The sequence below is a fragment of the Cornus florida genome, unplaced genomic scaffold (assembly GCF_030987335.1).
Source record: "Cornus florida cultivar Cherokee Brave unplaced genomic scaffold, ASM3098733v1 CherokeeBrave_3.0.0_Hap2_Chr02, whole genome shotgun sequence".
Classification (NCBI taxonomy): Eukaryota; Viridiplantae; Streptophyta; class Magnoliopsida; order Cornales; family Cornaceae; genus Cornus; species Cornus florida.
The window spans coordinates 50173743-50245831 of NW_026775572.1; the positions used below are offsets into that span (position 1 = coordinate 50173743).

The 72089-nt window shown below is 33.9% G+C and overlaps 3 protein-coding genes across 5 annotated transcripts; 1 reads left to right on the forward strand and 2 right to left on the reverse strand.

Moving 5' to 3' along the window:
• The first annotated feature begins 14956 nt into the window (after nt 1–14956).
• On the forward strand, nt 14957–16462 carry LOC132296221 (uncharacterized). Its single transcript, XM_059794433.1, has 2 exons — nt 14957–15583; nt 15737–16462. The coding sequence occupies exons 1-2, from the start codon at nt 14957–14959 to the stop codon at nt 16460–16462; spliced, it is 1353 nt and encodes a 450-aa protein (XP_059650416.1).
• A 19348-nt stretch (nt 16463–35810) lies between these two features.
• Nucleotides 35811–36580, reverse strand: LOC132296223 (uncharacterized). Its single transcript, XM_059794434.1, has 2 exons — nt 36295–36580; nt 35811–36178 (listed from the first exon to the last, which is right to left on the reverse strand). The coding sequence occupies exons 1-2, from the start codon at nt 36578–36580 to the stop codon at nt 35811–35813; spliced, it is 654 nt and encodes a 217-aa protein (XP_059650417.1).
• Nucleotides 36581–40013: 3433 nt separating this feature from the next.
• Nucleotides 40014–51023, reverse strand: LOC132294945 (uncharacterized). Of its 3 annotated transcripts, none has more exons than XM_059792997.1 (6): nt 50717–51023; nt 50399–50563; nt 50160–50240; nt 44434–44557; nt 44230–44322; nt 40014–40311 (listed from the first exon to the last, which is right to left on the reverse strand). In XM_059792997.1, the coding sequence occupies exons 1-5, from the start codon at nt 50836–50838 to the stop codon at nt 44275–44277; spliced, it is 540 nt and encodes a 179-aa protein (XP_059648980.1). In that variant the 5' UTR covers nt 50839–51023; the 3' UTR covers nt 40014–40311; nt 44230–44274. The 3 variants fall into 3 exon arrangements, with proteins under 3 accessions (XP_059648980.1, XP_059648979.1, XP_059648978.1); XM_059792996.1 differs by having other exon boundaries at nt 40014–40376; XM_059792995.1 differs by lacking the exon at nt 40014–40311 and having other exon boundaries at nt 44107–44322; nt 50717–51022.
• Nucleotides 51024–72089: the final 21066 nt, after the last annotated feature.

A 72089-nucleotide genomic window follows, 5' to 3' on the forward strand; every position in this document is an offset into this window, starting at 1 on the left:
CTCCGAAATTGTATCGTGTGCTCTGATATATTCATAAATGAAATGACTCCAAAATTTTATTCATGCACACTCGTGCAATCCACTCTTACATATTCATAAATGAAATCCAAAATTACTTATGCATTCCAGAATCGTAGATCAAAGCTGACAATATCATACCGTTTGTAAAGCCACAGATAGGAGATGAAAGAGAAAAAAAATCGAAAAAGATGCATTGGAGCAATTACTTTTGTCACTTCATTTATGAGTGTATAAGAGTTGGGTGCATGAGTTTAGTTTTGAATTTCATTTATGAATATATAAAAGTGGAGTGCATGAGTGTGCATGAGTAATATTTTGGAGTTATTTCATTTATGAGTACATAGGAGTAGAGTGCATGATACAATTTTGTAGTGTAAAATATCAACTCTCATATATTTACATATATACTAGTCAAAGACACTTGAAAATTACAGAATAATAAAAAAATAAAATAATATTTTGAGTTTATGCATGTGATAATGATTTATATCCATTAACGATTGAGCTCGTCACCTTAGTACCTATTTTGTCATATCTTCCACTTTCTCCAAGTATCCAAGGAAACATTGCACTCTCTCAATGATAGAAAATCCTCCTCTCTTTTATTGAATTTGTGTAATTATAAATATTGCATTATAAGTTAAGGAAGAAAAATAGTGTCTGAACTTTGCCAATATAGAGTAGAATTAGAAAAAAAAAAAAAAAAAACTATTTAAAAAAAAAAATAAAGTAGCATGTGATAGAGTTTTATAAAAACTCTTTTAAAGACCCTTTTTAAAAAAGATAATTAATTTTTTTTTAAAATTAATTAAAAATTGCATAAAAAATTATTTTTTAAAAGTAAATAAAATAGGTAATATGTGATAGAGTTTTATAAAAATTCTGCAAAAAATTCTTTTTATAAAAGAAATAAAAGTAATTGGTACAGTATTTTATTTTAGTTGCTTTTTATTTTATTATTTCAATGATTTGAAACACCCTAAAATACTTTGTATAATACACACATATTAATAGTACCTACTGAAATAAATGCATTTTTACCAACCTGACAAAAGTGAAATGGGAGACAAATAATTGGCACAATCAATAATTTTAGTTTAAGAAATTTTGAAATTTAAATTTCATTTATATCACACTTGTGTATAAATATATATTTATTCGTGACATGGTGATTATAACATTGTGCACAAATTAATTTATTTTAAATGTTATAGAAGACAAATTAAACTTTTTTCATTATTATTATTTTTTTTCTATTTTAAAAAATAGAAGACAAATCATACCCTATTGGTCTCAATTTCCATGACTGACATTGAAACAAACAGCAGATTTCAAGTACTAAAACATCACCTACAAGTCAAATTGTTATTCAACTTGTATCAGGTAAGTTAAGATAAATCTTTACATTGCCATAATGGAACCGTTATATGTCTAGTATATTAGTTTTCGCCAATATCTCATAATGGTTGTCATATTCTCTCCTAATGATTGTCATATTCTCTCCCATTCATAATAAAACTAATTAAAATGAAGTTCTTCATGCAATGAGCGATTCAAACATAAATATTTATCTAGTCATGCTATAAACAACACTTCAAAATATGCATGAAGACATTTGTGACTGTAATTTTGTTGAGGAGTGACTAATTGCTCACCATTTCGAAACCCTTCAATACAAATTTGTAATTTTTTAATCTGAAAAAACAACAAATTTTATTTAATGGAATCAAGGACCATCCAACTCAACCGCCCTATTAATGTGACCCAATCCAAATTTATAATTTATGGTTAGTCATTTATTAATTAGGCTGATTGACATGTTCTCAATATATATTTATTCTCTCTATCGTTATTTCTAACACAAAGCTGTGAGGAGAAAACAATGCTTACTTAAAATTTCAAAATTTAGAGAAGGTACATTTCCTATCAAACATCTTGGGATCCCTCTGAGTATGTATGGTTTGCCCATGGCTTCATGTTATGACTTATTAGATAAAGTTAATGGCAAATTATTTAATTGGTGTAATATGAACCTCTCCTTTGGCTGATAGGACTAAGTTAGTTTAATCTTTCATTTTTCCCATGGTTCATTATTGGTGTTCTTAAAAGATTCCCTTGGGGCAGTACTGAGAACATGTCTAAAATGCACTACATAAGAGGGGAGCTTCTTGTTGAGCCTAGAGCTGAGGGTGGTTTTGGTCGGGCGGAGTCATGAATTTTAATTTGGGAGGCCGAACTAAAAAAATAAAAGTGACTATAGTGCGAGAGACTCCCATCATTATAGAATATGGGCGAATTAGTACTATGTAATTAAATATTCATTAATCAAACGTAATGTAATATATATATATATATATATATATATATATATATATATATTTACAATGTTAGTCTTATTAGTAAATATATTGACCAAAATACAATTCAAAAAATAGAAGAAATAACCTAAATAGTATAGTTTTTATTTTTATTTTTATTTACAATATTATACTTATTAGTGAATATATTGACAAAAATACATTCCAAAAAATGAGAAAAAAATAACCTAAATAATTAGTTATGGAAAATGAAATGAAAAAAATAATAATAATAGAGAAGATGAAACGATAAGTTACGTACATTTAAAAGAAGGAGCTGTAAAGAAAAACCGTTGTTCAAGACTAAATTTTATTCATAAATTGTTTTCATTTTTGGAAATGAAAATTTTGATTACTTTGATTTCACTTTGTGAAAATATGTAATTGTTACCTTAATGAAATATTAAGAGAAAAATATAACATTTTAACTAAACAAAACACAATTAGCATGGACAAAATAGAGAAATGCTAAGAGAAAATATAATGTTTTAACTAAACAAAACATAATTAGTAGAAACAAAATAAAAAAGTGCTAAGAGAAAAATATAATATTTTAACTAAACAAAATACAATTAGCTAGCATGAATAAAACATAGAAGTGCTTTAATAGTTTATATAAGAAGTAGCTATAAAAAAAATTCTTCAAACAAGGGACAATTAAAAATATTAGCATATATAATGATATTATTCTTATTGGCATTCTATTTATCTTGGTATCACAATATTTTAATTTTTATTACTTCACACGAAAACGACTGTCGAAGAAAGATAATGTATTTTTATTAAATACAAGGAGACATTAATGAAATATTTTCTTTTATCTCTTGAATTCATATAATGAATATTATAGTTGTTTATACGTGAATGTAAATAAAACAATGGCATTTTAGTAAAAACTACAAATAATAAATTTATATTTATGCTGAACAAGATTTTAGCTCAAATTGGAACTTGTAAGAGTTTTGAGATGACACAAATTATTTTTATTTTTAATTTTATAATTATTGAGGCAAATAAATAAGTGCTTTGAAAAAAATTGGGAGGCCAATGAATATTTTTTTTGAGTTTTAGGGGCCAAAAGTAGGAGATATTTATCTAAAATAACAATCTAAGTGGGGTTTAAGAAAAAAATTTGAAAATTTTTGGGAGGGCCATGGCCCCGCCCTAGCTCCACCCCTGCCTAGAAGGTTAGTTGACGTTCAGTCTACTTCTGCTTGTACCTTAGCTTGGGATTACATAAAGGACAAAAAGAGACCGGTGGATAAAAATGATTTAGAGTAAATATGCTAATGGAAACTCAGGTTTGGATTTATGATTGGAAGAAATTTATATCAAATTTTTAACTAAATTTCTTTAATTTAAAATTTAAATTAATAATTTGGGTGTTTTGGTGCTTTTATTCGTTGTGACCTTCAAGTTGACAAACGGTACTAAATTGTTATGGAACAAGGGAATTTCCAGCTTGAAGAAGGCATGGGAGGCGTGCAGATGTCATGTGATAAAGTTCATTAGGGATAAAAATTAGGGACTTTTACTAATACATGGGTTTAAGGCCCAACTACTACAATGAGATGGTGACAAGGTCTTGAATTTTCAATTATTAGATGGATCTAGAGAATATTTCTCTAAAATAGATTTCACTTTATGCTTTATACCACACAATAACTTATAATATTATAAGAGACCCAAATAATACTTTTATGTTATAATGGCCAACAAGCTAACAAGCCAACAGTTCGAGTCAACTCACAGAAGAAATTGTTAAACTTAGAACTAAGGCTGCTTGTAGTAGTTGGATTCAAGAAAAATCTATAATCTATACTGTCTGGCTAAATAAAATCTATATATTTGATCTTTATGTCGACAGAAGTCTTTTGCCGAAAAATACTTAAAATACTAAATAGGAATAAAGAAGTTTTGAATAAAAGCAAACTGGATGATTTATTTCATAGGAAATATATACATGAATACAAACTGTTTATACATAGATACACTTTCACACACTATTTTACAAAGAGATATGTACCGAAAGAAATCACAAAAGCACACTAGAACAATGGCAGAGGACTGGAATACTTGATGACTCTTGGCTCTAAAACTCGATGATCTTTGCTTGAGCAGAGAAGTTCCTTTTATAGAAGAGGAAAGGGATGAATCTTCGGCTCAGCTTGAAGATGCTGCATAGACAGTTGAGATTTAAGATGCTTTAGAGATAAGATAGCATGAATAATTGCTGAACTATTGATGTCGTCTTCTGGGGAATTATATCTACTTTTACTGTTGAGAATCTGCTTTCGGTGGATTTGCTTTTATCTGTGAACTGTTGTGAATCTACTTTTCTTGGATGCTGAAGTTGCCTTTATCTATAAACTGTGGCGAATCTTCTTTTCCTTAGATACTTTTAGAATTCTTGCATATTGGACAAATTTCTGTCGATAATGCTATTTGTTGGGCTATCATTTCTTTCTCTTTTATGCATGCGGGCCAAATATGCATCAGTGCTGTCTGATGAGCTAGTTTCTTCATTTCTGTAGGCAAGATCAAACTGTTCCAACAACATTTTTTCTTCATTTATTATTTCTTTAACTTCTAGAGATATCTCAATCTCTGGAGGAGACTTAATGACATGAGGAATTCTTGCTTTGATAAAAAATTTCATGTTGATATTATGTTCGTAGAGTCTGAAACCAGGATTGTAGCTTAGGTTAACTTGACGATAGGCTTTATAATATACCAAATGGTTAAAGGTAGCTGGTTCTATCTCATTACGAAAGTTATTTACAAAATTAATATGTTGAGTAAGAATTTTAACTTCGGTGGGATCAGAATGAATGTAAATTCGATACTGTCCCAGAATTATTACTCCATCTTTTACCCATTCTGGGGGAGTACTGTGGATTTGAAAGAGAATTGGACTTTTTGACATAAAATTTTGGGTTAGCTTTTGTTAAAATGCAATGGCTTGGTTTAATCGGTTGGGAAAGTTACCTAAATAGTTTAAATATTCTAATGGCATATCTTTTGGTATGGTAATGTTGTAGATCATTCCTAATTCTAACAGCTTGCTTAAATAACAGAGAGTTGTTTTTGTAGAAAAAAAGAGTTTTTCTGGTTATTTCAAAAGGATAGAAGAAAACAATGTCTACATCTAACGAGATAATGGCCATAGGTATGAGGTTTCCTGTTTGTATAAATCGTAGAAAAAAATAGTTATAACGAGTTCCCTTGGGTGGACTATTATTTCTGAGGTAGTTTTGGATATCAACCCATTCCTTGAAACCATTAGACTTGACTTCTTCAAGGAGAAGATCTTTGAGATCATCAAGAAAGAGTTCAACTTGTTGTCTCAGCATTTCTCTGTAGGTTGGAGAGAAAAGGGGTAATAACTTGACATACTTGGTTTGTACTTGCATAAATTGAACTTTCTGAAGATTTTCATCTTCATCAGTCCTCAGAAATAGTTAGTTCTGTGGGGTTTTCTGTCGTTTTTTGATAAGGCAGATTCAACTTTTTATAATGAGATATAAGCGTCTCATGTTCTTGTTGTAAATTCTGATATGCTTTATTAGATGAAACAAAATATTCACTTAAAGTATTTAAATTTCTGATGAGGGTTCTATCGGGGTTGTTTTTAGAAAACCAAATATTATCTAAAATAAGTTTTTGATCAGGAAAAAGATTATGTTTAGCGCGGAACTGTTGAGCTGGGTTTTAGATAATCAAAAGAGGATTAGAAGTGTCTGGTATAAGGCTATAGCTGTTGTTACTCTTTATTTCCATTCCTGCAAAATTAACAATCAATTAGTAAACGAGATAGAATATCTGCTAAATAATTGTCTTTTCCTTTGATATGTTCAAATATGGGTTTAAAATCTCTTCCAGTAATACAGTCAATAAAGGAAATCCATCTCTTTACGGACATCCGCTGTTGTTTTGCTTTGTTTGCAAATTTAACTATGTTATCACAATCTATTCTTATAAGAAATTCTTTATCAAGGAATATCTGAAATTTTTCAATAGAGTTGGTTACTCCTAGAATTTCTAGATCTGTTGAAGGTAAAGTGGATTGTGCTTTATCAAACGTTCCGCTAGCATGGCGACAAATGTGTTTTTCATCTCATGAAGATTCTTTTGTAGGTCTTTGAAGAAGTAAACCTGCCCATCCTTAAGCTGATGCATCTATCTGGATTATTTTATAACTATTTTCAAGTGGGAGTTGTAAAGGTTATAACTGAGTGACCAAAGACTTAATTTTCTTTACTAATTCTATGTCTTGAGTATTAAAATATTTTTGACCATATTTACCTAATTTTGAATACAGGGTCCTACTAAATGTCATAACTTAGGAATAAAATTGCGACCATAATTTAATAATCCTAAAAATGCTTATAGTAATTTAGTTTCTTCTAATTTATCTGGAGAGTTTAAAATCTTCTTAAGAATATGTGATTGTAGTTCTACTTTTCCGTCCTTAATGTACAAGCCTAAAAATTCAATGTCTTGTTTTTCTAATATCATCTTTTTACTACTTATAATGAGTCCTTGTGTTATAAATTCGTTGAATATAAGTTCAAGATGTTTTCTATGTTCTTCTTTAGTTTGACTGAAGACTAGAATATCGTCTATGTAAACTCAACAGAATTTTGAATGTTTATTGAATATAGTATCCATTTTTCTTTGGAACTCCTGTGATGCATTTTTTAATCCAAAAGGCATAACAAACCACTCATAGTGTCCCTCAGGATATGTAAATGCAGTCCATTCAATAGATTCGTCAGTCATACGGATTTGCCAAAATCCTGATTTACAGTCAAATTTAGAAAGCCATTTTCTATCTTGTATTCGATTTATTAAAACATCTTTATTAGGAATTTGTAACTGTCATCATATGTATTATCATTTAATCTTTTATAATTTATAACCATACGAGTTTTTCCTCTTTTTATTTCGGCATGATTTCTAACCATAAATGCTGAACTCCTATGTCTACTATTACTTTTAGCGATAAAAGTTCTTTAATTTGTTTTTGGAATTCTTCCTGATCATCTAATGTATGAGGATTATCTTGTGTTTTTATAGTGATAAAAGGATTGATTATATTTAATTTGGGTTCGATTTTATTTTTAAACCAGTGTTTTTGGGGATCATCTCCTAAGATTTCAGTGGTTTCAGCTAGTCTTATAAGATTATCAATATTTAATTTGAAATTTTTTAATATAGCTTTATTATTAAGTAAATTCTTAGGTTCATCTAAATGACTAAGAAACATTAGAGCTTCAAAAACATCTTCTACAAATTCTGTTACATCAAATAAATTTTCTGTTTTTTCTTCGGCTATAGGTAATTCGGTAATAGGTAGAGTATTGATATAACTAATTGCTCCTTTTTCTTTCTGAGGAATACAAGGAGAGTTGGGTGGAATAAAAGTTCCTTTCTTAAAAAATTATAATCCGGTAGGAGTATACATGAATCCTCCGGTAAGTGAATTTATAAAATTTAACCCTAAAATAAAATTGTAAGTATTAGGACTATTATTAACTACATAGGTTTGTGGTAAAACAAATTTCTCATTATTAATTACTATAGGAACATTCTGGACACAATGAGTTATTGACAATTTTTTATTATTATATTGACTACTATCAACATTATAATTTAATTTTATTAATACTTCCTCTGCTACTAAATGTCTTTTTATTATACTTTTAGAAGCTCCAGTATCTAACATAGCTGAAGTTTGGACTACTTTTTCTTTAAATTCAAATGTTACAGGAAATTGGATTAAACTAGATGGTTTATATATTAAATTTATGGATTCAACTAATGTATTTTCTAGCTTATTTTCATATTTATTATAACAGTCGAGACATAATAGATTTTTACAATAGTCTTTACAATAATATCCTTCTTTAATGGAAGACCTACATTATTTACAGTTGTAATCTGATAAATGAAATTTAACTAACTCATAATGACACGAAGAATTGCTTATAGCGCAAATATAATCTTCTATAGAATGAAGTCCTTGTTCAAGATCTTCATCAACTTCACTATTAATACTTTCTATACTATATATGTTTTCATTATCGTCATCAGAATCATAAACGCTTTCTAATTTATATAATTCCTCTATCTGTTCCTCAGTATCTTCAAGTATATTGATTTTTTCTTGTATTTACTTAATAGGGTTTTGCTTATATCTATAAAGGCAATTTGGTCTTATATGACCTGGATCTCCACAAATAAAACATTTGCAACTTCGTTCTTTTATGGGCAATGTAGTTACTTTGCTATCTTTATTATCCTTATTATCTTTTTTATCTTTAATTATTTTTCATTTTTTATACCAAGGTCATTTTCTAAATGGTTTGGGGTTGCTTTTAAAATTCTTAAAATATGGCTTTTTATTATAGTTTTTATAGGTTCTACTTTTTCGTAATTTATATTTTCTTGGTTTATTTCGTTTAAAAGTTTTCGGAGGTATGCAACCAAATTGTGGAGGAAAGTCTAATTATTTACATACATCGAAAAATTGTTTCTTAATTTGCTTGGATTCTCTACGCTGTCTACATTCCTTTTTTAACATGTCATAGACATGGTTAACTCTATCTCCTATAGTTAATCTATCTCTTCGAGGATTTTCTAATCATATTTCTCAAATCTTAGTTCCTATGCTTCCGGGTAATTTCTGCAGATGTCTATCTAATAAGGTTAAATCTCCGGTTTTTCCTGTAGCAGCGAAATATTCAAAAAATTTATTAGTGTAGTCTCTTATGTATCGAAAGTTACAAATTTGTAATAACTCTAGGTTGCATAAGGCTTCATTTTGCTTAATTTGAGTTTCTTCTAATAATCTATCTTCACCTAGTAATACTCGTTTGATTAAACTGGTAAACTGTTGAATTGTACAATTATTTTTTAAGATGTTGTAATCATTAACATGATTAACTTTATAAGATTGCCACCAATTTTGAATTGTGCCTCTTAATAAAGTTTCACAATAAGTTAATGCTTGTGTTCTATTATCAAATCTTGTTAGAATAGCTGTTCTAATACAATCTTGTTCCTAATCATCGATTACTCGTGAGCAATCTTGGGGATCGTGGTGTGATATGTCTAATATGGTTCCTGCATCGTGTGCTGGAATATTATCATAGCGTCTACGCTGTGGCGTCCAAGTATACATGTTTGGAATGTTTCTATTTTCTACGTATGTTTCTTGTGTAGGTTGCAGTCTTTGTCTCGTGAGATATTCATCATTTGTTCTATTAGTGCTACTAGTTACATTATGCATTTCTTGATTTACAGATCCTGTAGGTTAAGATGAAGTTCTGCTGGTTCTTTTCCTTCTCTATGCTCTACTTGTTCTTCATTAACATTTAATTCTTCTTTTAGTGTGTTTAGTTCGTGTTTTGTGCAAAAGGATTCGAAACCTATTTTTAATATATTTTTCTTAATATCATCATTATTTCCTTCGCCTAGGTAGATGCTTTCTATGGGTTGGTAATTTGGCTCAGGATATTTCTCTTTCAAATCTTCTAATTCAAGATTATCAAAGTTATGCATTATTTTATCTAAGATTTCATCTTCTAATCTATCATAAAGGACATTTATTTCTTCAGGGGATTCAATTTCTATGAGTGTGGTTAAAAAGTCTTCTTAGGTATCATCGCCTAAATTATCTTGTCTTTTATAATTACTAAACCGTATACTAGCTTCTCCACTATTTGTTACATATATCATATTACTTTCAGAGGTCTTTTTAATTGTAGTGGTGAGATTAGGTAATTTCTGTTCTGTTCCTTTATAGGTAATACTGCTTACTTTTCTAACTTCGATCATTTGAACATATTTGCTACTAAAAAGTTTAACTAATTCACTAAATTGGGCTTTAAATTTCAAGTTATATTGATTAATTGTTTTTTCCCATAAATAAAGTATTGACTAATAGTTTTTCAAACTGTCCTGTCATATTATATCATTTGGTAGATATAGCTATTTTAATATATTTACTGAATTCTCTAGTAGTCATTGTATAATTGGGGATACATTCTACGATGGCTGCATTGGCTGTTAAATCTATTTCAGCGCTAGCAATTTATACTTGTTGATAGTTACTCCATCGATCATCATAAATATAAGCAAGTGCTCTAGTTCCTATTTCTGCTCTATTTAATCCTACTAATCCTATCATTATGACACCTAGATGCATAAGTTCTAAATTATTATTATTTAACTATTGACAGGCCTCTGGTGTTATAAGGTCTATGATAACTTGATTGTTGACAGCACTTATTCTTCTTTGGCTAAAATGATTATATATCTTACTCTAAAAATCTAGTAAATTATTAGAGTAAAGGTTCACTTTATTTTTTACCTTCTTCATTCCTTGTTCGATATATTTTTTGGCATCTTCTTCATTATCACATAAATCTTCTACTCTCATTATTTCTTTGGCTTTTCTAAGAATAATGGCCGTTATGGTATTTGTTTATTAGTTGTAATAAATTTACACGCTTGGTTTCAGGCTGGGAGAACTGATTAGTAGTTGATAATTTTATCTCATTTATTTTATCTGATAATTCAGATAATTCTTTAGAAAATTCTCTAGGAATACTTTCTTGTATTACTTCTAATTTTTCTTCGAGTTTTTTAACTTTTTCAGATAACTGGAGTAATAACTGGATTAAAAAATTGTTTTGTCGAATATGTATATTAGTTGATTGTACGTCTGTTTTAAAACTTGTAAATCATATTGGTTCTTTATCGATTTTATAAAGTTCGACTACAGCTGTTAGATAATCAGGATTACTAGTGCTCATAAAACTATTATAATAGCTTTTGAATATCGGTTTTAAGAGATTTTAAATAATCTATAATAATTTTTTGATTTTCAGAAATATTTTTAATATCGTTATTTATATCTTTAATGGCGACTAATATTATTTTATTATCTAAATTATTTGGGCTAGAATTCTATATTACTTGTTCTTTAATATAATCAAGATTTTCTCCTAATCGTTTTATAGAGTTATCTAAATTATTAAAGTCTATTCTATTCATAAACTAAAATCGTTGCCGTCTAACTTCTAAAATATTTTGTATTAATGTAATTCTAGATCTAAGTTCTTCTATTCTTCGTTGTAGGCTGCGTGTTGTGTCTCCTAATTTTAGTGCGATGTTGCAGTTCCTAAGTGCTGTTTGACAAAATTCTAAAATTTGTACAAGTGTTTCTTTAGGTAAATTGTGCATAAACTAAACTTTAGGGACAAAAATATAATTTTAGCTTACTAAAGGGTTAAAATAGAACTTAGTTCATGTATATGTAAATATGTAAACAACGTTCATGTATGTGTAATAAACTTTTGTTACTACCACTTTACTGTAAAATTCTCTAAAAATTAGCTCTCGCTTTAAATATTCACAATTTGTCATGTAATTTGTTCAAATCTAAAGATAAGTAAATATAATTTATTCTATTTAATTTGTTTCTTGAGAATTTTGGAAAAACTATGATTTTTATATCTTGTGTGTATGTCACACGGTATTCTCCTGTGCCACTTAATGGGCCCATGCACAAATTCTCTAGTAACTCTATAATATCCATTTGATTAATGATTTGACTCTCCTTGGTTGGCAAAATAAAATAATATGATCAATTGTTCCTTTCTATAAAAGTAAACACTAGGAAGAATCGTCAAATCTTTCAGTAGGTGGGGGTATAAACAATTTAAAACTATGGACATGTTTGGTACATGTTTTATTTTTAATATCTTTATTTTTATCGAGTATTGTAGTAATAAATAGTAAAAAAATATATTTGGTAAAAATTATTTTGTTTTGTAAAGTATTGTAAGACCCGTGTAAAAATAAATAAATAAATAAATAAATAAATAAATAAATATATATACATATATTTATTTATTTAATTTAATTTAATGGTTATCTATGTTTGAATTTAAAAATATAGTAGAGATATTAGAGTTTTTAAATTTAAAATTTAAATAGGAATCCTAAACAATCTCAAATGCAGTTATAGTTATCTTTATATTTCACGTCATATCAGTTCTACGAGGACATTATTTTTTAAAAAATATATTTATAATATTAGCACGATACAGCGTGATAGGACGTAGATCCAGAGAGAGTGATCTGACGTCGTATCTTTCTGCAGTAGCTGAGGGAAGGAACGATAAGTGGGAATTCGCGTAGGAAGGAAGAGTTAATTACCCAGGCAAGTTAATCTTGCATTGTAGTTCTATATATATTCGTAACTTCTTAAAAAGATGTATATTTTAACATATTTTAATATCTTGTTGCAAGTCACTGTGATGATGATTAAGAATACATTATAAATTGGTTGCATAAATATTTGTATTTAATCAAGTAACCTTAAGAGTCTTTACCTTTCTTACGAATAATGTTATTGGTTGAATATGAAATTTAGATTATTTCATTGTTATAATTTATAGTAATAATAACGATTTATTTATTAATGTACTCATATTTACGTGTTTGAGAATGACTATGCATGTATGTAATTTGTAGAGTTACTTTGGTTACAATTAAGATACATGAACCTTTAAGTATATTTGTATTTGTGTATATAAAATTTCATATAATCTTAACTTTAAGTTTTGATTAAGGGCAAATCTGATCTACTGTAATTATATATAGTGCGTGTGTTTATGTGTGGACTGTTTGAAGTAATGTAATCTTCATGTGGTAGATATATATTTATAGGAATGAAATTCCTGTAGAGTTTCACTCAAAGAGGTATTCATGTGTGTATGTTGTTATATGGCAGTGGATTAGTACTAGAACTGGGTCTTGGAAATCATTACTTTGGGATTAAAAATCATGGTGTTTAGACTAGTTTCATGAATTAATTCACGTGTGTATGTTAATAAATTAAGCAATAAATAACCCATGAATGTGGGTATGACCTGTTTTTAACAAGGTGGATTTGTACTTGGTCGTGCATGGTTGGGAACACAATTTAGAGGTTATTGGCTGAGGTTCTGGAAAGAATAACTTCAAACTGGTGGAAGACCCATTTTAGGTGTTAAATTTTATTGCATAGAACTATTTTGGGTAGAAGACTCATTTGTTTTGGGTTCTATGATTCAACTACTCTCGGTAACACTGAGTGAGGAATAGTGTGTTGTTGTATTGCGTTGAAATAATATACTTAAATATTATTATTATTTTTTATAGTTTTACATTAGAAAATAAAGGAAAAATATTTTAAATATTTCAAAAATTGTGTTAGATACCAGAATATTATATTTTTGTATAATGAATTTGGTTTTGTTAAAAATCCAGATTTCAAATGTTATTTCGGTAGGTTTACAAAATAAAACCTTAAAAAAAAAATTATTATTTCTCAACACTAAAAGGGAGAATATGGAAAAACTATTAAGAGATAAATTCTGAAATTTTGCAGGGTATTATATCTAATGTTAGGCTATGTCCAGAAATTTTCTACTCTCACTAGTTGGATCATTAGGGTTCTGTTTTTAAATTAAAATGATATTTGGGTGCATTAACTATTAATTTGAAATATTAATTAATGATATCTTTCATAATTCATCATAATTAATAATTAATGGATGAATTTGGATTAGTCGGAGGGGTAGTCAGGGACTGACCCTATGATGACTTTTGGGTATGGTCAGGGACCTGCCTATTGGGAGTGCACTACCCTTTTATTATGGCCATGGGTCTAATGAGCCCTTATTGTGTGGACGTGATCAGGGATCATCTGGGGAGTAGACGTACAATCCAGCCATACGTGTGTTTTCGGTAGTCAGGGACTATACGAATCACACCACTTTATTGGATGGGAGCCCGGGGCTCAGATGAGATATGCAAATTTACTTAAAATAAATGATGGTTATTTATTGAGTTTATAATTAACTAGAATATACCTTTAATTAATGAATTTATTGAGTTGCTTATATATATGGGAATACAAGGTAAAGTTAGCTTGTTGAACGATGATTGTGTTTAGCATTTCTTGTTGAGCTTGTGAGCTCACCCCATTATCACATTTCAGGTGCTCGTAGAGTAGGAACGTGATGGTGACACGTGACGGGAACGGATTTTAGCTCGTTGCGCATTGATTTATTTTAGTTCGATTTTCCTTTATTCTGATTATTGTAATAAAGTTAAGGTTTTATGAAACTTTATTGAGTTGATTCAGTGGTCATAGATGTTTTGTTTTACTAGAGGGAATTGCACCTCTATTTATGGATTTGTATAAAATTTGTCAGACTCTCATGTTTGTTAAATTGAGTGACGGGATTCATCGTAGTTTTATTATGGAGGATGTATGTTGAGAATTGATGGAAGTTGTACCTTAGATTTTTTTTTTATGCAGGACAAGTAGTTCTTGTATTAGTTTTTGGGGTATGACAGTTTGGTATCAGAGCCTAGGTTAAGAATTACCTGACTAAGAGAAGTGCTAGTAAGAATAGGAGCATATACTTATATGAATTATTGCTCTCTTACCATGCTCCAGTTTAAGTATAAATTACTTGTGAGACTTATCATTGACATTCTTTACTGAAAATAGGATGTCAGGAGCTGGAAGAGGCAGAGGACGACCTGCTAGAGGCAGAGGTCAGGGAGGTGTTGGTCGTGGTGGTGTTAACCATGACGATGTTCAGTTGGAGGATGCACCTCATGTGCCGAATCCTATGATTGGATTTATCAGAGATATCCGCAAACTGGGGGCTGTTGAATTTGCTAGAGCTACCGATCCACTTGATGCTGAGAAGTGGATTGAAGATATAGAAAAGTATTTTGAGATGATGGACTGCACTGAGGTGCAGAAAAGGAAGATTGGTGCATTTCTTTCATCTGGTGAGGCGCGCCAGTGGTGGCAGTCAGAGACCAGGATGGTTGTGGACATTACAACTATGACCTGGGATGATTTTAAAACTCGGTTCAATGACAAATACTTTCCACAATCAGTGAAGGAGAAGAAGGCAACAGAGTTCATGCAACTAGAACAGAATAATGAGATGTCAGTTAGTGAGTACGGGAGGAAGTTTACAGAGCTATCCCGATTCACTCCTCACATTGTTGCGAATGAGTTACACAAGGTTAGAAAGTTTGAGCGAGGATTGGTCTCTTATGTGAAGAAGTTTGTGGTGGGTCATCGTTTTAACACTTATGCTAGAGTGGTGGAATGTGCTATAGTAGTAGAGGAGAATAATAACATTGCCTTTCAGAAATAGAAGGAGCGTAGGGCAGAACAGAAAGGTAAGGGGGCTAGCAGCACTCAACAGAATCAGAGTAGCTCTCAACAGAATCAGAGGGGTCAGCAGTAGCAGACTTAGAGAAATTGGCAGGGTCAGTCTTGGCAGAGAGGTAGACAAGATTGGCGAGCAGGGAAACGGCAGAGAGTTGGTGAAAGTGAGCAATCCACAGCTTTAGTACCAGCCACACCTCATGATGCACAGCCATATCAGGTCAGCGGCCATTGCTATAATTGTCGTGAGCAAGGACATTTGGCTCGTAATTGTCCTAAGCCTCACAAGAATAACCAGCAGAAAGGTCAGGCACCACAGCAACAGGGAGGTGCAAGGGTTTATGCAGTTGTTCCAGATGGGAGACAGGATCGTGCACCACCAACAGTGGAAGGTACACTTACTATTTATGGCAGTATAGCTAGAGTACTATTTGATTTAGGTTCTTCATATTCTTTTATTGCACTATCATTTGTGGATACACTGGGATTAGAACCTGGACATATAAGTAATGCCTTATCTATTACAACTCCACTCGGGAGCGCGACGACACTTGATAGAATATGTCGTGCTTGCCCTGTTACAATTGGGGAGTTGGAGTATCCTATTGATTTAATAGTATTACGTATGAGAGAATTTGATGGTATACTAGGTATGGATTGGTTGGCTAGATATCATGCTCAGTTGGACTGCCATGAGAGGATTATTGTATTCTTAGTTCCGGGACAGTTACCTTCTCGATATAAGTGTGGGGAGTTTGAGGGCACCATGACTATGGGATTTCTGGCCCACATCGAGGTGGTTGAGCAATGGGTGACTATAGAGTAGTTGCCTACAGTGTTAGAGTATGCAGATGTGTTTCGGGATATTCCGGGTTTGCCTCCTAGGAGGGCAGTGGATTTCTGCATCGACCTCACTCCTGGTATTTCACCTATCTCTAGGGCACCCTACAGAATGGCGCCAGTTGAATTAAGTGAGTTGAAGAAGCAGACTCAAGAGTTGCAAGATCAAGGGTTTATTCGACCTAGCACATCACCTTGGGGAGCACCTGTTTTATTTGTCAAAAAGAAAGATGGGTCACTCCGCTTATGTGTTGACTACCGTACGCTGAATAAGGTCACTATTAAGAATAAGTACCCATTGCCACGCATTAATGATTTGTTTGATCAACTTAGAGGGGCACAGTTGTTTTCTAAGATTGACTTGAGGACTGGATACCATCAACTGAGGATTAAGGAGGAGGATATTCCTAAGACTGCCTTCAGGACTCGTTATGGCCTCTATGAGTTTTTAGTCATGCCTTTTGGGTTGACTAACGCTCCGGCAGCTTTTATGGATTTGATGAACCGAGTGTTTCGACCTTACTTGGATCAGTTTGTTGTAGTATTTGTTGATAACATCCTGATATATTCCAAGACTAAGGAGGAGCATGAGAGACACTTGAGCATTACACTTCAGACTTTGCGTGAGCATCAACTCTATGCTAAGTTTGAGAAGTGTGACTTTTGGCAGGAGCAGATTCAGTTTTTGGGGCATGTGATCTCTAAGGATGGAGTTTCAGTAGATTCTGCCAAGGTGGAGGCTGTGATGAGTTGGAAACGACCTACTACTGTCACTGAGATTCGTAGCTTCTTAGGACTGGCAAGGATACTACAGGCGCTTTATTGAGGGTTTCTCCAAGATTGCTGCACCTTTAACCCGGTTGACTCGGAAGGATGTAAAGTTTGTTTGGGACCATCGCTGTGAACAGGCGTTTGAGGAGCTGAAGACGAGATTGACATCAGCACCAGTTCTTACTATTCCTGCTAGTGGTGAGAGATTTGTGATCTACACAGATGCATCACATCAGGGTCTTGGCTGTGTATTGATGCAAGATGATAAGGTGGTAGCGTATGCCTCTAGGCAGCTTAAGCCACATGAGCAAAATTACCCTACACATGACCTGGAATTGGCAGTAGTGGTTCTTGTATTGAAGGTGTGGAGGCATTACTTGTATGGCGAGGAATTTGAGTTATTCTCTGATCACAAGAGCCTCAAATACCTCTACACTCAGAAGGAGTTGAATATGAGGCAACGGAGATGGATGGAGAAGATGAAGGATTTTGATATGACTTTTGAGTATCATCCTGGAAAGGCGAATGTGGTAGCAGATGCCTTGAGTCGGAAACTGAGAGGATTAGTTGCCTTTATGATGATTCAGGAGTGGATGATGTTAGAGGCATTGGCAGAGTTTTCTATCATGCCGAGTTCTCAGAGCACAGGGGCTATTCTTTGTAGTTTGACTGTATAACCTAATTTGATCAGCCGAATCATTCATTTTCAGACTCAGGATGACAGGTTACAGACCAAAGCAGTTGAGTCTGTTAATGATGAAGGTAATGTTGACTGGGCGTATGGAGCTGATGGTGGTATGAGATTTCGAGGTAGGCTATGTGCTCCAGACTTAGCAGACCTCAAGAGAGAGATTTTAGAGGAGGCACATCACTCTAGGTACACAGTGCACCCAGGTGGCACTAAGATGTATTATGATCTTAAGAGGCAGTTCTGGTGGGAAGGCATGAAACGTGATGTGGCAGAGTTTGTATCTAGATGTCTCACTTGTCAGCGAGTGAAAGCTGAGCACCAGAGACCAGCAGGACTATTACAGCCTTTGCCTGTGCCTGAGTGGAAATGGAAACATGTGTTGATGGATTTTGTTGTGGGGTTACCGAGGTCGATACATAACCATGATACAGTGTGGGTGATAGTGGACCGATTGACTAAATCAGCTCATTTTCTACCCATTCGAGCTACTGATACTGTAAAGGAATTGTGTAAGATCTACATTAGAGACATAGTTAAGCTTCATGGAGTGCCGGTGTCTATTGTCTCAGATCGTGATCCTCGTTTTTCATCTCGATTTTGGAGTAGTTTCCAAGCAGCTTTTGGTACTCCTTTGAGTTTGAGTACTGCTTTTCATCCTCAGACCGACGGCCAGTCCGAGAGGGTCATTCAGGTGTTGGAGGATATGCTTCGTGCTTGTGTGCTAGATTTTCGGGGCAGTTGGGAGGATCACATTCCATTGGTTGAGTTCGCTTATAATAATAGCTATCAGGCTAGTATCGGCATGGCACCATATGAGGCACTTTATAGTAAACCTTATCATTCACCTGTATGTTGGGCTGAGGTTGGTGATGGTAGTTTTTTGGGGCCAGAGTTGGTGCAAGAGACTACGGAGAAGGTTGCCATCATTCGAGATCGACTTCGCACAGCTCAGAGTCGACAAAAGAGTTATGCAAACCGACGCCGTAGTGCTTTGGAGTTTAGTGTGGGTGACTTGGTGTTCTTGAAAGTATCACCAATGAAGGGGGTTACGAGATTTGGTAGGAAGAAAGGGAAGTTAGCTCCTCGATTCATCGGACCTTTTGAGATCACAGAGAGTATTGGGAAAGTGGCATATAGATTGGCCTTACCACCCAGACTATCTGCTGTTCATGATGTTTTCCATGTCTCTATGTTGAGGAGGTGCTTGAGGGATGAAACTCAGGCAGTTGACTGCACAGAGGTTCAGTTGCGTCCTAACGCAACCTATGTTGAGACTCCTATTCGCATCATTGACAGTATGGTGAAACAGTTGAGGCGGACAGAGATACCTCTAATGAAGGTGCAGTGGAATCATCAGGACGAGAGAGAGGCTACCTGGGAGCTAGAGTCAGAAATGAAGGGAAAGTACCCACATCTATTCGAATAAGGTACGCAAATTTCAAGGGCGAAATTTCTTCTAGGAGGGTAGAATGTAAGACCCGTGTAAAATTAAATAAATAAATATATATATATATATATATATATATATATATATATATAATTTAATTTAATGGTTATCTATGTTTGAATTTAAAAATATAGTAGAGATATTAGAGTTTTTAAATTTAAAATTTAAATAGGAATCCTAAACAATCTTAAATGCAGTTATAGTTATCTTTATATTTCACGTCATATCAGTTCTACGAGGACATTATTTTTTAAAAAATATATTTATAATATTAGCACGATACAGCGTGATAGGACGTAGATCCAGAGAGAGTGATCTGACGTCGTATCTTTCTGCAGTAGCTGAGGGAAGGAACGATAAGTGGGAATTCGCGTAGGAAGGAAGAGTTAATTACCCAGGCAAGTTAATCTTGCATTGTAGTTCTATATATATTCGTAACTTCTTAAAAAGATGTATATTTTAACATATTTTAATATCTTGTTGCAAGTCACTGTGATGATGATTAAGAATACATTATAAATTGGTTGCATAAATATTTGTATTTAATCAAGTAACCTTAAGAGTCTTTACCTTTCTTACGAATAATGTTATTGGTTGAATATGAAATTTAGATTATTTCATTGTTATAATTTATAGTAATAATAACGATTTATATATTAATGTACTCATATTTACGTGTTTGAGAATGACTATGCATGTATGTAATTTGTAGAGTTACTTTGGTTACAATTAAGATACATGAACCTTTAAGTATATTTGTATTTGTGTATATAAAATTTCATATAATCTTAACTTTAAGTTTTGATTAAGGGCAAATCTGATCTACTGTAATTATATATAGTGCGTGTGTTTATGTGTGGACTGTTTGAAGTAATGTAATCTTCATGTGGTAGATATATATTTATAGGAATGAAATTCCTGTAGAGTTTCACTCAAAGAGGTATTCATGTGTGTATGTTGTTATATGGCAGTGGATTAGTACTAGAACTGGGTCTTGGAAATCATTACTTTGGGATTAAAAATCATGGTGTTTAGACTAGTTTCATGAATTAATTCACGTGTGTATGTTAATAAATTAAGCAATAAATAACCCATGAATGTGGGTATGACCTGTTTTTAACAAGGTGGATTTGTACTTGGTCGTGCATGGTTGGGAACACAATTTAGAGGTTATTGGCTGAGGTTCTTGAAAGAATAACTTCAAACTGGTGGAAGACCCATTTTAGGTGTTAAATTTTATTGCATAGAACTATTTTGGGTAAAAGACTCATTTGTTTTGGGTTCTATGATTCAACTACTCTCGGCAACACTGAGTGAGGAATAGTGTGTTGTTGTATTGCGTTGAAATAATATACTTAACAATTATTATTATTTTTTATAGTTTTACATTAGAAAATAAAGGAAAAATATTTTAAATATATCAAAAATTGTGTTAGATACCAGAATATTATATTTTTGTATAATGAATCTGGTTTTGTTAAAAATCCAGATTTTAAATGTTATTTCGGTAGGTTTACCAAATAAAACCTTATAAAAAAAAAATTATTTCTCAACACTAAAAGGGAGAGTATGGAAAAACTATTAAGAGATAAATTCTGAAATTTTGCAGGGTATTATATCTAATGTTAGGCTATGTCCAGAAATTTTCTACTCTCACTAGTTAGATCATTAGGGTTCTGTTTTTAAATTAAAATGATATTTGGGTGCATTAACTATTAATTTGAAATATTAATTAATGATATCTTTCATAATTCATCATAATTAATAATTAATGGATGAATTTGGATTAGTCGGAGGGGTAGTCAGGGACTGACCCAATGATGACTTTTGGGTATGGTCAGGGACCTGCCTATTGGGAGTGGACTACCCTTTTATTATGGCCATGGGTCTAATTAGCCCTTATTGTGTGGACGTGATCAGGAATCATCTGGGGAGTAGACGTACAATCCAGCCACACGTGTGTTTTCGGTAGTCAGGGACTATACGAATCACGCCACTTTATTGGATGGGAGCCCGGGGCTCAGATGAGATATGCAAATTTACTTAAAATAAATGATGGTTATTTATTGAGTTTATAATTAACTAGAATATACCTTTAATTAATGAATTTATTGAGTTGCTTATATATATGGGAATACAAGGTAAGGTTAGCTTGCTGAACGATGATTGTGTTTAGCATTTCTTGTTGAGCTTGTGAGCTCACCCCATTATCACATTTCAGGTGCTCGTAGAGTAGGAACATGATGGTGACACGTGACGGGAACGGATTTTAGCTCGTTGCGCATTGATTTATTTTAGCTCGGTTTTCCTTTATTCTGATTATTGTAATAAACTTAGTGTTTTATGAAACTTTATTGAGTTGATTCAGTGGTCATGGATGTTTTGTTTTACTAGAGGGAATTGCACCTCTATTTATGGATTTGTATAAAATTTGTCAGACTCTCATGTTTGTTAAATTGAATGACGGGATTCATCGTAGTTCTATTATGGAGGATGTATGTTGAGAATTGATGGAAGTTGTACCTTAGATTTTTTTTATGCAGGACAAGTAGTTCTTGTTTTAGTTTTTGGGGTGTGACAAGTATCATAACGTTTCATGAATAGTAGTCAAAAATTGAAATACCAATTTAGTGTTTTTATATTTTTTTTGGAAGGTAAAGTTTGGTACTGAATGTAACTTCTTTTTTTTTCTTTGAAAAACTCTTAAATGACATTATAAACTAACTATTATATTTTTCAGACTTGTAACATTTTTTTAGCAAATATATGTTATATTTTTTCTTTCAAAAAACTTGCAACAAATTGATGTTACCAAACATTTTTTCGATTACTATTCAAAATATTTTACAACAAAACACTTATTTTGTTTCGAATTAAAACAAAATGCCTATAACCTATATGATGTGGAATATATTAGGGGTGGTTACGGATCGGATTGGATTAAACATCAATCCTAATCCGATCTGCTCCCAACAGATTAGGCAAATCTTAATTCGTTACTTATCCTTTATCGCACGGATTATATCGGATCGGATCTGTGTAATAATGGATTGAATCCACGGATTGAATTTTATCTAAATTGTCCATTATTATTATTATTATTATTATTTATTCATCTTTTAACCATAACCCAATAGTTAAAATTTTAATTTATTTATATTAATTCATATATTTAAATAATTATTAACTAATACATCTTAGAATAATTAAATTATTATTAACTAATTAAATTAACTAATATATTATTTGAAATATATATATATATATATTTCACGAATCGGATAGGATTCACAAATTGAATTTGGATCGCATTTTTAACAACCCAATCTGTGATCCGATTGTGAGTTACGAATTCGATTTTTTTTAATTCATAACCGATCCGTGGGTGTAGCAATCAGAACCAATCCGCACGGATCGGACCGAATCAAATCAGATTCACGAATTATTTGTCCACCCGTAGAATTTACGAGGTCCAAATAATGAATGGTTATTGACTCTTCTTGATAGCCAAAATAAATAGGGAAATGATATTTAACAAATGAAATATCCTCCGGAAACAATGTGGCATGGCCACGTTATCTCACTAATTTTTGTGACTATATATATATATATATATTATTTTAATGAATATTATTTATGCATGTTAATATCTAATTAGTTAATTAATACAACTCGCTCAATTAATTTTTTCTCATTTTCGTTAGAATTTATTATGCTTATATATATATATATATATATATATAGTCACAAAAATTCTCATTCTTGGTGGTGTGCCCATTTCATGAGCTCTCTTACTTTCTAGCCCATTGGGTAGAGACCTATTTATTTCTCAAACTAATTAGCAACTTCTCACTATCAACATAAATAATAAAGATTAGTCTGCATAAAGTTGTCATGGTAATAAAGCGCAATTCATTGTACTAGTTATTATTATTGTTTTTATAATGACTACAGACTCAAAAAAAATAATAATAATAAAAAATAAAAATTCTAGAGTTCCACTTCAATATATCAATAAATAAAATGATAAAAATTATCCGGACTATCCCCATACCTCTTCTCCTTCCTCCACCCATTCTTGGACTCTTTTAATTTCATTTTAACATAAAATTTCGTTTCTCATTTCTCACCCCTCTCAATATATACCATCTTTCCTCTCTGCTAACATCTAGATCGCCCTCAAAACATCAAAATGCAAATCATTATAAACACAAAACAAAACAAATGAGGTATGATAATGTTCCATCTGCCGAGAATGGCAATTGTACAGCAATTGCAAGAATTTGATCAAGGGGAGCATATTTTGAATATTTTAAATTTGACGAAGTGATTATGATTTGTGATGTTATGATTGTAAGGTATTCAATATAGCAAATAAAAAATAAATAGAAAATATTAGTGAATATATAATATTTAATGAGTTTCAAGAATGAATTGTTATCTTACTTTGCTAGTTTGACCTTTCAAATTTGAATTTTTGCATATAAAAATATTTTAAAAATATACTATTTCAATTTTTTTTTTTTTTTGGATCTTTTCTACTGTTGTCTTGCCCGATTTTCTCTTCATTAGAGCATCTCCAATGGTAAAAACTAATTTTAGCTGCCAAATCTATATTTTGACAGGTGTTACAGTGCTAAAATGCTACATTTTAGTAATTTTGTTCCAATGATTCATTTCATACAAAATGCTATTTTTTAACACAATCGCTATTCTTTTTCAATTACCATTCCCACCATTCATATTTGCATCAGTAATATTAATATTAGGCACATTCCAAGTCAAATTATAGACATTAGAAGGAAACTAAAATTAAACCTAATTAAAAAGAAACAAAATTTAAAATATCTGATAAAAAAAGAACCAATATATATAAATTTATATATTTGATTCTATTGTTATATAATTTTTTTTATATAATTTTTTTTTCTTTTTCGAAAATTCATATTATATATATATATATGTATATTATATATATTATTATTAAATATATATATATATATATATATCTTTTTAGGGCAAATCATTTCAGCCTCCCCAATTGCCTCCATCTCTATTCTCGTTCTCAACTCTGAACTCCCCTCTCTTTCTCTCTCTCTCTACAACTGCAAACTAGAAAATCTACAAGAATCAGAAGTTGAAAACCCATAGATTTCAGTTTATCTATCTGTCTGCAAGAATCAAAAGATCAAAACCCATATCGGCATATCATTTCAGATTGTTCAAAAACCCATATCTTTCAGTTTACATCGCCTGCTGTTCCAGTTCGAGTTCGCCGTTCGCAAGCTTCAGCCGCTCTCTCAACTCTTAAGCTTGGCCTCTCTCTCTCTACAACTGCTAAATTGTATGTATTTTGTTTTAATTTTTTTTCTATCTCTCTCTCTCTCTCTACAACTGCTAAATTTTTTTCCTATCTCTCTCCCTCCAACTGCTAAATTGTATGTATTTTGTTTTAATTTTTTTTCTAAATCAACAAATAAAGGTCTGTAATTCTTGCTTTGCTTGAAAGTATATGTGTGTGTGTGTGTGGGATCGGTGTTAAAGAGCTACCAAAATAATTTGGCAGTTCTTAGATTTGAGAGAAAATTTGAGATTTTTAAATTTTGAGAAGCCAAATGAAAGGCTATTGGAGACCCTTTTTTTCACCATCTCTCAAATTATAGGTTTGAGAGTCCAAAATAGAAGAGCATCGGAGATGCTCTTAGTGATAGTAGTTTTTGAGATGGTTGGAATTGTTTGGAATTTGCTCAAATTCTTTCTAACAATGTCATGGATACTGCCATTTTAGTCTATAGAGTCGTAGATCAGAGATGAGAGGAAAAAAAAAAAAAAAGCGCTTTGAATTAGTTACTTTTCTTATTTCATTTATGAATACATAGGATGAGTACAATTTTAGAATCATTTTATTCATGAATATATGAATCAGTACTCCGATATATATATATATATATTAAGACAATGGATTGAAATATTTGACCCGGTAAGAATAGCTATAGAATAAAGGACTAAATCAAATGCATTTTTACACCATATGCAGATGGGACATAAATAATTGTCAGAACCAATAATTTTAATTTAACTAAATTTGAAATTTAAATTTCATTTATATCACACGTGGTGTATATATATATATATTCATCAGACCGTGATTATAACATACACAGATTAATTTATTTTTAAAAGAAAAATTATACTTTCTTTATTTTTCTTTTCCTATTTAAGAAAATAAAAGACAAATCCAACTAAATTTTGATCCTACTTCTCCATTCATCATAATGGTTTCAAAAGATCAGTAAAAGAATATGAAATTAATAACCACGTCAAACACTCAAAACCCATATTCCCATATTTGAAGCACTAAAAGATCAGTTACAAATGTAATTTGTTATTCAACTATCACATGTTTCTGTCTCTTCCACTTAACTTCTAATTTTAAATAAACCATTAAATCGCCAACATGGAGACCCTATATGTTTAGTGTATTAGTTTTCTCCAACATGTCATAATCGCTGTGATATTCTCCCCAATTCATAACAAGATGCATGCACAAAGTTTACAAATAAAACTAGTTAAAATGAAAATTTTCATGCAATAAGTGTTTCAAACACAAAATATTTATTTAGTCGTGCTATAAACAACATTTCAAAATAAGCATGAAGACATTTGTGACAGAAATTTTGTTGAGGAGTAAATAATAATTTGGCGATGCTTTTTGCCCACAATTTCCAAACCCTCCATCCAAATTTGTAATTATTATTATTTTTTATTTGGCAAAGCAACAAATTTTATTAAATGGAATAAAAAACAATCCAACTCAACTGCCCTAACAGTGTAACCCAATCCAATTATGTAATTTATAGCTAGTCATTTACTAATTAGGCTGATTAAAAAAGACCAGAAATTTTTATTTGTTTTTGGTGGCTAGGTAAGTACTCACATACACACTAACTTCTAACTTGCAATCGAGTTCTAATAATAAGGCCAATATTTTTCTTTTCCAAAGCTGTGAGGAGGAAACAATGCTTACTTAGAATTTTAAATACGCGAATGAGCATCAAATCGGTGCTTTAGTTTAAAATTTTAATTAAATTTCTTCTAATTACAAATCTAAACCGTCAATTTAGTGCTCCCAAACGTAACACAAAAGTTCTTCTTATTGGAATGCACTTCAAATTCCATCTAGTTGTTGTCTGTTTGGAACAATCATGTTGCAGAATGTTTCATTCCATATTTGCAGATGATCAAAAAATTAGTCTTTTTCATGATCCTTGGTGTGGGGGTGAGACTTTAGCTCACAAATTTAGACATACAGTAATTTTCAGAAAACTAGTTCTCATGATAGGATCTCACCCTCTATGTTTCAACTATTTAATCAACTTTATTTTTTAATCAATTTCATTTTTTTAAAATTATGAGACTTTGATTTCATTAAATGATAAATATAAATCATTAGCACCATTTATATGTAATAATCTCTAAATATTAAGACAATGGTTTAAAATATTAGACACCATAAGAGTAGCTATTGAATAAAGGACAAAATGCATTTTTGCACAGCCTGCACAAGAGTGAGATGGGACATAAATAATTGTTAGAACCAATAATTTCAATTTAACGAAATTTGAAATTTAAATTTCATTTATATTACACGTGTGTGTATATATATACTCATGACAGCACATGACAGCGTGATTATAACATTCCCGGATTAATTTCTTTTTAGAATAAAAATTAAACTTTTTATTTTTTTTTTTCTTTTCCTATTTAAGAAAATATATTCAAAAGATCAATGAAAGAATATGAAATAAATAATCAAGTCAAATACTCAAGCCCATATTTGAAGAAATAGAATATTAGCTATAAATACAATTTGTTATTCAACAACCACCAGGTTACTCTAGCGTCCACTGAGAACCATTAAATCGCCAACATGAAGACACTACATGTTTAGTTAGTGTATTAATTTTCTCCAATATTTCATAATTGCTGTGATATTCTCTCTCCAATTCATAATGAGATGCATGCACAAAGTTTACAAATAAAACTAGTTCATGTAATGAGTGTTTCAAACACAAAATATTTATCTAGTCATGCTATAAAAAACATTTCAAAATAAGCATGAAGACATTTGTGACAGAAATTTTGTTGAGGAGTAACTAATAATTTGGCGATGCTTTTTGCTCACAATTTCCAAACCCTCCAATCCAAATTTGTAATTATTATTATTTTTAATTTGGCAAAGCAAAATTTTATTAAATGGAATCAAGAACAATCCAACTCAACTGCCCTAACAATGTAACCCAATCCAAATATGTAATTTATAGCCTGGTCATTTACTAATTAGGCTGATTAAAAAAGACCAGAAATTTTTATTTGTTTTTGGTGGCTAGGTAAGTACTCACATACACACTAACTTCTAGCTTGCAATCTAGTTCTAATAATAAGTCCAATATTTTTCTTTTCCAAAGCTGTGAGGAGGAAACAATGCTTACTTAGAATTTTAAATATGCGAATGAGCATCGAATCGGTGCTTTAGTTCAAAATTTTAACTAAATTTCTTCTACTTATAAATCTAAACCGTCAATTTGGTACTCTCAAACATAGCATAAAGATTTTCTTATTGGAAAGCACTTCAGATTCCATCTAGTTGTTGTCTGTTTGGAACAATCATGTTGCAGAATGTTTTATTCCATATTTGCAGATGGTCAAAAAATTAGTCTTTTTCATGATCCTTGGTGTGGGGGTGAGACTTTAGCTCACAAATTTAGACATACTGTAATTTTCAGAAAACTAGCTCTCATGATAGGATCTCACTCTCTATGTTTCAACTATTTTCATAGAGTTGAAGTTCAATTAGGATAATGTAGGTGCCACATTAGCCTTTTGAAATGGGAGCAGCAAGTTCTTGGCTGACCTAAAGCTAGAACAATGAAGACAGACAATGAGAATTTCAACCTATGATTTCTACTTCCCTTTCATTAAAAGGAAAGTGGTGAAGTTGGCATTTAGGAAATGGGAGGGTCATGTTGCCTTCAGAAAATAAAATAAAATAAAATAAAATAACTTGCTTCGGTTTCGGACAGGGTGGTCAAAAGCCTTTGGTAAGGGAGATTTGTGGATTGGGCGCTATTTCTATTGAGGAGAGTGAAGGGTTGGAGAGGCCTTTTTCAGAAGCGGAAGTGTTGTTGGCTTTGAAGAGTTGTAATGGGGGATAAATCTCCTAATCCGAAAGGTTTCACTATGAGATTCATTGTGGAAAATTGGAATGTGACATGATGGGCACGTTTGAGGCTTTCCGTTTTCAGGATAGATTTGAGATGTTTGAATGTCACCTTCATTACTCTTATCCTTACGAAAGGAGGCGCCAAATGTTAGGGATTTCAAACCTATTACCCTGTTGGAATGCATTTACAAGCTTAAGGTCCTGGGCCTTAGATTGAGGGAGGTTCTTGATAGGGTTATCTCGAATTCTCAAAATGCTTTTGTAGGAGGTCGCCAGATTTTGGACTCAAGTTCTTTTATTGGTGAGTGTGTCGATTTCAGATTGAGCAGCTGGGTGCTAGAGCTATGTGCAAACTTGATATTGAAAAAGTCTATAATCATGTGAATCGGAAGTTCTTACTCAATGATTATAATATATATATATATACACACACACACACACACACACACACACACATATTTCACACGATATCGGGTGCACTTAGTTGCACATGCACGAATTCTATGGAAACTCTATGATGTCAAATTTGATGAATGATTTGACTCTTCTAGGTAAGCAAAATAAAAAATATATATAAATAAATAGTGATGGATGTATAATTTAAATACCGATGGATAGGAGAATGTTGTTAAATTAACGTACTATCTCATAAGATTAAGATAAGCCTACAGATTACGATAAGAATTAAGCCTATAGATTACGATAAGGATTAAGCTTACAGATTACAATAAGGATTAAGACGACGGTAAGTCTACGTTACATCCTGACCTAAGCCCTATAAAGAAGGGGGCTAATTGACGTTTTAAGGTATGCAATAGATCCTAACTTAATTTCTTGATTTCTCCAGAGAGATTACTCTGTACATGACTTGTTCGTCGGAGCCTACTCCATTAATAACACACCGGTGCCTGTAGGATCACCTTTTCTTCTCTTTGTTCAGGAAGTCAGATCAGATCCAGGTTGCACAGAATCCATCATCAACAAATACAATCATCAAATCTATGTAGTTGCGGACATATTAGCCAGTTAAACCTATATGATGTCCAATAAATTAATGATTTTGACTATCCTTGGTAACTAAAATATTTATAATATGATTAATTGTTCCTTTCTTTTCTTTTTTATTTAACACCAACAAGATAACAATTCATTGAGAAAAAGAAGAACTACAGTCAAGAGATACAACATCTAAGAGCCATTGAAGCCAGACACCCCACTCCAGATCGCCACACTCGGCCGCCAAGGCCATTCTGCTCACTAAATGAGCTACACAATTAACACCTCTAGGAACCCATCCCAAAGAAGACCCCTTACAGATGAGAAACATCATCAAAAACAACATATAAGGCCTCAATCGAAGGCTTAAGCTTCATCATTGGCTAGCAGTCCCCTTCAACAATAACATTTTGATAGCCCCAAAGATGGAGCAGCGAAAGGCATTCTCAGAGGACAAGGCCCTTAGCCAGAGATGACTGCCAACATTAGAAAAGAAAACAGAAGCCATTTTCACAGGCTGCCCAAAAGGATTTCTTAGAATCATACCACCACCGCATAGTTTCCTAGTTTCATTAAAAGCCGCATCAAAGTTAAATTTGAAAAACCCCATAAGTTCACAATAGGAACAATCATCAAATCTAAGTGGTAGCTGGGAACATAATAGCCAATTAAATAGGCCTATGATGGGGGGTTATAATAGTAAAATCAACTCTTAATATATATACCCTTTTGTCCCCACATCTAGCAAAATTTGGCTTTGATTTTTTTGATCGAGTGGGTCCCATATCATGTAAAATTGTTGGCTTGGCCCCCTTAGTTATGGGGCTCTTACTTTCTATCCCATTAGACGGGGACCTATTTCTGAAACCTAATTAGCAACAACTATATACCTCGAATCATAATGTCATCGAATTAAGAACTGAATCTATTTCTGATACCAACTATAACGAAACGGATGTTTCATAATCCAACTCAAAAACTTAAGCTATTAAGTGGGATTAACACCCAACCTATGTATCTTCATTTCACTTCCCATCCGGATCAGATGTGGGACAGACCTCTAAAATCCAGTTAGTAGAGCTCAGAGACCTAAATGGGTGTACCCAAATCCCTTCTTCCCCTAATTTGCAAGGGAAAATACACACACACACACACACACACACACACACACACACACACACACACACACACACACACAGTGTGCATGATAACTTGTATTTTTTAAAAAAATAGTAAAACAAACACACACTAGTTTATATGATTTTATTTTAGGATATTTCAACGCAAAAAAGAGATATGGATATGGTAATAAAGGGCATTTTTTTTTTCAATAAAACCATGAACAATAAAACCCTTTTTCATGGATAAGGTAAATAATATCGATAACATGGCAAACTACTAACACAATCAATTGAAATAAATGCATTATATATATATTAAGATTACGGACCCAAAAAAAAAATTTAATGCTACCCTTGGATAAATAATTGTCAGAAACAATAATTTTAGTTTAACAAATTTTAAAATTTAAAATTCATTTATATAGGCCTACCTGAGATTAAAGGGTTTTTTTTTTTTTTCAGAAAATTAAGCAACTGATATAAATGAAATGTATTCGGAAAATTAAACAACTGATATAAATGTATTCGAAATGTATAAGTACAGTATGGGCCTTTGGCCAAGAAACAGCCCATATAGGGACAAAAAAGAAGCCCAAATTTGGGCCCAAATAAGGGACAGCCCAGAACCCAAACACAAGCTAAATAACCGCAATTAACGGCCTTCAAAGAAGTCAATGGAGGATTTAGCAGACAATCCGGTAGAAGCCCTAAGATGCCACAGAAGCCATGGCCGGCAAAGAGTCAGTCCGGCGACTTCGGCAAAAGCCGACAACAGGAAGGCGACAAATTCCAGTTGATTAGAATGCTTTTGGAGATGAGGCAATTTTGGAGGAATCCCAATTTCAGAATTGAAGTAATGGAGGAGTTGATTTTTGCCAGAACTGTTCTTTGAGATGAGTTCTTCCCTCTGAAGACCCTTTCATTCCGTTCCTCCCACGTGTGGTAGGCCATTGACGAGAGGCACAACTTCCGAACCAAGTTAGTGCCAGTGTTTCTCTTCCAGTGAATGCTTACCCATTGAATTAGATCTTCCCAATTTGTAAGTGAAGAGTTAAATTGCATTTTCCTTTGATAAATCTCCAAATTGGTGAGATGAAACAGCAGTTAAAGAACAGGTGGTTATGCGATTCAGCGGAGATGTGACAGAGAGGACAAATGTTTTGGTGATGAGCTATAGCTTTGCAATCCAAGGTAAGTAGTTTGCATTGGACAGCAAGCCAGAGATTGAATTTCATTCTAAGAATGGTGGGAGAATGCCATACTAGATTGTGCCAAATCACTGGCGGGGGGGGGGGGGGGGGGGGGGAATGCTGAGAGTGATAAAATGTTGTGTGCTTTAAGCTATAGTTGCCATTTGGGGAAGCTGTCCAAAGCATTTTATCATGTGTAGAATGCAGTGGAGGTGGTAGAAAAGCCAATTCAGGTAATGCAGCTAGGATTTGGTTGGGGAAGGACCATGTTGACCCAAAATGAAATGACTTACTCTGATGTCTTGGTTGAATCCAGCATTTATGAGTAGATTGATATGGAATCTTGTGCAAATTGGACCACCTGGAGCCCAGTTATCCCACCAAAAGTAGGTGTCCAAGCCATTACCTATTTTATACCTGATAAGCTGCCTTACAGGATGTCTAAGCTGGAGAATCTTTCTCCTGCTTCAAAAGTATGAGTGTAGGATGTTGAGAGTCCAAAAGTTCCTAGACTTAATTAAATGAGTCTTACACCAGTTAATCTAAAGCCTTCCATTATCATTAGAGTGAAGATCCTAGATGAGTCTAAGGATACCAGCTTTGTTGGAGAGTTCCAAGTTGGGAATTCCGAGCCCTCCTTCTATTTTGGGTCTGCAAACTTTCCCCGAAGCAATCTTGGAACAAGTTGTCTTCAATTCAGGCCCAGACCAGAGGAAAGCTCTGAGAATTTGGTTTATCACATTGATAATTGCCTTTGGAAGTATGAAAATACTTGACCAATAGATCTGAGTTGAGACTAGGACAGCCTTGATAAGTTGGAGTCTACCTGCATAAGATAGGGATCTTATGGTCCAGTGTGAGATTCTGTGAGTAATCTTGTCAAATAGGAGGCTGCAGTGGGAAGATTGAGGTTAGTTGATATTAATGGGACCCAAGGTATTTCACAGGTAGTGAAGTAACCCCAATACCAAGCAAATTAGTGATTAAAGACTCTGTATGGGAGTCAATTCCAAAGAGGAAACACTACTCTTGGAGAGAATGATTGTGAGGCCAGACATTGAGCAAAAATAATCAAGTGCACACTTAAGCACTGAGACTGATGTAATGTCACCATTGCAGATAAAGAGGAGAGCATATGCATATGAGAGATGAGTGATCTTTAGTGGTCTACATCTCCAGTGGTACTTGAAGGCTGAAGCTCTACTCGCATAATCATTGATGATTGAGGACAATACATCCATAATTATGACAAATAGGAAGGGAGATAATAGATCCCCTTGCTTTAATCCCCTCTTGCTCTTAAAATAGCCTTGGAACTCACCATTTATTGCAATGGTGAAGGAAGGTAAGGTGATACAGGCTTGTATAAGTGAGATAAACTTAAGAAGGAAATTGAGGAGTTGAAAACAAGATAGGATAAAATCCCATTGCACTGAGTCAAAGGCTTTGGCTAGATCAATCTTTATAGCACATCTTGGGGGGGAAGAGTCCCTATGATAACCCCTCAGTAATTCATGAGCAAGTAAGAAAGGATCTGTGATTTTCCTCCCTTGTATGAATGCGGATTGTGACAAATCCATAATGTGAGGCAAAGTGTATTGCAACTTGGATGCTAGGAGCTTTGAAATACACTTGTAGATTGTGTTGCAGCATGAGATTGGTTTGTAGTCATGTATGGAGGATGGATTTTGACACTTAGGGACCAAGGCAATGTAGGTGTTGTTTGCCTCTGAAAGCAACTTCCTATTTCTGAAAAATTCTGTGATAGCCTTTGTCACTGACCTTCCTACAATTTCCTATGATTTATGGAAGAAGAAAGTGTTGTATCCATCTGGACTCGAAGTTTTGTCTCTGCTGAGCCTGAGCATACAGGTTTTGATATCCAATTGAGAGGGAATCTCATCCAAAAGACAATGAAGGTGATCTGGAATTTGTTTGCTGAAAAATTGTTGTAATCCTGGGATGGTATGTGTAGCTGGAGGAAAAGAACCAAGGAGGCTTTGGAAGTGTGTCACTATCTCAGCTTTAATGGCATCCAAATCTGTTAACACTTGTCCAGCATCTGTGGTGAGTGAGACAATCTTCCTCTTGTTGTTTCTGGATGATATTGATTTGTGGAAGAAGGAGGAGTTACAGTCACCAAGTTTTAACCCAGTCATTCTAGACTTCTGCCTTAACATGTTTTCTTGTAAGTTTGCCAACCTGAGGTATTCTGTAGTAAGAGATTTCTCTATCATCCTTAGGTTTGAATCTAATGGTGAGTTGTCCAAATCATATTGGCAGAATCAAGTTCCATCTTCACTGCTTGTAGCTTGGAGTCAACATTAGAGAATATTTTTTTATAGTTGGATTTGAGGACTTTTTCAGCAGCTTGAGTTTTTGGACCACTTGATACATAGAGGTTCCTTGGATATAGGTACACCATACTTCATGGACTAAGGGAATAAAGTTAGGGTGAGAGGACCAGGCATTGAAGAACCTGAAAGGAATGCATCTTTTTGGGATGTTAAATTCTATGGTTACAAGGATGGGACTGTGATAAGAGATCCCTGGTGCTAGAAAGCTGCACTCAGATATTTGGAAAGATGAATTCCACATTTGATTAACCAAGGCTCTATCTAAATTTTTGGCAATACATGTTAGACCTAAGCTTCTGTTACACCAAGAGAAAAGAATTCCATTGTATTTCAGGTCTTCCAATTCTGCTTGTTGAAGACACTCTTTGAAGTTAGTCATTGCTGGACACCACCTCATTGAGCCACTATGTCTTTCATTAACATGAGGGACTGCATTGAAATCTCCCATCAAGAGCCAAGGAGAGTGGGAAAAAATACCTACATGGTGAATAATACTCTCCCAAAGTGACTGCCTCTCAATAACATTGTTAGCAACATAGACAAATGATGTGTAGAAGGAGATATTGAGCCCTATAATTGAAATATTACAGTGGATAGCATGTCTATCTGAATGAAGGACAATAAGATCAATTATATTGGGATTCCACATTACCCAGACTCTGCCCAATTGGGAGAAATTGTAACTGTGAACAATTAACCAGTTGGGGGCCAAAAATCTATGAATTGAATCAATATTTTGAGGAGACACCTTTGTTTCCAAAATTGAAACAAGTTCAAGCTTCTTGTCAAAGATTAGCTTCTTAATCTCTGACTGTTTAGAGGATTAATTTAACCCTCTAATGTTCCAAGTAAGGAAAGAAAACATTGAGGGTGGAGGATATGGGAACCTCCAAGATGCCAATGGTCAAGAGGTTGACCCTTAGACATCAATTCTGAATTGCTACAAGACTTTCTTCTAGCCACTTTTTTTATGTTTCTGACTTCAATCATGTTTTGCTTGGATTTGTAGGTTGTTTGGAGCATCCAGCTTCATTGAGTGAAGAGTTAATCTTCAAGTGTTTTGCATGCTTCAATGTGAGTTTACTGGCTTGTGGGAATGTGAATGGGGAGGTGATGTTTTGGCAATGGTTCTTAACTTTGGGGCTTGGGGTTAGTTGATGGGTAGGAGAGTTATTTGTGCTTGAGAAATTTAATTTCTTAGAGCATAGGGGTGTATGGATTGGAGTATGTATGTCAGGAGAGCCTGCAGAGGTAGGGCTATTTTGTTGTGAGGAAGAGTATCCAAAGGTGTTAGGAACCATTGAATGGGGGGAGGTAAGGCTATTTTGTTGTGAGGAAGAAGTTGAGTTAGTGATGGTGGTGGTGATTATTGGGTTATTTTCATGAGGAAAGTTGGTTAGTATAGAAAATTGGTTGAAGGGTTTGTTGACTGGTGATTTTGCTGGTTTTCCATGTTGTGTAACTGATGGACATCTCTTCTTCTTCCTGATTGTGACCCATTCTGTGCTTGGAGGATAATCTGTTGGGCTGTTGTCCCTTTAAGGAGGGCATTGAACATCAGTGGGATTGTGCTGGTTACATCTGTCCTTCTGAGGAATGCTGCTGTTGTCAGTGGGATAAGTAATGCCTTTGTTCTTTTGTTGTGGAAGTTTAACATATTGAAGAGGGCAGTGAACTTCAGTGTGATTGAGCAGATTACATTTGGAACAAAATTTTAGGAGCCATTGGTATTCAATTCGAATTTGTTCTATGCTGCCATCTTCCATTTTCAGCTCAACCTCAGATTTGAGAGGTTTAGTGAGGTCTAGGTTAACACAGACCCTTGAAAACTTGAGCTTGATCCTTCCTTCAGTAGCAAGATCTGCATATAGAGGCTCCCTCACAGAGCTGGTAATGTAACTAAGGCCTTTGGCAGTCCAGTATTCCGTAGGTACATTATAGAACAGGACCCGGGAATGCAGGTTGGGTTATTTGAAGCAGGTTGTTTTTGTTGGTTTCATCTCAACAAGGAGAATGGATGACCAGCAATTGACCAAGGGCCCAATAAGAGGACATTGTTAGCTTGAGTTGTGGATTTGAATCTGAAATAGTATGTATTCCCTTCTCCAAGAATGGTATATGTGAGTCCGTAGGATCCCCAGAGCTTTGCTGCAGCAGTTTGAATTACCTTGAAGGGGATTCTTTTATGGATTGATACCCCAACAAGGTGAGATGATGACCAAAATTTGATTATTTCCTCTACTACCTCTTTTCGGGGAACAATGAGGTTTGGAGTGCTTGGAGAAGGAGGGAGGAACTCAAATGTCATTTTATCATTATATTGTTTGACCACATCAGTCCATGTTTTTTGGTGTTGGATAGTAGAAGGATTAAGTGCATTGACATTATCTAGTGGAGGTATGGATGTATTTTTGTCACTTGTATGTTGTATAATTGGTGGTAGTTGTAGAAGTGAGGTAGAAGGTATGTCATTTACCTGCTGGATTATTTGTGGTGGTGGTATAGGTCCATTGGATGGGTTGTCAGAGATGTGTTGTGCTAATGCTGAAAGGGGTAATGGGTTGGCAGGTGGTATGATGGGTGAGTTTGGTTGGAAGTCAGTAGAGGGGAATGGTTGTATCTGTGGAATTTGAATAGGTGGAAAGTAGGATGTGGTGTTTCCATTTTTAGCAATGTGTAGGTTGTTTGTTTGTGAGGTGTGCAGAGGGGGTGAGGTAATAGCATTTGAAGTACAATTCAAATTTGAATTTGAATTAGAATTAGAATTCAAACCTGGTCCCCTTTTGCCGGTGTCTCTGCCAGGTGTGGTGGTGGCTGCTGGTGCAGCTTCTTATTGTTGTTGCTTCGGTAGCTTGGACTCTGCAAGTTCAGACCTTAGTTCAGAGATGATCTTTTTGAGCCTATTGTGCATTTCCAGAGCTCTTCCAAGGTTTTCATCCTTCCACTCAAGTTGCTCTTGGAGTCTATCAATTTGGTGAGCAGGGGAAGTGTATAATAAGGGATTAAAGTTCCTTGGTAGGTGCTGATTTCCTCGGGAAGTGACTGTGGTTTGCTGTTGAGAGTGTGGGTGTGGAGCTGGGGATATGTTGATGAGAGGGTTGTGTGTAGTAAATCTTACTGGGTTGATTGGGGGGGGGGGGGGGGGGGGGGGTGGGAGGAATGAACATGAGGTTGGCCTGAGATTGAGGAGGGGATTGGAGGATGGTAGATGTGAGTGAGTAATGGTGAGTTTTGTTGCTTCTTTAGTGGACATTTTGGTGGAGGTGATTTTTGTTTGGGGAGGGGTTGCTGTTTGTTGGGGTTGAATTGTTTTAGACGTGGGGTTTGTTTGGTTGTTGAATTTTGAAGTTTGGTTGGTAAAGGGAGCTGCTGATTCTGATGGAATGGAGGTTTGAGGTGATTTGCAATGGGGTTTCCAGCTGATGGAGGTTTCAACTGGTTTGAGGTTTTTGGCTTGTAGAGAAGTTTCATGGTTCTTTCCTAAGATCAATTTTCATGGTTTTTTTTTAGATTAAAGGGTTGCACATGATATTCATGTCACTGCCATTTGTTTTTATTCATGGATGGGGAACAGATTAATTTGTTTGATGATAACATGGGGAACAGATTAATTTGTTATAAATAGTGCAGAAGACTCTAGTTCCCATGGATGGGGAACAGATTAATTTGTTTGATGATTATCACTTTGATGATAACATGGGAAACAGATTAATTTGTTATAAATAGGGCAGAAGACTCTAGTTCCCATGATGGGGAACAGTTTAATTTGTTATAAATAGTGCAGAAGACTCGAGAGAACTAGAACACCTCTATATAAATAGCTTACTGCATTATAGTTTTCTCCAATATCTCATATAATTTTCTCCATTAGTTTTCTCCAATATCTCATTTACAAATGTCTTCAGGCTTATTTTGACTGAGATGTTTATGTCATGACAATACTAATTGCTTTATGTCACTTTTAAAAGCTTATATGTCGTTTTATGATTCGTTAAAATCAATATTTCAAATTCATGTAAGAATTTTCAAAAAGAAGGTTTAAATCAACAACTATTTTATTGTACATCAAATTAATCACCTTCCAAGTCATTATCGGGCATGACTAGATTTAAATGTGCATACAGAAAAAGAAAAAAAAAAAAAAAACGGATAGAAAAAGTCAATATATATAAGGAAATACCCACAGAACAGCACAAACCAGAGAGATAATTTCTCTTGCCATTACTTACAATTACAATCTTCTGACAAGGCCCAAATCTATCTCAAGATGTGTAACTTTATGCATATGCATTTATTTTAGAATATCACATCCATTATGAGATATTGGAGAAAACTAACGCAGTAAGCTATTTTTTATTTGTAACTTTGTGTATATGCATTTATTTTAGAATATTTTGTTCAGGAGTTATAATTTGGCGATATTTTTTGCAATCCAAAATTTGTAATGTATAGCTAGTCATTTACTAATTACGCTGATGGTAAAAGATAGGAATAACCACAATCTTACTATTTTGTTGGTTGGATAAGTGGCCCTCCTCATGCTAACCTGCCTCAGCAACTTGAAGAAGTGATGCGGACTCGTCACTGAATGAGTATCTAATTCTGATCTCATCGTTCTCCTCCCTCAACCAGGGAACTAGTCTATTGCTGGCATTGTATAAGATGTGGCTCATTGGCAGTGAAAGGAAGTGATCCTCCACTTGCTGTTCGTCTCCTACATCTCCATAGTCGAGCAGTTCACCTTCGGCTCAGGGTTGGGACGAGTTTTCGCCAGCCAACTCCGGAATTGGTAGAACTTAATCTCTTAAATCGAAATCGAAATCGTAATAGTCATTGTACCATGTCATTGTTATATTTTAGCTGACTTAAGGGGAAGAAGGAAGGAAGAAATAAAGAAAAAATGTACTACATTCATAGAACATTATTGACCTTATTCATTTAAAATACTCCTACATTTTACACGCATCCAATTCAAAATCTGTTTACTTTTTTATAAATAAATTCTTAGTCGAGACTATTTCCCTTCCCCATTGTCCACAAAAATGAATTTGCTGTATTTGGTCTGCCAAAATGAAAACAGACAATAATCTTCAGAAAAATAGTTTTCATGATTGGATCTCACTCCCTATATTTTAACCATTCTCATATACTTGAAGTTCAATTAGGATCATTTGGATGCCATAGTAGCCTTTGAAATGGCTGCAACAAGTTGTTGGCTGACCTAAGAAAAAGAAGGCTGAAATGCCAACAAACACTTATTATTGAATTCACCCAACCCGATAGTACCCATTCTGGGAACATCCAGCTCCATAGTCACGAAATGGGTAAGTCCACAATCCCTAAAACGGATTGTGTAATGTACTTTATCTGCTGGGTTAAGGGACAAACTAGGAATTTCAACCTATGATTTCTGCTTCCCTTTCATTAAAAGCAAAGCACTATTTCCCATCAATCCTCAATCATCACTTTCTGTAAAATCCTTCTCTAAGCATGCCCTTCTACAAATAAAACTTCCATAGCAGTAGCTCCAGCCTCCATGTCTTATTGTGCTTAGAACTTTAGCTTAGCAAAAGCTTGGTAGGATCCTTAGCAGGGCATTGAATGGGGTGGATCTGCAGTGGATAGATGTAAATTAACCATATTCTACTGTCAAGATTCATGCCTAGATTCAAATCCGAGCGTGATCCTGTGTGAATAATCCAATCCCAAACCATACAAACTCATGTATAATACACACGTCCTAATAATAAAATGAACTTGGCTTGGGGATCAGATATCTAATCAAAGTTCAAACAGATCCATTTCATGCCCATTCATATTCACTTTTGACTCTAATTCACGGAGGATTTTCCAAAGAAGATCCATATCTGACCCATTCATTCCAATAACAGATTTACAATTAAAATCCAAATCGACCAAATGGATATCTATTCAGATAGGTTCAGTTGTCAAACTCAATCCATTTCATCAGACATTCACCTGGTCGATTCTATGCTGCCACGCCTACTAAGAATTTGACATCACTGGTCACGTCTAACACTGCAAGGACAAACAAATGATCTTGTATCCCTGAATAGAAAGCAAAGCTCGACAATAGGGCCACCCTAGAAGTATAGCTTTAATTAGATACACGTGTTGAGAAAGAACATAAAATCAGTTGAACAAGAAAAAAACAAGCAAGCATCACCCAGATCACATTAACCACTACAAAACTAGTTTTTCTAGTTTTCACCATCAGAAAGCATTAAAATAAATGTTGCCAACATTAGTGCTGCATGAGTTAACTTAGATCTCAGAAATCTAGCAACATCTATCTTGGGAACATTGGTTCAAAGTCACAATGGTTTTTCCAGCATTAGAATACAAGACTCGGGCCTCAAAACATTCTTCCCTAATTCCTAGAAATTCACAATTTGGTGCTTTGGGTTTTGACACTCCATGTAGTCACTGGGATAGTGGGGGAAATTCAAGAAGAATCCAGCTCTGGCTCCTATTATAATGTATTAGTCTCTGATGACATGCTCGAGAAATTAATCTATTTAACACCACTCAAAACCCAACATTTGTGTCAGATACACAAACTTTTTTCTTTTCTATCTGCCATTCAGCTGTCTTGGGCTATATCATATGTCAATGTCTTCGGTGCTTTGGGTTTTGACACTCCCTGTACTTTGTAAGTTCTGATTCTTAGTGTTCTTTTTTTTTTTTTTTTTTTGTCTTTTTTCATTAGTCTAGTTACCTCTATCCAAAGTCAAATTGGAGATTTAAAGATTCAGCAAGGTATAACAATAAATTTAACTTGAAAATTATTCGCCCAGTCATGTATTCTGATCATTAATAGTGTTGAGGTTCATAACATATATGTTTTAATCCTTAGATTATGGCTTGAATGCATAAAAAATGTTTTGATACACATATAAACATAAGTTTTTTTATCAATCCAAGCATCGATATAGTACCAGGTTTGATTGATTGAACCTGATTTTGGATCGATCTAACCCATCGGAAAGGCAGTTCCCAAAAATATTTAAACACTAAAATCCTAGTCTTTTCAGCCTCAAACTTTTATCAAAAGAAACCTATCTTTTCAGCAACAAAGGTAAGGATTATAGAGCGTTGAGAAGCATACTAGATGCAATCTAACAATCAACCTACTAAAATTTATTTCTTTCATTCGTCATCATATCATCTAGATGGTGAAAATCTTTGAGTGTTGATCATTTACAATCCTAGTGCTTGAAAGACTCCAATACAATAATTTCCCCACAACCTAAAGCTTGGACGACTAGTAAAGGAGATCAATCACAAGTTGTGTCCTTTTTTGGCAAGTTCTCTTTATTTCCTGCACACTTAACAATTTTTACTTGCGTAGTTAGATATACTTGAATTTCAGGTTTATACAAGTTACAAGAAATTTGAATTTATGGATTATTTTATTTTTGAGACCTATGCACCCCCTCTAAACCTAGTCTGGGGTTTTGCAAACTCTGACCTCCCATAGGTGATGGGGAACGGGATGTGATTTGTCCAACGTTACTTTTGGAGAAGAGGAAAAGAAAAATAGAATTAGGAATTTTGTAAGTTAGGATACATTATTATGTTCATTGTTATTTTTGCAATGTTCTATTTTTATGGTTATTTTAGTATTTCATATATTAGGGTTTGCTTAATGTTTCGCCTATATAAAGGCTTCTTTGTAAACGTACAATTCAGTTTTGAGAATATTCAATATTATTGTTGAGTTTGCAAACTCCCTTTGTGTCCCTTCCCCTCCTTGTTCTTGATGTTCTTAATCCTTCAGTGTTTTTAGCCTACATCCTTCAATCTATTTTCTCACCTCCTTCGTCTGTCTTCTCAACTTCTTCATCTCGCCTCATCTCATCTTCTCATTCTCATCCCCTTCTTCCTTTCTGGTTACTATTGGTTAGTATCTAAACACTGCTTGTCCTGCTTCGGGTGCCTGTCCTGTCCCTAAAAAATTCATTTCTCTTGCTCTCAACTTGTCTCATCTTCAACAATCCATTGATGCATTCATTTCTTATTCTATAGCAATCATCCACCAGACAATCCTCATCTTCAGTATATTCACTTCAAAACATGACTTATAGTGACAGCATTCCACTCCCAAACTCTCTTCTCTTTTATTACACCATTCAGCCATCAAAATGATCTCATTCCAGCAAATTATACAAGGTTCGTCTTTGGCCATCTTATAGCATTTTTCCTTTTAATTTCATAGGTATATGGTGTTCGCATAGTGTAGGTGATTTACACTCCAGCTGTCAAGACCTAAAGCACAGACAACATCCCATTTCAATTTTACATTTCTAACAAATGATCAATCTAAATTCACAAAATTGATTGTGCTCCATAGCCTCCTGCAAACATCAGTCTTTTTGCTAGTCCCACATATATACTGAAGTTACTTTCCACATACTTTCCCTTGGCCCTCTTACCTTAAAATTAAGGGCAAATTACACTGACCTCCCCGAGCTTTGGTCAAATTACACATGGATAGAGTCTTTGAGCCTTATTACTTTAACCTCCCCTGAGACCATTAATGAAAATTCCATTAACAGTTGATATGTTAGAGGCTTGGAGAGCGTGTTTAGTGGAGAGCCGAGCCAGGGATGCATGGAGGGCCACACCCCTTTGTTTATGGTGGGGTTTGTGTCATGAGAGCAATAGGAGATCCTTTGATGGAGAGGAGTCCCCTATTTGGTCTCTCAAATACAATATTCTTTCTAATTATCTTTTTTGGGTCAATGGGGTAAATTGTAAATCTTTGGGGCATCTTTTGGATTTTGTGGATAGTTCGAAATTATACTGCCATCTTAGGCTTCTTTGTCTTCCTTTGGGAGTGCTCCCCTCTTGAGCGCCTTTAATGAAATCTTACTTATAAATAAATAAATAAAAATAAATAAATAACCTAAAAATAAAGGGTGAACAATGGAGTAGAAGATAAGTATGTACATCACAATCTTGTACACAAAACCACATAATTTCAAAACATTCCAATTCTCATATTTCACTTTCAAGACCAGGTGTGAAGATGATCAAGGAGAATCAGGGTATAACAAGCACTGGCCTCTCTTAAGTAGTTGAGTTGAGGTTCGGCAGCATATTCCTAGAGTGACAGACTTAAGCAGATTCTTGGATCTATTATCCAACTATCAAACTCCCTTAAGTAGTTTGGCTGAGTGGAGGGTAATCATCACACCTCTCTCCTCCCACAAGCACACACAAGCACAACACCAGATTGATATCTCAAGACATTCCTCCAATCTTACCTCAAAAAAAAAAAAAAAAATTTAATTTTCCTCTCTAACCTTGAAATTCATGAACGGCAGCACATTCTTAGAATGACAGACTTGCTGGTTCAAATATCCGACCTGTTCATTGGTCTCTTTCCAAGAGTGGGTTCTTCTTCACTATCAGATTTGTATTTCCATTTGAAATAAGCTATATTTACAATTTTATACTCAAAATTGGGGTATAATACTGCCATAACCTTGGAGTTGAAAGGTGTCAACTCCATAAGTTGACAAACATTTATTTTTACTATTTGTAGAAGAGAAAGATATATAAATTAGAATACCCTTGCAACTTTACATATAAATTTCTTTCAATTTTAGCAATCCTTTCATTATGATTACCATAAGAACAGCCGAACAATTTGCAATTGACATTTGACATGAAGAAGCACAACACAGTTGAATTTTTACTTGAAGCGCATGTAAAATGAACCCAGACAGGACTCACTTGGCATCACCCAACAACTACCAACAACTAAAAGACACATCAATAAATGGTATAATGAAAGAAGAGCTGATATTATAAGAAAATCAACAGTTTTCATTAATTAAGCCTTAGATTGTCTTGGTCAACAGAATCTGTTTTTTTTCCTTTTTCAGACGAGATTAGGTACAAGCAACATCGCCATCATATTACTCATACCTCAAGGTGTTTTCCCCTGCAATCTTACAATGCTAGGTGAAACCATTACTGACCAGTACCACGAGATAGCAACCTCTTCCTTTCAAGCTCAAGCTAAATAGCGGAGAAAAAATTAAAAACTAAGTGAAACAGAACGATAAAATAAAACAATTTATTTCATCAAACTTTCAGCACAACTGAAGTATTTTCCCTCGAGTGTCTTACCACTTTCTTCACCCGCTCATTGGCAGCAGGAGTTCCTCCACTGACAGACTCAGGAAGATATGGACTGCAAACACGCACTTCCTTCATCACAACTATGACAGTCTTGTCCCAGCGCACTGGAAGCCTGATTATATAGCCAATGATATCAATTGCAGAAAAACAGTTACTTATCGGTAAACATGATAAGTTCTTGCAGATTCTAAATTAGTCCCAGAGTAGGAAAAAAAATATCACATTCAAAATTTTTGAGAGCACTGAAAGACTATGATCCAACCAACATAAAACCATACGATTTATGCCGCATGAGCTCAACCTAAATCTGGGTTCTTACATATGCTGTGTACACTAACGCTTTAAACATAGAAACTATATATACTCTAGGTAAACATGAAGCAATTATCTTCCTTCCTGAATGTCTAACAGTCCTTAGCACGAAAACAAATTTGGAGCAGACACCTCATATCTTTAGCTTATTATCCTAGCCCCTTCAGTATCAGAAATCCACGATTGTGAGTTGATTACTTTTGCCACATCCTAATGCAGGCTAATGATCAAAAAATCACTCCACTGATTCCAGGTTGAAGATTGCCCAGCAAGAATTATCAGATTATTCAATTGGCTACAAAAAGAAAGAATTGAGGACAACATTTTTTTCCTAAAATGACAAAAAAAATAAAAATGAGGACAACATCAAAAGCATTTCACAATCTTGATTAGATGTAGAAAATCCCAATCAACATGAATGGATCAAGCTATTGCCCCTATTTTTTTTAGAGAAATCTTCTTGAACCAAAATCCATTTGTTTGCATGTCAACCTACAATATATGAGAAACTTCAAGGGGGGAAGAAGAAGAGTAGTCAGGAGCTATGCTTGGAAATGGAAATAAATTTTATGACCACAAAAGCAAAATTTTGTAAGTAAATACTCTGCAAACACTATTGAATGACTGATCAACTAAACTGACATCTATGTTAGAACTTAGAATCCTGGAGTTTGTAAATTTCGTTATAACAGTCCAATATTGTGATTTTATTTTGTTATTTGTGTCTAAGTGTCAAAGTGAGTCAATTAGCTCAAAAGTTGAGGAAACTCTATGCTGGGTGGAATTTTGTAGGAGAATTGGACAGGCTTCAGCCTAATCATGAAATTGGTTTCTACTCCTCGTTAAACAAGTCCAGCACCAACAAGAGTAGATGATGGGATAAAGGGGACTGGAATCTTAGCAATCTATTTACAGGAATTCCCTGAAATCATCAAATAGAAAACTCTTCCTTTTCAGGATTCTGGTAAGCTGGCTGATTAGTTGGCCTCGAAACTTACAACAGATGGGCAATGGCATATTACCTAGTCAGTCAGCTTACAGTTTGTTGTTCCAACCAGCCCATTTTTTTGGCTTCAAAAATCAAATAAAATGCTAGAGTTTGGTGTATTTGGTTGCAAAAGAAGCATGCTTTGAGCCCAACTGTAAGGCCAAAGCGTTTGGATGGGTCAGAATCATGGGTCTCCACCTTCTACCAGAACCCTGACTCAGATTAAATGGAATCCACCTAGAATTATTGATTTAAATTCAGTATCCAAGGGAACCCTGGCAGCGCAGGTGATGAGGATCTCATTGTAGACCACCTAGGCAAATGTGTGAAGAGATTTTCCTGACACATTCGAATTTCTTTAAGTGAGGAACCTGAGTAACATGCACAGAGATGTCCTCCAAGTTGCTTAACAGCAATATTACCAATATGGAAATAAGGTTGATGTAAAGCTTGCTAATGAACTCCTTACTAGCAATCAGGAAGATCTCAGCTCCCTTATATCTGCTACAGGTACCTTATGAAAGAATTGGCATGCATAAGGTTGACCATGTTTATAAAGAGGCATATATATTATATTTATGATTGGATGAAGTAGTAGTGATAAGTTAATAATTAATGATTCTATACAAGCTTTCAAATAATGCAACGGCTGCCATAATGCTAACAGCCATGGAGACACATGCTCAAGATGTAATGGAGCACCTAGCAAAGGCATGAACTTTCACTATGCAACACCACAAAATATATTTGAGAGATGATTTAGAACCTAAAATGGATTTTGCATTGAACTTAAGTCATTTGTCAGCAATAAAAAATTACTCCTCTGTCCCATAATAAGTGTCCACCTTTCCTTATTTGGTTGTCCCAAAATAATTGTCCCAAATCAAAAAGTCAATGTACTATTTTACGCCATTCCCAATTTACCCTTCTTGCATTGAACTTATAAAAACAAAACATCATCACATCACTTGGACCCACCATGGATAGTTTTGGTAATTCATTCACTACCAATACAATGAAAAAAATATTAAAAACCACTTCTTAAACAGTTAAGTTCCCAAAAAGGGACAGTTAAATTGGGACTGAGGGAATACTAATTTTTACGTTTTGCAATTCTCATGACTCCTTAAACATGAGATTATATATAAAAATTATTCAATAAATTGTTCAAAAATATTCTAATCTCAACCTCACATATAAACATCATGAAAAAGGATGCAATGAAAGTTACCTATGTGACAAAAGTAAACATTAAAAAATATATTAAAACAAAATAAAAAGTCTTCAAAAATCATGAAATAATTAAAAATGTAATCAAGCTTGCAAATACAACTTACAAAATACAGATCACAAAAGAAAAGTAATTTTATACATAAGCAACTTACCTCTAGATTGAAAAGTGAAAATAAATTGGTATATTTGTGGTTCAAAACATGATTTACAAACAATATCTCAATATCTAACATTAAACAACAATTCTAGGTTAATTATAGCCTAAATAAAGTGAAAAGGTTACAAGAAATGAAAAAAAATTGGAATCTACAGATTTAATAAATGTCCCAAACTCTTGATTCAAGATTTAAGCTTATAATCTTATTTATTGTAAATTTAGTAGAAAACTAGGATTATGGTGTGTTTTTTGGAGAGTTTTGGAACCTCAAATTCTCGGAAGGACAAATAAATAAAATTTATAAGGTACTATTGAAAATTTGAAATTGTAGTTAAGGCCTAGAAAAAATTTTTAGGGATAATATATTAGCTTGTAATGGTATCATTCCCTGATAATACATTATGTATGTTAAGGTGGCTACTATATCAAATCCTGATCCTATGCCTTTATATGTTACGGAATAGCTTCAGGCTAATGCTGGCTCTTATATTTTCTAGAACATACCTAATTTACAAGAAAAAAACAATTCAAAGAAGTCCACTACAAGAATCCTATATGTCATTCACACCATCTAGGACAACAACTTCCATTGAGTTTAGTCACACACTACAAAATCTTTTAGAAGTAAGACTAATATTGGTTTTGGTTTTTCCTTTTCCTATCATTATCCTCAATGTGTATAATGACACTCTTTATCTTGGAAGCACGGATACGGACATGGGTAGGACCCAATACGGACATGGCAATACGACAAATCTAGAAAAAAATAAGACACAGATATGGCATGGATATGCCAAAAAATAATAATATACTATATAATTCTATATATATTTAAAAATAATAATTTTTGCTCATTTTATCAATATAATCATGAATGAAACCACTAATTTGGAGCTTAGAGCTAGATGTTTATTTTCTTAAATTTTATATCATTTTTCTAACTAACCCATAACATATTTTAAATTGCATTGAATCCCATTCTTCTAAATAAATAATTACAAAACCACTATGTCGTGTCCTGAAAGTATCCAAACGTGTCCTTGCCATGTCCCAGCCGCGTCAGAAAATAAAATAATTTCAAAACACTCCTAGTCGTGTTATATACATGTCTGAGCTGTGATTGCGTGTTTGACACGTGTTCGATACCGCCGCAGCCCACGGCGCCCTAGGAGAAGTGTCTATTCTTTTTAACTCTTCATCAAACAACTATTAGTTTTTATGGCTATATATAATATTTCATTACAGGTACTCATAGAGGAACGCTATAGAATAAACAAAAAACTGACAGCAGCCAACTATAGAACACTCTAATCGAATGATCGCACACCAAAAATCCCTCTGGGGGAGTCCTTCCAGACCATCTCATCCATCACCTTCTCATTCCCCTCCACCACCTGACTACTAGAAACTTTGTTACCTCCGCGAGCTCCCAATCGTGAAACTCTCCATGACACTGAACATCACAAGTCGTCCTACCGCTATCAAGCCGATAACGGTCGGCAACCAAGGCATGCATGTTCGTAGAGATCCTAAAAGTTGTGATAATCTACAAGCCATAGCAAAGTTCCCACACAAGTGGTCCTCCCAAAATCTGACCTGTCTCCCACTCCTAACCCGGATGCATTGGGAAATTCATCCCAACCCTTCCACATAAGTTCCTCCTAAGTCCAATGTTATCTCTAATCGATGCTGCTTCTATAATTCACAATTGTATGTGTGCATTTAATTTTATCATTTTGACACCAATCTTAAATGTATGCATTCCCACACACTAATTTCATAATATGTTATTTCTTAACTGTCCACATTGGTTCTATGCAGCATAACTAGTAAAATTTTCCTTCCAAATTCATAGTTGTACATCGATCACTCAATACCCCATAAACACTCATCCACAAATTTTTTTTTTTTTTTTTTTTTGATAAGTAGTTTACTCATCCTCTCCAATATCATCCTCTCTATGTCTAATATAGTCTGGATAACAAAAAGGAGAACTTATATTTGCAAAATACTATCACTTTAAGAGGGAAAAAAAGGAATAAGATAAATAAGAAGGGTAAGGTTATTTCGTTTTAGACGATGCATCAAATATGCTTGGACCCTAGGCAATATAACTAGTGTTGATTTAGGTTTTTCCTTTACTTATTATTATCCTTGATGTGCATAATGTCACTCTTCTCATGCAAATATTAGTTGTTGCATATGGAAAAATGATCATTATCGAATTTTTTTAATAATTTTTTCGGTAATTAATTTTCTCCCATGTTATCTCCAATAAATTCTACTTTTACAATTTTGAAATACATAAATATATATATATACACACGTTTTTAATTTTACCATTTATTGTTTTATCTCACCCGTCTTAACATACACATTCCACACAAGTTTATTTCATGAATGTGAGTCATTTCTTAATTGCCCACATCAGTTCTATAGAAATATAGTATGACTAGTCCTACATCTAAATGACAGAATTTTCCTTCCAAATTCATAGTTTTACATCAATCAGACAATACTCTTTAAACACTCATCTAGTTAACTGATTTTTCTTTAAAACCATGAGAAACATCCTCTCCAACATCATCCTATCTATGACTAATAGAGCCTAGATAACAAAAATGCTCAACCTTAGGCATCCTTTATCAACAATCTTAATTACTCGTTTATTGTAGTTCTTATTCAGCTAAAGTTACACTCCTTATATCACTACTTCTCCAATCATGGGTTTTTTTTTCTTGTACATATAAAGTCCCAACAAGAAATTGATTATGAATAACAACTGTACACTCCAAATGAGATAATGAGGTACTTTAAACAAAGAATTTAGGATCTTGATTGATCTACAGACAATATAATTTGTAAATAATGCATAATTATGATATCAGACAATGCGACCTGCTCAGAGTTAGTGAACAAGGTGTGGAATATGTAATCGTTAAAAAGGGGGTTATTATATATGCAAAAGACTATGGCTTTAGGAAAATAAAAATAAAAATTCTATGAAAAGGGTAAAGTTATTACGTTTTAGACAATGCATCAAAAATGTTCTGAGCCTCAGGGGTAACACCCACACCTATCCTCTCAGCTTCCATCTCTGCTTGTCTGCAATTCACCATTTCAGCTCATAAAATAATAATAAATTCAAGTAATAAATGAAAAAGGGTGGGGAAGTACAAATTGAAATGACATGGGAAATGAAAGAAGAAAAAAAAAAACCAAAAAAATCAAATAATGGGTTGTGATCAAATATTAATTATTACCTAATTGCTGATTCTTCCCTAGCTTGGAGACTAGGAAGATCAAGGTAACATTTTTTGAGATCAAGAGGGTCTTCGGCTTTACCCAAGTAAGAGAACTCCTTAATGTAGTTGGCCTTCAATAGCCTAATGTTTCGCCGTGGTCCAGATCCAGAGTTCAAACCCTCTTGTGACAATCAAACACATAGATAGTTATGGAATTCAAATTGCATAAATGTAAACAACACAAACAGAGATCAAAATTTAGGGTTTAAGCAATGAAGAGAGAGAAATCACAGATGATTAAAAAAAAAAAAAAAAAGAGTGAAAAATGAAAGGATATGAAGGATGAGGATGTTGGAGGGCCGATCGAAAGTGATAACTTGGCCGTCGAACTCATCGCCCAGGGTGGTTTTGATTGATAGAATACAGCCCACTCCGAATTCTTCGCTGTTCGCATCCATGGCAGTCTCTGTCCTGTTCTAGAATTTCATAAACTATAGAGAGAGATGTATAAGACGTCCTAATTTGGCCGTCAGAAGTGAATTGCAGTTTCACATTACTTTAAAACCCTAACCTAATTAGAGAGATTGGACTTTCTAGTTCTAACTCTAGCTAACCAATTTTTTTTCCCCTCTTTTATTTTTTTATTTTTTTGAGTAATGATAGTTAGCCAGGTCAAAATGAATTGTTTAACCTACAATTATTTATTGGGCATTTTTACTAAATACTGAGGAAGTGAAGGCCTCACCGCCTTATATTTTGCGTCACTGATCAACAGTGACTATTTATAAATCACTTTGAACAATATGGGCCTAAAAATTATTTTTATTTTTATTTTGGGTTAGAAAAGTTACTTCAATAGAAAATCTCTGTGTCGATGAACAAGTAGTGCGAACCAAATTACCCTCCATATTTTCTCTATCTTCCAAAAAGAATGGTGTGAATTCAAATTCTAATAGGAACAAATAAATAAAAAATAATAACAATAAATAATTAATTTGTCAAAAATTTATTGAACTAATCATTTATACTATTACTTCCTTCATCTCCAACAAATAAGTGTTCACCTTTTTTTTTTTTTTTTTATCCGTCCCAAAATAATTGTTCAATTTGAAAAGTCAATTTACTATTTTTTTTTATAATATTATCAATTTAACCTTCTTATATTAAACTTATAAAAAGTAACTATCACACCGCTTTTAGAGATTACAATTTCCTCAAGCCAACCTATTTCCATCCACTTCACTCCTAATAGGATGAATTTTGTAAACTCTTAAATAGAGGTGGGGGATTATGATATTTAAACTTAAAAGCCATATTAGATTCGGGGTGAGGACGGATATTGCGTTGAACCCACTCCAAAACTAACCTGCCCCAAACCCAATTAATATATATATATATATATATATATATATATATATATATATATATATATTATACATACATATGTGTCATTTGTTGTAAAATATAAGAAAGAATGTAATATAGGACGAAAGAGAATTGCAAACAAGGAAGAGAAAGAAATCTATTATGATTCAACTCTTTTCATGTTGGAAACAAGGTATACAAAATAGAAACTTTTGATGAAATTTAGAATAGATTCCGTTAAGAATTTTTTGCGAATCTATAAACAAACGTGTTCCTATCCACAAAGAGGTGATATGGTATATTTATGTTACCCAAGAATTGACTCTAGAGGGGGGTGAATAGAGTCTATGGCAAACAATGACTAATTTTTGGATTTGCAATTTCTATTTAAAACTTTCTAATAATTATGCAATAATCAATATATAGACATAAGCAATTAATAGCATAAATGTAAAGGAGATAAGGGAAGAAAGATTTGCAAATATTCACACGGCAATTTGAGTGAGGTTCAGAAACTCCTACTCCTCGGCTCAAGACCCCTCTTAAGACTTCCCAATCCACTATGGCACCTCCTTACGGGTGGAGAGCAAACCTTGATTAAAAGCAACTCCTTACTTCTCCTTGTTAAGAGACAACCTCTCTTAGTCTTCTTTTGGGTCACACCAACCCTTACAAAAATGAAGCTAGCTTGTTTCTTCTTCCTTGGACCACACCAGCCTTACAAATTGAAGATCAGATTTGTTGCATACAAATATATCTCTCAAAGATTGATATGCAAATATTAGCTCACAACTTTCAGCTCACTCTGGAGTATATATATGAATAGATTGAAGCTCAATACTCTATGAATGATATGGGATGAGAGAGTATGATATAAATGAAGAACAAAAGCTCTTATGATGCTAGAAGATGTCTCTCAAGTGTAGCAACAACTAATCCCGAAGTCCCCAACTCTATTTATAGAGTTTTGATGAGCTAATTCAAAATTAGAGCTGTTGTGCACGCTACCCGAAAGGAAATAGCCATTTAGATTCAAACTGGACTTACATCGGTCGACCGAATTGAAATGAGATTTATTTCGACCGTCCGAAATGAAATGAGATCTGCTGAGTGCCTTATTTCGGTAAGCCGAAATAAGTTAGCCTTGTGTTTCGGTCGACCAAAACACCTTCCTCCTTTGTTCAAAACTTTCTGTAAGAATCGGTCGTCCGATTCATATTACCTCTTCATTTCGGTCCGCCGAAATGGAACTTCAGTTTCAGAAATTATGTTCTAAGTAAACAGATGAGACAGTTACTCCACAGGACATCTGCACAGACCTTATTTCCATTGAAAACATTTAAGTAAATATCTTTACAGTATTTATATTTCCATTGAAAACATTTAAGTAAATGTCTTTACTTTAAGTTTACAATGTAAATAAGGAAGTACCCCCCATTTGGATTCAATAAAAAAATACTAGAAAATTAAAATCCAACTAAATCAAAATGTAGAAATTCAGTTTTAGTATAAATTTGGATTTCTGACAGTTTTGGTAAAAATGAATCCTTATGTAGACCAATGTACACTAGGTCAAAAATTCTGATAAAATCAGTTTATGCTAGTTGAAATATAAAGAGTTATTACCGGGAAAAATTATTTTGAAATAATCATTATTTCAAAAATTCATTTTTCACACTTAGCTAAAACACAGTTTTTCATGACGTGCATTCTGGGGTCTTAATGTCCGTTACCAACTCATGGTAATGAAGGTTTCTCATGCCTTAATTGTTGACCAATATGAATTATATGATTGATGTGTATGGTCTTAGCACTTCTAGCACAAGTGATGAGTTCTTTCAAAACTTATGAAAGCTTGAACTAACTTACTCTTTAGCAATGACTTCATGTGCAATTATATATAAATGAAGTGCATAGTCTATTACTAATATATCTAGGAACATATGAATGATGATATATATGTATTGTCCTGTGGAGATGAGCTTCAAATGAATTCATAAATACTTTGACATTGAATCCTAGACATTCACCATCCTATCTACCATTTTCTTCAAGCTTTGTCCATAATCTTTAGGCTTTGAGGTAGACTTGTTTTCTTCCTTCTTTTGAGTTGCTTTCTTGCTCGTTATAGTCCAAGCTATCTTTGGATGGACTTTGCATTTAGTTCTTTACAACTTGATGACTTCTTTGTATCCATTGTTTTCCTTGATGTGATCTTGAATAATGGAATATTTGGAATGATCTTTAGCTTCATTGAGGTTCTTCTTTGAATGTGAATAATCTATATAACACTCAATGTGAACATTAGTCATTAAACACTATTAATGGTTTGTTATCATCAAAACCTCTAGATTGTCCTTGGATGGAGTCCTTAAGGTCAACAATTTATTTTCTCAAATCCGTTTTCGGGTGAATGAGAAATTAGCTTCAAAGTGTGGTGTTTTGATAAGCCTAAATGGGTATGCAAAATGTGGAAAGTGCTTGTCCCACATGGAAAAAATGTTGAAACCAATTGAACTTTAAATAAGTCATGTTTGGGGTTTGGGCTTAGGCTTGGGCTTGGGCTTGGGTCTAATTGTAAAGTCCGGTTATTCTTTTTACTAAATGAAATTTTGGATTGGGCCTATTTTTAGGCTGGGCTTATTTAAATGAGTTTCACAAATGGGTGGTTGGTATTTGAATTTAAATTAAAATTAGTTTTTTAAATTTAAATTAAAACCACCTTTTAGTTTTTTTTTCCAAAGGATTGCACCTTTTTCTGAACCGTCATAACCCATTGTTACACCCACCCGAAAAGGCACCTTGCTACCTCTAAATAACCCCCCCTTTGGATCATTTGCAAAACACACCAATTCAGAATACTTCTTCTTATTTCTGAATTCTCTTATTCCTTCTCTCTTCTTGTGGGTTCGAGCCTTAGTCTGTGGGTTCAAGCCTTAGTTTGTGGGTTCGAGTCTTATCTGTGAGTTTAAGTCCGAGTTCAAGTCTACTTCTGTGATAGAGTACTACACCAAGCCAGTTCGCTTATTCCTTCAGTTTGCAGTGCTACTACCGAAGGAAGATAAGTCGTTGTATTCTGTGAGATAGACATCACTGAGTCCGTTAGTAACATAGCGGCGCGAATCTGTCTTAAGGATATAGAATCAAATTCTAGCCTCGACTTTTAATCAAGTTATTTTATTTTGTAGTTTTTATTTTATTATATTAAACTATATATTATAATAAATTATATATGTATATAGATTATTATTTTATAATAATAATTATATATATAAACATTATATTCTTACATAATATTTAAATAAATAATACTATAATATATGGTATAGTTGAACCATATTTTGGACAACAATCTTAAAACAAATTCTTTTATACTATAGTTTTAATTATTTAAATATCGTTGTTATTTTATTACTGTAAATTGACTCGTAGTCTGTATATTTAATACATATCAAACGAATGGCAAGTACAAGTACTACTATGCCTAATGTTCCCATCAGTCATGGGGAGAAGCCCGAAAACTTTAATAGGGCGGAGTTTAAAAAGTGGCAACAGAAAATGATGTTCTACCTTACAACTCTAAATCTAAGCAAGTTCCCAACTGAGACTGCCCCAATTCTAGAAAAGGGTGGACTGACGTTACTAAGCTAGGAGTTGTTGATGCATGGAAGCATGGAGACTTCTTATGCAAGCATTACATCCTCAATGGATTCGACAACACTCTATATAATGTGTACAGTCCAATAAATACTGCTAAAGAGCAACGGGAGTCACTAGACAAGAAGTATAAAACAGAGGATGCTGGCTTGAAAAAGATCGTGGTCGGATGATTTCTGGACTTCAAAATGGTAGACTCCAAGACTGTCATGAGCCAAGTGCAGGAGCTTCAGCTAATCCTACATGAGATACATGATGAGAAGATGACTTTGAGTGAATCTTTTTAAGTAGCTTTAATCATTGAAAAGCTGCCACCTACTTGGAAAGATTTTAAAAACTACTTAAAGCATAAGTGCAAGGAAATAGGGCTCGAAGAACTAATTGTCAGGCTTAGAATTGAAGAAGATAACTGCACATCTGAAAAGAAAGCTGGGAATTCTTCAATGGTGTCAAAGGCAAATGTAGTGGAAGCTGGACAGAAAAATAAGAAAAGGAAGCACTTTGGAGAAAGTCCCAACCAAGGAAACTACAAGAGGCTCACTGGGAATTACTACATATTCGGCAAGCTAGGACACCGAGTTAAAGACTGTCGTAGTCACAAAACACAACATAATTCCAAGAAAAATACCACTAAGGTGCACATTGCCAAGGAAGATAAGCTGATAGCTGATGTGTCAGAGTTAAATCTTTCAGTGTGGTTTCTGAAATCAACCTTGTGAGCAACAATAGAGAATGGTGGGTGGACACAGGAGCTACTCGTCATGTTTGCTCAAAAAAGAGGATGTTCACTACCTATGAAGCTATAGATAATGAAGAACAACTCTACATGGGGAACTCTTCTACTGCAAAGGTTGAAGGACAAGGAAAGATTAAGCTGCTGATGACCTCGGGGAAAGAGCTTGCTCTGAATAATGTGCTACATGTACCAGACATCAGGAAGAACTTGGTCTCTGGATCACTCCTAAGCATGAATGGGTTCAAACTGATCTTTGTATCGGATAAGTTTGTGTTGACTAAGAATGAGGTGTATGTGTGCAAAAGGTACCTAAGTAATGGATTATTCAAATTCAATGTAATGACTGTTGTACCCAAAGCTATTAATAATAATAAAGCTAATGTTTCTACTTATATGATTGAGTCATTTGATGTGTGGTATGGTAGGTTAGGGCATGTTAATTATAATACGATTCGTAGATTAATTAACATGGATTATATACCTAAAGTTAGTATTGATTTAAATAAAAAATGTCAAACATGTGTAGAAGCAAAACTGACTAGAACCTCATTTTACTTTATAGAGCGAAGTACGAAACCTCTAGCATTAATTCATAATGATATATGTGACTTTAAATCTGTGCCAACCAGAGGTGGAAAAAAGTATTTTATTACTTTTATTGATGATTGCACAAGATACTGTAATGTATACTTGCTAAGAAGCAAAGATAAAGCTTTGGAAATGTTTAAACATTATAAGAATGAGGTTGAGAATCAACTTATCAAAAAGATAAAAGTATTAAGAAGTGATAGAGGTGGTGAATACAAAGCACCATCTGCTGACATTTGTTCAAAACATAGTATTATTTACCAAACTACCACTCCTTATTCACCTCAATAGAACGGTGTTGCTGAATGCAAAAAACGTACCTTAAAATAAATGATGAATGCCATGTTGATAAGTTCTGGTTTAACCCATAATTTGTGGGGGGAAGTTTTGCTTTTTACAAATTATGTTCTTAACAAAATACTTCAAAAGAAAACAAATTTGACACCTTATGAATTATGAAAAGGTAAAAAACTTTCCTATAAATTTTTAAAAGTGTAGTGGTGTCTAGCTAAGGTTGCAGTTCTTACTCCTAAGAAAGTTAAGATAGGACTAAAAACCTTTGATGGTATTTTCGTAGGCTATGCATATAACAGTAATGCATATCGTTTCCTTATACATAAATCAAACATTTTTATATCCTTATTGAGTCAAGGAATGCTTGGCCCTAGTTGGAATGAAACTCTCAAAACAGTTTTCTATTTTAGCAGTTACAAAAAACTGTTCTTTAATTTTTTAGTCTACTTGGAACGTGTTTTATGAAAACTGTTTTTATAAAACTGAGTTAAATGAGTATCAGTTTTATGAGTACAACAAAATGTTGTTTTTGGTGTTTCTAAAACAAAGTGAAAACACGGAGAAGCAATGCGGAGAACACTGTGCACTTAAAAAAACGGAAGCGGCCTATCTCGGACATAACACCTTTTACGCCTCTTCCTCCAAAACGGGCTCTGCAACACCTCTCTCCTCTCTATGGCTTCTCTCTCCTCTCTACTGCTTCTTTCTACAAGATCGCTGCACTTCTCTCCTCTAGATCCAACTCTTGCTCAGATTTTATTGAGGTAAATACAAATCACACTCTTTTTTCTACAGCAAGTTTTTGTAGTTATTAATTTTGTTTTCTTTATAAATTTGGTTATAGATTTGGTTGGTTGGATGAGTTTGGTTGCAAATTTGATTACGTATTTTGTTGGTTATGTGAGTTTTGTTGTGGATTTGATTTTCAGTTTAGGGATTTGGGGTTTTCAGTTTAGGGATTTGGTTTTCAGTTTAGGAATTTGATATGTGTATGTATATATTAGTCTATATATATATATATATATATATATATATATATATATATATATATATGGTCCCCTTTGCTTCAATTTCCACTCCCTCAAACAAACAGTCCCTAAGGGAGAACAATCCGAATTCCAAAATGCAATTTTCATATTCTATGCTGAGGTCCATATTTAATTGTGATTTGTGCTATTGCATCTATGCGGTTGTAATTTCTTCTTTGACATTGCAATTTATGTTACTTTGTGAAAGGACCGTGAATCATATAATATTAACAGATTATTTTATTTAAAGGTTCAACTCTATCACTGATATTTTAACTAAACAAAGATGTACTCAAGAGGGTGTCATTAGCTTCTAAGTTATATTATGGTGTCCTAAAAATTAAAATCTTGCTATCTGGGGATTCAGTTGTTCCTTTAATTTCTTCTCCTGCAGTTATGTAGAGTTTCTGATTCAGAATTTTAGTTCCACACCTCTCAAGGCCAATTTCTAACATGTGATGGTGAAAGGTGCTCTGTCTCTGCAATAGCAGAATCGCCATCAACAAAGGAGACATTTTACATTGAAAGAAACTATAACAATAGGGTTCATATCAGAATTAATAGCAGAACTTATCTGCAGGTATGTATTCTCATCCTTTACTTTTATCTTTATTAATATATATCTTTAAAATATCGCTTAGATAGTTAATAATGATGTTGTGCCCCATTTATTATGCATTCAGCACTGGATATTGTGCCGCATTTAACATCGATGAAGCATGGTTGATGGTTAGAAGTGCCACATATAACATTTTAAACCATCAAATGTTTTTAGCCTCTCTGTGTTTATGTTCATGAAAATTTCAATTGCCCATTACAACATAATTGGGATTGGACAATCATTTGGCTTTGGAAGTTTTTTGGTAATTGGTCTGGTAAATAATGTAATTAAAATTGAACAGGTGGTAATTAAAATTGAACTATATATCTCTTCTATTATGTAGTGGCCAAAACTATGAAATTATGCTCCTGACAGATTCCTAGTTGCTAAAAAAATAATGGTTTTCCCAAGATGCAAGTACTATCATATTAAAGCTTGTTTGATTCTTAATTTTTTTTTTTTTTTTTTTTTTTTTTTTTTTTTTTTTTTTTTTGTATAAGATATTTTGCTGGTGTTTCTGTGTATTTAAAGCTTGTTTGATTCTTAACTGTTGGATTAGCATTATCAATTTGTTTGATTCTACGAAATGCTTGTATTACATTTTTTTTTTAATTAATAACTTATAATTTTAGAGTAAATTTTGTATCCCTATCTGCAACTTGAAGCACAACACTATACTCTGCTTGGGGTGATCCCATGGCTTCATATCTTTTCAACTAAAATCTGATTGAGTTAAAAACAATACTAGAAATCTGATATAGGTTCTTGGAAAATATGATACTAGAAATCTGATGTAGAAATCTAATGTAGGTTGTTGAAAAATCTGATGCTATAAATTTTTGAATACTCGAAATCTGATGTTGGTTCTTGGAAAATCTGATACTAAAAATCTAATGTAGAAATCTGATACTAGAAATCTGATGTAGGTTCTTGGAAAATCTGATACTATAATTTTTTTAATACTAGAAATCTGATGTAGGTTCTCAGAAAATTTAAAAGAAATCTGATGTAGCACTTCAACTTTGTTTTGGTATACCTTTTACCGTGTTTAATTTATAATGGTTATTGAAAATTTGTCTAGGTTCTTGGAAAATCAAGATGGACACAGATTGGAGTGATACATCGTCTTCATCGTTTAATAATTCAGATGAAGATTTTGATGACCTTGTAGATTGTATGTATTTGAATTTGATGCAGGAGTATGAAGATTCCTTTAAATCCAAGGTACCAAAGAGAACTTCAGGGTTAACAGGTCATGAGTATGTTCAGGAATTGTTGAATGACCATGCCGGTCGATGTTTTAACTTATTACGAATGGATAGAGAAGTCTTTCTAAAATTATGTCAAAATATTGAGAGAACATAAATTGTTGGAAGACACACATACAATTTCAATCGAGAAGTCAGTGGCAATGTTTTTGTTCACTATAAGACATAATATTCGTCATGTAGTGATAGCTGAATGATTTCAACATTCTGGCAAAACAGTTTATAGACATTTTAAGCTCGTATTGATAACAATATGTCGCCTTGGGAAATTCCTCATACGTCCACCATAAAACAATGATGTGCCTTCTCATATACTTCATAATCGTAAATACTATCCTTGGTTTAAGAATTGCATTGGAGCAATTAACGGAACATATATAAGTACTTTTGCACCTGCCAGCAAACAAACTCCTTATAAAGGAAGAAAGTCTATAGTGACACAAAATGTTATGTGTGCTTGCTCATTTGATATGCTATTTACTTTCGTTTACATGGGTTGGGAGGGAACGACAAATGATTCGAGAGTTTTTATTGATGCAATTACTAGAGTTGCTGCACAATTCCCGATACCAGCTGATGGTATTACTATTACTTTTGTCTTTTTAATATTAATAATAGCATGCTACTAACCCTAATAAAATTTAAATAATTTTTTGCAGGGAAATACTATGTAGTTGATTATGGTTACCCACACACAAAAGGATTTTTGCCTCCATATCGTGGTCAAAGATATCATCTACAAGATTATAGGGGTAACAATCGGCAACCGTGTGGTGCAAAGGAATTGTTTCACTATCGGAATTCATCACTTCGCAATATCATTAAACGTTGTTTTGGAGTACTAAAGGCTCATTTTCCCATTTTAAAGCTTATGCCTTGTTATAAGTTGGTTAGACAACGACTCATAATAACTGTTTTTTTGCACGATTTATAATTTCATTCGTTAAAATATATTAGATGATCGTTTTTTTTATGGAGTATGGGGAAGAAGATGTTAATGTCGCTGATTGGGGGAAGGGTAACAATAGTAATGCTGGTGTACTGAATGCACTTAATTTATCTGATGATGGTACAGTACAAATGGAAGCCCTTAGAACTTATTTGATGGATCAAATGTGGGCATCATTCAGAGGCAATGCTAGATGAAGTTACTTTTATAATTCTCCAATATTTTGCTTTGATTAGCTATTTGTGTAATTCTCTAATATTTTGTTTTGGTTATGTATGACTAATATTAATGTTTGTACAACTAAAAGTGCACATGACACTTGAATTAATTCATGTAACTCTTTTATTGTATTTAAATTTAGTCAAATTTTAATTCAACTTGATATATTGTATTTGTACAACTTTTATTAAGTTAAGAATACTAGCTAAAATGAATTCACCACTAACATTTATTTATATATATATATATATATATATATATATATATATATATATATATATTTACATTAATAGTTAATAGCATAAATTAAAGAAATAAAAGAGTGAGGTACAATAATATTTTTATTTATTTTTTTAGTTCAGAAAACTATTTTCAAAAACTCATACAACCAAATAGTTTTATGAGTTTTTTTTTCCCGGAAACTGTTTTGTAAATTCTCTTAACCAAGCAGGTTTGAAATATGAAAAAACTGAAAACTATTCTCTGAAAACTGTTATTAAGAACTGTTCTTGAGAACTATTATCTGAAATGCAATCCAAGCAGGGCCCTTATTTCTTTGAGGATTTATTTCCTTGTAAAAATCCTCTTAAAAGATTTCTTGATATTGTTAATAGCAATATACAAGAGAATATAGACTAAGAGTCTATAGATGAAGGAAATAAGGATGAACCTAGATGTAGTGAAAGAGTTAGAACGTCTAAGTCATTTAATCCTGATTTTCTGACATATTTATTGGAGAATGAGCCACAAAGCTATAAAGAAGCTATGTCTTTTCCTGAAGCTCCTTTATAGAAAGAAGCCATAAACAGTGAAATTGAATCCATCATGCAAAATCATACTTGGGAGCTGGTGGATCTTCCTCCTGGTACTAAACCTTTAGGGTATAAGTGGATTTTCAAGAAGAAGTTGAAGCCTGATTGTTCAATTGAAAAATATAGAGCCAAACTTGTTGCTAAGGGATACAGGCAAAAGGAAGGCTTAGATTATTTTGATACATATTCACCAATCACAAGAATAACATCTATTAGATTATTACTTGCTATTGCAGCATTGCAAAATTTAGAAATACATCAAATGGATGTTAAGACTACATTCTTGAATCGTGAATTAGAGGAAAAAATTTATATAGAACAGCTTGAAGGTTTTATAGTTCCAGGGAAAGAAAAGAAGGTATGCAGGCTTGTAAAATCCTTATATGGATTAAAACAAACACCTAAATAATGGTATGAAAAATTTGACAGAGTGATGTTGTCAAATGGTTTTAAAATCAATGAGTATGATAAATGTGTTTATGTGAAAAACAAACAAAATGGATATGTCATCGTGTGCCTATATGTGGATGATATGTTAATAATGGGTAGTAATGATGTTATCATCAAAACTACTAAAAAGATGTTGACAAAAAGTTTCGATATAAAAGATTTAGGCATAGCTGATGTCATACTAGGAATCAAGATTTCTATAACATTAGATGGTCTGGTATTATCTCAATCTCACTATGTTGAGAAAATATTAGAAAATTTTAATAAAGAAGATAGTAGTCTTGTAAAAACTCATGTTGATGTAAATCTTCATTTATCGAAAAATACTGGTCCTAGCATATCACAACTAGAGTATTCTAGCATTATAAGAAGCTTAATGTATTTGATCAATTGCACATGACCAGACATAGCATACTTAGTTAATAAATTGAGTATATATACAAGTAATCTAGGAAAGAACCATTGGACTGCAATAAACAGGGTTCTAAGGTATTTAAGATATACCATAAGTTATGGATTGCATTATTCAAGATATCCAGTGGTACTTGAAGGATACAATGATATTAATTAGATATTAGATACGAAAGATTTTAAATCCACAAGTGGCTATGTCTTTACTATTGGAGGAGGTGCCATATCTTGGAAATTGTAACGACCCAAACCGGGGTCCGGATCGCTAACCGGGTCTTTAACCAAACTCGAATATACACCAGGGGTAAAATGGTTATTTTAAAATATGATAAGGTAATTTGCCTTTAAACTAGTTAAATGAAGTTTAAAATAAACATTTTAGTCATTCTATAATGTTTGACGAGGTTCTATGGTCATTAGATACGATTTCCCAAAAACGCTCTTACCGGTTCAAGGAAAATTCCAACACTATTCCACTAAAATAACTATAACTTTCAACATAGATGAAATTTGAAGGTGAGCTTGGTCTCATTGGAAATCTAACTTAAAATCCTTAAACATGGGCTTAAGAATGACCCTATTTGGGTTTGGAACGAAGAAGTTATGACCATCCAAAGTTAAGTAATCAAAGCTGATAAAACTGTGAAGGGCAAAAAGCCCACTGGAGAGTTAGAACTGGTTCCCAAACTTGGTACCGGTTCCACATGGGTAGAATGCCCAAATGTGAACCAAGACAACCCTTGAACCAGTTCCAGAATAAAGTACTGGTTCCCCAAGTTCAAAATTTAAAAAAATGCCTAGAAAAGCCTAAGGTTGAACATTTGTACACTTAGGTAACCCATTATCACATAGTGACCTTAATCCAAGTTCAAAACCTATCACAATACAATGCAAAATAATTTTCTATAAGTCATGGTCACTTATATCAACAATTTAATAGACTGCAACATCATTTTTTCCCATTTAAATAAGATATATTGCATAGTCTTACATTTTTGTCCCAATTTTACATCAAAATGAAGCCTAAGCACCTAGTTATTTTACAAGGCCGTACCATACAACTTAATACATTTTAAGATGCTACTTTCCAAAAAAAATGGCTCAAGTCTACAAAATAGTTGCAAAACACACTTCAAGTCCCCTCATGCTTATGAAGGAATGTCATCCACCACCTCCTTCTCGTGACCTGAAAAATGTTAATAATAAGGGGTGAGCAAAATTGTTCAGTAGGTGGTGCCTAAGATGCACCTCTTATGACCCCGTGAATCCAAGCAATGAATAGAAATAAAGGGAACGGGATCATGTTATACTGAGGAAGAATACAATATAATTTCAAGGCTAAAAACAAATAATGTCGCGCCATGAAATGCAATGTCGTGCTATGTCGCTTCCCATTTCAAAATCACTTCCATTCATCACTTTTCAAACCGTTAACGTAACCCGTCCCTCGGTACCCCCTTGGCGACACGAGAGAAGGATTGGCTACGGTCCTTAACCCTTGGTAGCCCCGCGGCGTCATTTGGGCCCAGATAACTCGACCACGCTAGAGGTTTTTCCTAGTTCCCTCTATGTCACATTAACACCACGGACCCTCGGTACCCCCTTGGCGTCCGGATTTTCACAAAATCCTTTTATCAAATCTTTTTCCTGAAAAAAATCCCCTTTTCGTTCATTCATTTCAAATCAACTTTCCTAATTCTTTCCCTAATGCCATGCATTAATGTCTCATATATATTTCAATGCTGTGCAAATGGAGAAATTCATACTCATCAAGCTAACATTCAACAATATACATGCTTTACATCAAAAGAAAAATTCAAAAAAACATATCTCATACTTTCTAATCACAAAATTCAGCACTAAAGGTATAGCTTGAATTAATCACAATTAAACATGCTTCATCATCATATATACCAAGCAACACCAAAGTCACAACTTCAGCAGAACATATATAACATAATATCGTATGAAATTTCTACAAATCAAGCATGTTAACCACAATTAAGAAGAATAATTCACAAAGAGCCCAAGAAAATGAGAATTAAAAACCCCTACCTCTAAAAATGAGAAAACCCTCAAAAATTGCCCAATTCCTAGCCCTAATTTTGAAATTCCAAGGTGCACCAAACGGGGCTTGGCTCTGATGAAATCGAATATCTTGATGCGTTCTTTAACTTGACACAAACGACACCAAAAATCTCCAAAAGATGAGAGAGTAATTAAAACTTGAACTTGTAAAGAAAAGAAAAAGAAAAAATGAAGGAAAGAGAGAGAGAGAGAGCTTACGAGAGAGAGAAAGGAAAATGAGGCTAAAATGGCCTCTTTGGCCACTAATATTATAATGGTGGGTCCCACCACTAAAGGATTTTCTTTTTCTTTCTTTCTTTTTTTTTTTTACAACTTTTATTTCCCATCACAATGTATATATATATATATATACACTAACCATATAAATACCACATAAAACACATAAAATAAAATAAATGAGGTGAAACTGGACCCAAACAGAACTCCTATACGCAACAATTCTGGTTGCGAGTCCCACACGGGACTTTTTGGTCCGGAAAACTGAAAAATGCCGAAATGACAACCATTGCATTTCTAGGAGTCTTTAACTCAAAAAAATATCCTAATCAACTTTTGGACACACCGGGCACACCTGGTGGTGTTCGGCACATAAAACGAGAAAAGATGAAAATGACTTTGCAAAAATAGAAAATTCCAAGAAATGAAAAATGGTAAAATTTGAAAACATTACATTTTACCCTCCTTAAAAGATTTCGTCCTCGAAATCTACCCTCTTTAAAGAAGGAAACCCATAGCCACATACCTTTCTGAGAAACACCTCACTAAATCACAGAGCTAAGAACTCAACAACCTTATTGCCTTTGACACCCGATGTCAATAAGCAATCACACACTATTGTCAGAAAAACCCAATGCTCACCATCCTATGAGGGTACTCATCACTCACAACATCATACACAAAACCCGCTGGATTCCACACTCAACTTAAAACCAACACTAGTCCCCTCTACATCGCTACATAAGGCTTCGGAGCCTGAAAAAAGAATGGTCACAAGACTCCTGAACATGATAACATCCTAACTCAACTCATCCTTTAAAGGACACACAAAATCCAAGACAAGGAACCATATACATCACACAATCAAGCTCAAACTCAATCTACACATCTTTGTCAAATCAATACTTGTCATCTAACATACAGCTACACAATCATATATCTGTACAAGCAACCACCAATCGCACCATATGACAATCATCATATTAGACAACTTTAAGAAGACAAAACTACAGATTTCCCAATGACTACATAATCATAAGTCACTAGAACAATAAAACGTACTATCCTGTATCCTGGACATAAATCCTCAAAACGAGATCCTCAATAATCAATGATTGTACCACAAACCCGTTATCTGACACTTAGTCCTACCTATCACACCTTGTTACCCGAGACAAACTATCTGAATCCACTCTGTCACACCGATACATTGCATAATGTTGTACTCTCACTGTTCCTGATAAATCAAACAATCAGTGAACTTTAACCCGACATCGTGCTAAAGAGGGACTGATTCAGGAGAAATGGTTAGCCAGGCCATTCTCATCCTCGATTCGATCTCAGCACAGACGTCATTTTTGTCCTCAAGTCTAAACCTCAAATACAGTCTCACACAGTCCACAAAACAACCATAAGATTCACTTACTATCAATTTATCGCTCTACGTAACCACAACTGTTATATAATCACATACCTACTCTAAAAATCCCAATCACACCTTAATCATAACAAGCTAAAAGTAACACAGCGTCAATACCACAATCATCAATCAACCTAAAAGCTTTCGAGTCACCTCATATCACCCACAATAGGTAGTCAACATCATAACATCATTCGAATCAATTCTTATTTCTTCAAAATGCACAGTACGACCGTCTCATATTTGAAACCTCAAAACTAAAGTCAATCGTTCCTATTATTCCTCAATGGAATCACACAATCATTCTCTAGCTGCTTAGCACTCAAACAATACCAACACTTGTCCTCAAAACACTGCTCAAATAAGACATCAATAAAAACACCCGAGTACATGACTCACATCACATCACCTAACCATCCTCAAACTGCCATTCATGACACCTTCGCTAGCCATCACTGCTTGTATTAAACACTGAAACCTTACAATCCTTGTTCAGCAACTCATGCCTCACACACCACCGGTCAAGATCACTCTCAGAACAAGCACTACAAAAACCAAAGACTACAGCTCCCTCCGTGGAAGTGAGTCAACCCATTCAACCAAACATTTACTAGTGAACTTTAGCAGCATAACAACCCACGTACAGGTCCGTCCGTCTATCCGCGGACGCACACAATTCCTAGATGGGGGACAAAATACACGACAAACGATATCCTTGCCTGGACCAGGACAAATAGAAGGTAATAAACCCCACACTCACTAGAAACTGACAACTCGCACCCAAATACTCCTAACACCTTGTCACACACTACTCACCAATCGTCCAACCGTGGACACCCAATCTCACCTGAGTTGAAATAAACTCCTTATACACAAGGAGAAGAACCAACTGGAAACATATATGGGACTACAAACACAAATCTAGGCAACCTTGCCACTAATGGACCGTCATACACTATTAACACTGAACCTCGCATACGCTATGTTGCGATACCCATACTAACCAAAACCAATCAAATAAGAGCACCAATTGCTCACAGCGTACTAACACTAGAAACGATCATAGTACGTTAGACACCATGTCCCATTCTACCTGGAACCTATGACAACCCCTATGCCATAAAATGACACTTTATCATCTATTCCATCTCTACCTTTTTGGGTGACACTCCCTCGAACACCGTGCTCACAATACCAGTGACCTCAGTCACAGCAACCCATTGAATCTACAAAACAAAAAGATGCATATATGGCAACACCTCTCTCTCGAGTTCTAAAGACTAAATTGACCATAATCGCCTCAATTGGCGCACAATCCCATCACTTATCAGACAACATACAACAAACAACAAACAACTCAAAATCCCCGAACCACATTTGGATCATACTGATGTGTCTAATTTTACTACTTGCAATAGTACGATTCTGTGTGGGATAGGGTTATAAAGAGAGGTGTCGAACCCACAGAGAGATGAGATTTATATTCAGTTTTCAATTTAGTTTTATTGGTTTTCAGGTAACTGGTTGAAAGATTTGTTGGTTGTCATGATTAAAAATGAACTAAAATTAAAGTAAAATATTAAACTAGAGTATATTAAATAATGTGTGATACCCCTCGGATCCGAGACATGGGTTGATCAGGCCCAGGCCCAAACCCGAGGGATATCAGACAATTTAAAGTACTTATTCGAACACAGATTACAAAATAAAATAAGAAATAATAGTTTAAGCTGAAAGAAATCTAAAATAAAATCCTTTAAAAAAAATTATAAACTTAAAATCCAAAACTTCCAATCACTTAACAACTCGGGAATCCATCTCTAGTGGACCCCTAATGAAAAATCACAAACTGAATGTATATAAAACTGAAGGAAAACCATGATCAAATCGTGAAGAGAGACCCTACGTCGTCGGAAAAATGAATGATCATCTCTGCTCAGCACGAATAAGCTCAAGATTGGAACTGACGTACACCAGAAAAATAGAAGTGGGTCAGGCCCACGAACAAGTTCTATCCTACTACAATCCAAGCAGAGACTCGATACGCATGTACATACTAAATAGTTCAACAATAACTAATAATCCGTACATAAATATATCCACACTACTGGACTCTCGCTAGATTATGAAGAGGGTCTCAACCTGAATAGAAGGCATCACATAAAACGCACCTGAGTGGGCATGAGTACCTAAGCCTAAACAGGGTATACCTCAACCCTCACAGCTAGCTACATATCCAATTGCATATACGCACCCTAACCGTCGACACTGAGACTCAAGCTTATATCGCAGTATCTTAAAAATATATCTAAACTCTGTTCCTAACCATCCACAAGAAATCCAGTAAGTCGTTCAGCGTATTCAACCGCACTGACTCATATATATAAGGAGGATTTTATTTAACAACCCGTACCCTTATTCCAAAATAGGTAGGACTTAGTAATTTGAGTTAATCCAAACCTAGTATGACACCGTCCCATACCGGTGCATACAATTCCATCCATCCAACAGTTGATAAAGCATTGCCAATACGAATATCAATATCAACAATTCCATACTAAGCATATTATAGTATATTAACAAACATGCTTAAATAAAACCAACAGTTGATAAAGCATTGCCAATATAAATATCAATATCAACAATTCCATACTAAGCATATTAGAGTATAATAACAACATGCTTAAATAAAACCACTATACAAAAGCCATTACTTGAAATCACATCACAAAAGCCAATGCTAGATCACACAGGACTGTGTCTGTAAATATAAGTCTATTCCCAATATTCATAATTAACAGAGCCTAAATAAATATTAGGTTACTTAGTTCCTTAACCTGTATAATAAATTTAGGCAATTTATCATACCTTTAATCTCCTATCCAACAAATTGATGCATTAAATTTCACAATTTGACCATCAATTAATCTTTAGCAAATTACAGATTTCTAGCATGTATTTCCATTCCACGAATACGTAATTAGCAGTGGACAAGCTCTCACAGAAATTTCTAATATAATTAAGAAATGTAAATGTCTGAATACAAACAGGTCTGCAAAGCACATAAGAAATCCATACAGTTTTAACGATTAAAACTCGGTGTTTAAATCTATATTATTCTATCCCTTGAGACTTTAATCCTACTCTGGACAACCTCTAAAACCTCCACCACAGTATTTATTCTCCTTAGAAAACTTAGAAATTCAATAACCAAAAAGCTTCCTCACTGAAAACTGAAGAACACGTTAACAGAACAAGAAAAACTGAAAGAAGAAAAATGGAGCAGGCTCCAAAAAAACTTGGAGCTGCCTCCAAGTGCCTTGGAGCCGCCTCCAATCCAAAAGGAGCCGGCTCTCTCCCTCATCTTCTCCGTGTTTTATTTTTCCGGCGTCGTTTTCACCTCCGGTACTTCTTTGCCAAGGTTCCTAGAAATTGTAACTAAATCCCAGTAGCTTCCCACCCTTATTTAAGTCCTTATTACAATTACTAACAGGGGTTTAAATAGAAAACAATGCAGGAAAATTTACAATTTAACCAGTTAAACAAGTATAACACGTACTGTTACAATTTAGATTTTAAAGATGTAAACAGACAACGTTTTTTTTTTTAAAAACATGTAACTCATTCCTGGAACTATTTACGTATGCAAAGAACATGTAGCCTAAGCGAGAGAGTTAAGGATAAAACTTGCCTTTGAGATCTTTGTTCAAGATCTCTACGCCGTCTTCTAAGATTTCCGGCGAACTCCAAATATTGTAAATCTTCCTCTGTTCTCTTTCTGCTTCCAAAGACGTATTTAAGTTTTAAAACCCTAGGTAGAACCTTAGGTGAATATTTATAGGCCACACTAATCCTAGGCTCAATTAAACCCTAATCTGATTTACTCGGCCCATAAAACAACCTAGGTTAAAATCAACGTCGGCTTTGAACTGTAAACCTATTGCAACCAATCCTACAGTCACGATAAAACTAATTACATGTAATTAAAACATATCATTAAAACAATAATTAAAACAATGAAGTACTACAAAATAATTAAATAACAATTAAATAATTAATTAAACCAAAAAGTAAAACAGTAACGCAATTAAATAAATTAATGACAACTAAATCCATAATTAAAACAAGTAAATAAAATAAAAGCAATTAAAATCAACACATATACATATAAACAATTAAAAATTGAAATTTAACCAATAAAGGAAATACCAGGACTATCCTTTTTAAATTAGGGGTATTACATAATGAGAGAGAGAAATCTTAGGGCTTTGACTTCACCACAATCATCATACTATGGTTAATTATACTAACTCTGTGAATTTAACAATTATGTTTTTCAAATGAATTGAACTCAATAACATTCGTTCAATTCGGGTTTTAAATAAAGATGTTTTACAAGATGCAGTTAACTATAACCTATCTGCGGTTAGGGTGGACTATCCACCTACCTACTTTAACTACTTTGTAAACAATCCACCTTTCCTAAGCATAAACTATGAAAACATTCTTTTGTAAAAAACATTGGAACACCATTATATGACCTCTATTCTCATGTCTGGCAGGGCTCCGCCAGATACCGTCCAATAAGATAGGTTGACAATAGAAAACAAACAATTATATCTAAGATAAGGTAATAACAGTTTGTAATCTATTAAAGCATGAAAACCAATTGAGTTGTCTCAATTACTTATAGTCATATAATCAAGGAAACATAAGATATTAAAATAAACCCAGAGTTAAAATAATCAAACCATAATACTAGATTGGGTTACATCAGTGCCCTAAGAGAGGAATTAGCTACTCATGACGATGTCGGATATCATTTGTGTTAGAGTTATCTTCATCGTCATGGACAACACTTCCCTTCTCAGGATCTTCACTTTCTAAGGTTGTGGAAACCCTAAAAGCCACCACAATCAGCCTTTTGAATTACACGGCAAAAAGGACTTGGAATTTCGGACCTCTTCTATCAAGGCTTAAGCCTTCTTTTATAGAAGAAAATAAGGATCTGGTGGGCTTTTAGGTCTTGTGGCCTATCTGGAATGAGATACGGCTTGAAAAGAGAACTTTCCCGTAACTTAAATCTGACATGTCATAGAAGGCTCGAGCTTTAAGAACAAAGGCTAGAGTTTTAAGGTTCAGGCTCGAGCTTAAGGAACAAGGCTCGAGCTTTTCTGGATAGATGCTCAGCTTCAAGAATTGGTGCTCAATCTTCACTTTGACACTTAGCCAAATTTCTTCGATTATTTTCCGAAGCGTCTTTTTCTTCAACACTTAAAATATTCTTGGTATTGAAATCTTTTACCATTGCTCGATCAAAGCTTCATGGGCTCGAGCACTAGGTACCATGCTTGAGCATTTGGTTCTCAAGGCTCGAGCTTCAATGGATGGTGCTCGTTCCTTGGGTTGAGGCACGAGGTCTGGGAGCTCGGAAATCAACTCTTCAAATTTCGACGTCTTGTGCTTGAGCTTAAGGGTCAAGGCTCGAGCACCCTGTATTCAGGCTCGAGCCTGAAGGTATAAGGCTCGAGCTTTAATGCCTTGTTGATTTTTGGACTTTGAATTATTCCAAACTTCACTATTTAAGCTCTCAATGATGAGCGCTGA

Coding starts and splice junctions, on each gene's coding strand:
- LOC132296221 (XM_059794433.1), top strand. CDS start 14,957: ATGTCAGGAGCTGGAAGAGGCAGAGGACGACCTGCTAGAGGCAGAGGT. Junction 15,584..15,736: donor GAGTGGTGGAATGTGCTATA/GTAGTAGAGGAG, acceptor AGAAATTGGCAG/GGTCAGTCTTGGCAGAGAGG.
- LOC132296223 (XM_059794434.1), bottom strand. CDS start 36,580: ATGACATTTGAGTTCCTCCCTCCTTCTCCAAGCACTCCAAACCTCATT. Junction 36,179..36,294: donor GGGCCCTTGGTCAATTGCTG/GTCATCCATTCT, acceptor GGACTGCCAAAG/GCCTTAGTTACATTACCAGC.
- LOC132294945 (XM_059792997.1), bottom strand. CDS start 50,838: ATGGATGCGAACAGCGAAGAATTCGGAGTGGGCTGTATTCTATCAATC. Junction 50,564..50,716: donor TCCAACATCCTCATCCTTCA/TATCCTTTCATT, acceptor TTGATTGTCACA/AGAGGGTTTGAACTCTGGAT. Junction 44,558..50,159: donor TTTGATGCATTGTCTAAAAC/GTAATAACTTTA, acceptor CTATATAATCAG/GCTTCCAGTGCGCTGGGACA.